The sequence below is a fragment of the Diadema antillarum genome, unplaced genomic scaffold (assembly GCF_040938485.1).
Source record: "Diadema antillarum isolate AM-2024a unplaced genomic scaffold, OU_Dant_1.0 seq00000341_RagTag, whole genome shotgun sequence".
NCBI classification, from domain to species: domain Eukaryota; kingdom Metazoa; phylum Echinodermata; class Echinoidea; order Diadematoida; family Diadematidae; genus Diadema; species Diadema antillarum.
In genome coordinates, this window is record NW_027271354.1 from 74869 (window position 1) to 135816 (window position 60948).

Consider the following 60948-nt stretch of genomic DNA (forward strand, 5'->3'; position numbering starts at 1 on the left):
AGCTGGCACGCTACTGTGCGGGTCGCGATTTTTGTTTTCCCCAGTATGGGAAAAGAATTTATTAGTCTTGGTGACTTGGATAGAGAATAACTATCAAGTCTTTGACTTTATTACTCTCTCTAAGCCTGACGGAATACAGCGTTACAAACTTAGCAAAAACGAAAACAAGATGTTGTGCAAAACCCAAACTGGGGTTCGAACCACCGTCCATCTTTTATTCAGTGGTAACTCCATGATCAGAGCCCTAACACAGGGCTCCACACTAACTTTTTTTTTATTTGGTGGCCCGATGGGGCCACCAAAATCATCAATGTCAAATTTTTGGTGGACAGAGAGAAAATTTGGTAGCCCCCAAAAAACAATGAAAAACATTAAAATTCCTGCCCCCCCCCCTTTTTTTTTTTTTTTTTTTTTTGATGTGTAGAATATTGAGTTTTATCATAGTAAGAATTGGAAGCTGGACATATCTACTCATAAATAAACCTTAACAAACTCGCAACACTCACTCTCACCTCCCTGCTCTCAGGCACTCATTCAGTCCTTTTCATCCATCCTTCTGCTGAATGAATCTAGTATACGTAACTTTTTTTTTTTCCTCGGGCAGGTCATCTTTTCAGGGAAGAATAACTGGAACCTGGTAAGGCAGGTTCCCGAGGGAGCAACTGATACCAGGTTCCCAAAATGAAGACAAGGGTGCCTGCTTTAGTGGCCTAAAGTCATGTTTCTTTGTGTTTTAATGCTCAGAAAAGTGGGTTTAATAAAAAAAATTAGAGTTAATTCTATTAGCATTTGTTCTCTTTCTGTTTGAAAATTGCGTGTTTCACAGTATTATGTGCCTTTTCCTGATTTAGTTTTTTGCTTGTTCTGATGTGAACTCGTACGAACATGCACATAGCGATCAAGGCTGAGATCAGTTAGATATGTGGGTTCGCTTTTAGTTCCCCAGTCACCTCTTTCAGGTACCTGGTTTTGTGTAGAACAAAAGATTCTGTGGGCTCATCAGCGCACGCTCTATTCATACCTCGCACCCGGTCGATATTTCCATCGTTCATTGGCACATGTTATAGTTGACCGTGGATAGGGGGATGCCATGTACCGCTTGACTACCTTCACAGCTGGATTACCAACCTGTCTGCCTCTTATCGACGGGCAAAAAGGTCTCGTTTCATGCAGGGAGGTGAGAGGAAATCGCCTCCCTGTTTCATGTAAGCACCCAGAGAATTGCGGAAGGAATGACGGCCCTCTGCATAACCGCTTCCTAGCTACATTGTTATTGTAATCACCGCTACATAGGATTGCATACTGTATAGTAAATCAAATCATTAATTTTCTTTTATTACCATTGTTTATGCAAGTCAAACGACTCTGTATTAAATTTACTTTGTATAATCATTTATTTCCAATATGTTACTGCTTATGTAAGTTAGGTATGCTGATTTGCAGAAAATAAATAGTATTATATCAAACAATCAAACAAAGATCACCTTACAAGCCTACATCCTTATCCTACAGACGTACGTATGTAGGTTATTAGCACTTTCATCATTATACAGATTGATTCAAACTTGAAGTTTTTAAAATGTCAGCAAAATACTTGCAAATGGGCCCATCAAGGAGCTTAGACACATGATCAACTATAACCTGCAAGGGTCGATGAATTCAATTAAAAATTAGCTTACGCAAGATTTAGATTTCAGTCGTTCTGGAAAATGTGCACTTTTATTCAAAATGTTTAATAGCTCAATGAATCAATAAACATTCATGCCTATTATCATGTTTACCGTGCATTGTATCTTATCTCTTTCTTGTTGGGAGCGGCTGCAGTGCAGTGGAGCGTGTAATAGTCTTGGCGCACACAGACTTTACTACACACAAGGGTTTCTGCCTAGTGCGCCTGTCGTGCCTGTAATACATTGGAAACTTGTACTAGGTGTTTCAGAAAACATCTTCCACTCGTGATTCTTAATAATTCATAAACTATATATCAGATAACACTAGGCGTTTTCACATCAGCCCGATGTTTCGAGATAGCGCGCTATTTTCTGACTTGGGAAATTTTCCCGCTAGCGGTATAGCGCACCAGTTGATACTGTTTAGCGTTCTAAAATCATTGAGAATGATTTTCAAGCTTTAAAAGTATGACGAATAATTGTGTAGGACCTGTATTTCCAGTCGAAAAAACACACATACACACACACACACATACACATACACACACACACACACACACATACACACACACACACACACAAGCACATTCACAAATTTTAAAATGAAAGAGCAAGCTTTATGGCACACTACAAAACGATGTAATCCTGTACAGTGGAACGCGGAACGGCAAACCCAAAAGTGTCAAAATTGGTAAAACAAGAATAAGAAAACACCAACACAACAACAACGCAACACATGCATTTGCCATTATATGCGGAGATGACGCTGTTCACGTCTGTCAGTGTTCCACACTCTTTCATAAGCTCATTCAATAAGGTAATGGCATACAAATATTAACTGCAGTTTTAGTTTTTAGTTTTGGATACATGACACTTCAGCTAGGAACCGAGTTTTTCAGTTTCTTATGCATATCATAATCACACACAGAACAAGCGTTCTCATTTCGGAATTGCGCGTAGACATCCCTATCTGCCTATAGTCTATACGTCACCCACATTGTTCATTGTAATTTGTTAGGGTTTGTTTTGTTTTTGTTTTTCCAAGTATAGGCTCATCTGCTCAAGGATCACATTGATCTGTTCATTTATGTACATACATGATGTGAAATTGAAAAAATTGTCAGGATTGCCCCTCTAAAAAATGAGAGGAAACAAGAATCTCTCTTATACACTCCGTTCCGTCGAGAAGTTACATGTACAGTCCAATGTATACGTGCGCTTTGTCCAAGACAATACTTCCATTTGAACATGAATCCTTCTTGAAATACAATATGCCTAGCCAGCACAAGTATTCATCAATGATTTCGACAGATATGACAATGTTCAGTGTGCACAAATGAAAAAAAGGGGGGCATACATTATATACGCAAATTATTTTTCTTTGAAACCTTCTTTACTTTGTTCGCTTTTCGTGAGACTGGATCTCATCTTATTCTCTTGACTTGACTCTGCCACTAATCTTGATATTTTTATACCTTTTTTGCCAATTACATATACCCAAACTTAATCATGAATATGAATAAAGAAATGTTCTATCACGTGCTGCAAGTAACAATTATTCAATGAGTTACCCATTTGTATTCAAAAAGCCTCCTCATTGCAAACATTTATGAATCGTGTACGCCAACATCAATCTCTCAAGTCTCATTTGATATGAACCCTTTGCACTAGCAAAGTGTATGAACTTTGAATACATCTTTTTCCTCTGCTCGTTTTATGTTCTTTCCTATGTGTTTTATGTTCTTACAAACCGATTGCTATTTAGCCGTATCCCATTTACTATAGTGTGTTCGTTTTGTTAAATTTACCCACGTGTGTGCACATGTAATGTTGCGATGTACAGCGACACAGGACTCCCTTGTAAAGCAGGCCTTTGTGGCACTGAATGGGACTACTTGACCTGCTTTTAAAGAAGACTTAATAAATGAATAAATAAATAAATAAATGACACAATCTTAATGATATTACCTAACCCTCACTAAAAGAACGCCCTGTGCGATACATTGTATGAAGGCGGGTTTACGCCTCTGAAAGCCGTCATTCGCGTCCAGCCTTCTAGAAAGTTTTGTTATTGGAAACTTTTCTGGAACTACAAAATTAATGCCTTACTCGAGATTTCCTCTTCTTATAAAGCTATTCCAAGTCCAACACAATGGACGATGTACACATACATGTATAGTAATACATATGCATATACGAGTACATACACATACATTATTTCAAGTGCTTTATAGTAAGTGTGAGCCAAATCGGCTTTGGGTGAAAACCAGCGTTGATTTTTAATAGTGCATACACTTATTGCTGGTGCGAACACTGCCTATGGCCTTATTCTGATACTTAGCCTCTAGCGAAATAACTAGGCCTACAATCTTCAACTCTCTATACTAATGCCATAATATTATGTTACCCTGATCGATTACATGTCTAAATGACTTCAGTTATTCTTCGAACTTAGGAGACGAACACTGACGACAACAACACACGAACACACAGCTGGGGAATATACATTGTGCGTGTGGTACCACCTCACTGGCGGCATAGTTCAAGGGTCCTTTTCTGCTCTGTTCAATGTACGCGTGGCACGCATAGACAAGAACAAAACGTTTTCTTCTTTTGTGTTATAGCATCGGGGACGATTAGTGAAATTCATCAAGATGAAAAAGCATAAAAGACTTGACCACCAGAAGAAAGCTGACCCTCTCGCTTCGAGGAACAAAAGCAGCTCCCATTATAGCAGGTACAAAAGTTAAAGGACAAGTTCACCTTCATAGGCATGTGGATTGAGTGAACAATGCAGCAATAATAGTAGAACACATCAGTGAAAATCAGATACTATAGCTTGCGATGTCACATGAGTGCAACAATATAAAGAAAGAATAAAGAAAATTCAACATATTTCCATTTTTCTCGCATAACAAAACAACACTCAACTTCTCTCTTTCAGAAGGCAGGGGGAATAAGCCATTTCGGAGTTAGCTTATGGGCACATTGGTCCGAATGACCTTTCTTTTTTCTCAGTCGGTTAAGGGGCTCTTCACTCGTTTTCAGAGCGACATAATGCATAAGCTTTACGCAACGATTTATGGTATTCATCAATCCTGTTTATACTCGCATAGACCAGATGGCCAGAATGATGTCATTTAACACTTGGGAAAGCAGTTTCATTATCTTACATTGAATGTAAGAACAAATCGATATTGCCAAATACCACTTTTGCTGTCAGGTGGATGTGCTGGCAAGCAGCATTTATGGGGATTACATGTAATACATCAAACGCTTATCCCAGTGACTTTAAAAATATAATTTTTTACTTTGTGTAAGTAGCCGAAGAGGCATTGCAGTTCAAATGGCATATTTTTTTTAAGCCTTGTGGATTGCACTGCTTCCACAATTTTGAAGCTATTGAAGTCAAATTCGGTGCACATAGTGACTGTATACTCATCTCTTGCATCATGCTCAGGTTTGTTTTCAAGTGATTTGCCTTAGTCCGAATGCGATTAGATATGAAATACAGGGTGGTCCACAACTTTAAATTTTAGCATGTTGCAAGCTCAGAATCTGAGAATATTGCAGAAATTGAATAAGCGCGGAGCACACACGATGAGTACGTAGTACGCAAAATACATGTAGAAATCGGGTCTGCTGAGCATTTACGAAGTTAGCGTTGAGCCCATCTTATCTAAGCAAAGTTAAGAATTATGCACAGTTGCAAAATCCAGGTACATATGTTACTTATATGCTTCCTTGTATTCATGTGCATGTAGTGCGCATTAATGATGTGACTGCCGATATATACTAGTTGTATATATACATCCCTGTGTATGAAGCTAAGGAGACCTTAAAATACTATTGATTGTTCATAACTCAAAATGTCTGATTAATTTTGTCCAAATTTTTCAGTATACAGCTGCATAGGGAATGGTTCTATTGGTATCATTTTGGGGGGCACAAGCATTTTTCATCTTTATGTTTATATGTTTTTTGTTGTTTTTCTTTTTTCAAATTAGCATCAGATTGATTGTATTTTGTGTTGGAGAAGACAGGCATTGATATTATGGTACAAGTTATCGTGTTTGTGGCTCACAGTTAATGCATTAATAAGTGTCTGTAATGGAAAAGCCTCAACATTCCTTAATCCTTAAACAAAAAGAGTTACCATTTACTATTTTTATGAAATATTTGTGTGTTCTTGAGAATATGTGGGATAATGACTGTTCAGTTTCAATTTGTATGAAAAATTGACATGGTGTTCCTGTCTTGCAGCAGCGAGGAGAGCATTGATCTGTCAAATGATATTGTCATGAAGAAGATTATTTTACAGATTTCAATAATGTGTGAACTTTTGTAACACTTTTCATCGCTTAAGTCTCTGCCCTAACAATAAATTTGAGACATTGCAGCCAACCAATTTGGAGTAATGTTGTAATTTTGATTGAGATTGTAACACCTGCTATGTACATTTTGTTTTGTGTGTTGTCTCTATGCGTGTGTGTATGTGTTTCAGCATGGATTTTTCGCATGTGTGTATGTGTTTCAGCATGGATTTTTTCGCATGTGTGTGTGTGTATGTGTGTGTGTGTGTGTGTGTGTGTGTGTGTGTGTGTGTGTGTGTGTGTGTGTGTGTGTGTATGTGGTGGACCTAAAACATGTGATCGGGGATCCACATAAACAGCAGTCCATCAATTATTGGTACATACATGTATTTACTCAACATATTGTAGATCTGCAATGGTATTGTTCAAACTACCTGGTACAAGCATTTACTTTTGTCTTGATACTGGGCTGCACTAGAAGAACTATCTTTTGAAATGTTTACTATACATTACTCAGTACTATTGTAGTTGAGACACACTGTCCTATTCACCAGACCGCTGACAGTTGTACCTTTCATAGGTCTTTTACATGTCCCTTGACCAGAGACTGAGCCCCAAACCACCACCAAACATAAATGAGTAAATGAGAATGAATGAATGAATGAATGAATGAATCAATCAATCAATCAATGAATCAATGAATCAATCACCAATCAATCAATCATCTATCAATCAATCAATCAATCAATAAAAACAGTTTAAACCACACTTGGTTATACTGCTAAAAAAAAAAATAGATAAAACTGTGGAATGCTTATACAGCTCTTACTTTCAGTAGTGTACGTATTATTCTTGTTATGTGTGTGATACATTGCCATGAAGATTGATGGATAGACTCTAGTACCGGGTACCTTGAAACTAAACTGCACTGTATTTCTGTCAACACCTACATGTATTAGATAATTGTTGTTATTAATGAAAAAAGAAGGTAACGGTATGGAAGTTACTAATTTATGAGAATATGGCATGTGTAGTAATGTATCTAGAGTTCTTGCCTGTAGTAGAAAAGAGAAAGTGTACAATGGCCTCCCATTGTAAAGGGGTGCTGTTCGTTATTCCGAAGGTTCGTTATTCTGAAGATTGGTTAATCCGAAAATGAAATTCGGAACAATGAACCTTTGGAATAACGAATTTTAGGAATAAAGAGCCTTTGGAATAACAAGCTGTAACCTTGTAAAGGAGTCCTTCGGATCATGGACCTGTAGGTCCATGTTGGGATCAACAGTTTTCTGTTCTTACATCAACTGCTCTAAGCCGAGTGAGGGCGCATAGCTAGCCAGTGATTGCGACAAGGACAAAAAAAAAAAAAGAGAAAAAAAAAAGAAAAAAACGGTTCACTGGGTACCACTGTTGTGTGTACAGTAGTAGTCTTATAATGCGCAGACCTTTTTTTCGAACAATAAGATCTTGATCTTGTCGCTTCTAAGTGGACTGTAAAATTTCATGAACACCATAATTTGGAATCACATACTGCCTACGGGTGTTCCAGAGGGTCCAACCGACCACCCCATGCAGTCAAACCATTTCTGCGGGTACCGGGTTGGATCGAACGAAGGCATTTTTTCTGTGTCCCGCCTGCTTTTTTTTTTTTTTTTTTTCCCCTAGACGGCACAGATTGGGGCATGGCGCATATTAGACCTATGGGAAATACGTTGGGTTATGGTTAGCGTTTAGGGTTAAGGGTTAGGGCCTAAGAGTCTGAGTGTTAGGGTTAGGGTTATGGCCAGGGTTAGGATAAGGGTTAGGGTTAGGGTTTGATGGTTAGGGTTAGGTTTAGAGTTAGGGTCCCCAATCTGTACCGTCTAAAACAAAAGGCGGGTCGACTTTAGGACTGACCGCAAATGCACCGTTAGCAAACCATACGGGACTCTGGATCAGATCTGCCCTTTGCTATGATACATCAATGCCATCCACAGATAAATTCAAAGCCGCTTAAAATAAGTTGTAAGTCAAATCTCCACCTGACCACAGCGTAATGGAACTTTCGTTCTGTTGCTGTGTATTGTAGTTATCCGTGCTGCTGCTGATGATGACGATTTGTGCGGAGGTAGTCCCATACATTGAAATTAGCGTTGCTAATTCGTCAAATGAAACTCCGTGGCCGGCGATGGCCGTGGCCCGTGGTGCCATGCCCGTGATCATTTACCTACTAAACCTTTACCGAAGATACTGGAAGATTGCTGTATAGCAGCAGTCGAGCTTCCAGGTCTATCCTCATCTACACTGTATCGTCAGTTCAAAAAAAAAAAAAAAAAAAGGCAAGGCAGACAGGCTGGTACGCCTAATTACTGCTCATCCCACATCCAGACATCAGAATTGACTATTGCCAGTATTGGGAATAGGGGGAGAGGATGTGGGAATAGGGGGACAGGGGACATCATGTGTGATATTTGCATACATGTGTAATCTATGTGGCGATGGCATGACCGAACATCTAATTTACAATTACTTTAGCGCTGCTCATTAGCCGTACAGTGTGCAAAGATGTACTAGAATCTAGTACTAGTAGTAGTAGGTTAGATTTCATGCCAACTGCAACTCTCACTCACATTGAGAGTGAGACTCGCTCAACTCTGCTCATTTTGGTCCTTTCTCACAGCTCACTCACCTCATCATCCTCAGACTGACTGCTCAGTTTACACGTCTAAAGCTTCATTTCATTTGCATGCATTTCTATTGATCTCACTCATTTTGACACCCAAATTATAGCATGGGAGTCTAACACTGAACTACAACTAGATCTACTACTAGTTTCCAATGTTGGCGGCCCTGAGATTATGGATTGGATTTTACGGCTCATCGGGATCACCTATACTAAGAAAGAATGATCAGAATTACGCTGCCGCTGTATACTAGTATACAGCTAGGGTGCCAGTTTTCGTAACTGCAACCGGCAGCCCATTCTATCATGCACAGCGTAGATGCGTATGGGGCTGCTTGTCGTAGTTAGTTTTCGACACTTTAGCACATTTCCTTGTTTACCATCAAAACTGCACCGTTTTACCTGAGAATTTCGATATGAAATTGAGCTATTTAAAAGGCCAATAATGATATGCCTTAAACAAATTCCCATTTGAATGCGCTCCTGTTCAATTTTAAGCGATTTTTCGCACAATCATGCAGCACGCATCACACATAAAACACATGGTGCATACAGTACGCATACACTACATTGTAAACGCAAACCAGCAATCACACCAGCGCAAGAACTTGTTGTTTCATTGTCGAAATCTGGTGCCACATTCTCAAAGCCAACGCCTTCTACAAGTTTGCTCATTAATTACGAATTTCAGTCATGCAATTGCTTAAGGCGATTACAGAAATCAAACATCAGGATATGGCAAACAAATTGATACTAAAGTAAAATAATGGTCATGAGTGAATTTCATTTTACGGCGTTGTCATACAAAATGCATCATATTGTTTTGAACCCCTAAAAATGGCTGATATCAGCATTTCTGCTGACACTGTGTTGCTTTTCCCCTAAATATTCCACCATCAGATTAGGATGACAAGTGACAAACAGGGTTTATAAAAACTAGAAATGTGATTGATAACTTTGTTGATTGTTGAAGTCAGACGTTTGTATTGAGTATAAAATTTAATAAGAATTATCTGCTGGGCGTCGAAACCTGGGTCCTACCTGTAGATGTGGCAAGCTGGTGCCCTGACTAACGGTATAGATAATTTTCAGGAAATCATCGAGTGCTGTCCCTGTTGCAATGGACGTATAGTGACTGAGAACTGGGTGGGCTTTTTTAATTTTTCATATTTTAATTTTTAAGTACCCGGTATATTTGCAGTAAATCATAGAGATGTAGAGTCTTCCACACTTGTGACAATTAGGTTTAAGAGAGTGTAGTCTGAATTATTCTGGTAGAGGTTTCAATTACAAGGCGTGTGAGCTGAGTTATCAATTATTACTTTTGTTTGTTTGATTGTTTTTTTGCTGTCAATGACACTGAGATAAAAAAAAAAAATATGTTATGATTGATAATTCTCAGATCACACTCCTTGTAGGTAAATGTGTGTATAGTACGTGTACATGTTTAGTACATGTACATTGTACAATGTCTGTCTGTAGTTGCCTCTGCTTGAATTGGGGTTTACTCCAACATAATGTTAGGGACATGTTATTATGAATAATGGTTTAGAATATCATCTAATTATGATTAATTTTGAGTAATGGTTGGAAAAATTGTTATGCATTTTCTAATCCTTTCTCTATTTGTGTCGCATTGTACACTTGCATGTAGGTATCCCCAGTACTAACCCCGGCGCGGGGCGTCGTAACCAGTAGCGTTGGGGTCGCTGCTGCGGTTACCACAGTACAGTACCGGTACCTGACCGTGCATATTTATGATGATTCTCCTCTTTATGGCCTCCAGGATAACCTGCAGGACATAAACGAGAAGATCTACTTATCATATTGCACACTGCTATATTTTGTTTCCCTGGATGAACACCATTCAATCTCTGACAGATTTTATCAAGTACCGTAGAGCACTGTTGTTGCAAGCGCTTAATGACTTTCTAACAAGAACAGAAACATTGATTAAGAGACTTTGTCAGTTCATTGAAAAACCTAGAACAGCATGGCCGGCACAGCATTTTCAAAAAAGTGTGGGGGCCCACTTCCGGGTTTCATGAGCTAGCAAGCAGGAAAAAAAAAAAACAACCAACAACAAGATGACAAAAAAAACACACAATATCTTTTCTTACCATCCACTTCCGGTTTTTTCGGCTGACAAGCGAAAAAAAAAAAAAAGGTCCTCGGCTCACCTCTACCAGTCCACTTCCAGGTGTTTTCGCCTGACAAGCAAGAAAAAGCTATTCAGAGAAAGAACATAACCTTACCACCACCATACTTCAAGGTGTATCTATATTTTTCTTAGTGCCACTTACCGGTACCTATTTCCGGGTTGAAAAAAGTGTGGGGCCCAAAGTGCTGACACCTTCTGTATGGTGCACAAAAACTGAGCCCCCACGGCCCCCATGGCTGCACCGGCCATGAACAGTATGTGATCACGATAATCTACCTCACAAAGGTGCTAAATATGTGGTATGATACAACAAGAAGAATGAAATTGATAAAACATATATGTTCTATCAACTTAATTCTTCATTCATCTTTACAAGAACATTTATTTTACTTTTTTTTTCAAATTTTTAGTAAAGACGATGGTACATTTATGTCCTTTGAAAAGCAAAAGGGTGTTGTAGTAAATGTGAAGTTCGACCATTACAGATATTCAATGCATGGAACTATGATATCCTTGATAAACGTTATGAAAGCGAGTACATTACTGTATATGAAGTAGTAGCTGCACTTCCAGCCAATACTCAACAGGGGGCATGTCTTAATTGCCGCTGAAGGTATGTTTGTACATCACCAATGAAGCACTATAAGAGGTTTAGTGAGTATTCATCTTGTATTGTTGATATCTGGGTTCTGACCCATTTCAGAAGAGGTTTCAAAGATGTAAGAATTCTGTTTTTTAACAGGTAAATACACAAGGTCTGTCACCAAAAGGAATTGAACGGTCAAGAAGGGATAAGGAAAATGAAGATTCTGACACAGCAGTTAGACAGATGATAATACATTACATGTGCAAATGTGTACAAAAAGTTTCCACCAAATCTGCCTGTATGTTCGCATGAACGAACTTGTTCTTATCAGTTATGTAGGCCAATTAATACTCCACAAGTCGAGTGTTGTTACTGGTAACGGGGTCAAATATCATTCACTTATTCATAAGGTCCATGAAAAAATGACACACATTCATTGTGTACATGTATACATGTATTTTAAATGTGTCTGATACTGCTTGTCCACATGTACTGATACTGTAAAAGTGGATATATATTTTTTAGCGACATATTGTTCGCATTTGGCCGGATAAGAAGAGCTTCACGTGTTTTTAAATCTGTGGAATCAGGACATCAGGCACAGAAACATATGGCAAGCAAAAATATTTGCATGCTTTTATTTTCGCGCTAGTTTCTGGTTGCGCGGAAAGCGTGTACATTTCGAACCACAAAATTTTCACTTTAACAGTACATGTGTATTCAGTTAATACAGATGTTTGGACGATTAGATTGCCTATGGACATTTCAGATAAGATTGTGTACAGTATAATGGTAAAGTTGGGATGAAAGATCTCTTCACATAAATATTTTGCCAGGTGCTACACGTATAAGGGTCACTTGTACTGAAATTTTTCTCCTTTGATTTCTAGTAATTATCGATGTTTTGAAGTGTATTCAAAGTTATATCCGTTTTGTTTCCAATAAGCATGCTTCATATTACAGACAACACCTTCAAAAATTCTTTGCTGTTTGGACTGTTGATGAAGTTCATATTTTTTGAACATGTTTTATTTTTTTTACAGTAAATACACTTCATATGTAGTCATGCACATCTTCAAATTTCTTTTGCAGCTGTTGGTTTATGTGACCCTCTATTTGATGTATATGTGTAACCTTGGGGGTGTGAATACACTGTACTAGTAGATACACATACCTGCCTTCAGAGTACTCAAGGGCATTTTTACCCCCTCAAACCTTTATGCAGTTTGGACTGTTATTGAAGTTATCTCTGTCTCAATTAAGTAAAACCTTGCCAAAAGTGCAGATGGCATGTACAATGTTGTAATTTACATGGTATTGCCTCAAAAGCATTTGTGATATTCTAGCTTTATTTTTCACTTACAAATATTCAAGCAATATTCAGAATCCTGTTTGTGTAACATGATATAGTGTAGTTTATTGCCAGTGTGAAAACTTGATGGCAAATTATTTGCATAGATCTGCTTGACACAGTGTAGCTCTGCAATTGTTCAAACTAGCTGGTACATGCCTTTGCCTTTTACATGAGCTGCACCAGACGAATATATACACGGTGTGTATATATATATATATATATATATATATATATATATATTTTTTTTTTTTTTTTTTTTATGTTCACTGTACATCACTGTCGTAGTCGAGACAGACTGTTCCTACTCGCATTCCTACTCACAAGATCGCCGACAGTTGTACCTTAATTGCATAAGGGTCTTACATGTGACTTAGCTGGAGACTGAGACCAAGGCCACCACCAAAAAATTAATCAACAAAAATAAATGAATGAATAAATACATAGATGAGTAAATCAATTAATGAATAAAATAGTATAAACCACATTTGACTATGCTGCTAAAGAGTAAGAAAAACTGCTTATACAGCTCTTACTTTTGGTAACATACTATACATATTTTTGTTATGTGTACTGGTATGATACATTGCCATGAAGATTGATGGATACCTTGAAACTTTACTACAATGTAGTTCTTTCAACACCTACATGTAATAAATATATGGATACACGTGTATGTATATACATTTATAAAGGAAAACAACTCGTCGATTGTGCTCCTTTCTCTGTTATTAATAATAATAATGAAAAAGAATGTACTGGTATTTTACTAAATAATGATAAAGGTATGTGTAATGATGTATCAAAGGTTCTTTGCCTAGTTTCATATGTAGGCCTACTAATGTAGTGAGAATAGATACAATGGCCTCCCATAGTACCAGTCCTTGGGATCAGCAGTTTTCTTTTGCTACGTCAAAATGTTGTTTTCACCGAGAAAAAACAAACAAAACAAAAAACAATAACAGAGTGGATAATGTAAGCGGAATTTCGATATACGGGTAATGTAACTGTGTTCACGGAAGTGAACGGTATAACTAGTAGTTATAGTATACTGGTAATTGAGTGTATGCCTAGGATGCTTTGAATTGAGAGAGGGTGGACTGAATGATTGGTGGCATTATTTTCAGTGGGAATTCAATTGGATTTTCACCGTGGAGAAAGAAACTGAGAATCAGACAGCACTTCCAGTCGAAGAAATCATCAGGATTGACAAAAACAAACCAAATAAACATACAATGTATTATGAATTACAAGATCAAGGGAAGACAAACAATCGAAGAAAGAGAGAGAGAGAGAAAGAGAGAGAGAGAGGCCAAGAAAGAGGCAGTAGGCTACTTGTACATAATGCCCAACCACAGACACAAGTACAGTATATCACAGCTAGTAGACGCTTATAACTGACCATGTCAGTTACGCTGGGGTCGCTCATAACACACAAACAAGGGCATCCAGAAAACGTCAATTTCTATATGTGGGACAGTACGATATTTTCGCGATTTCGTGCAGAGTAAAGGCATGATATCCCGATATCCCTATGATTTCAGCTGGCTGTTGACCCATCTAATCATCACGCACGTCACACCTTGTAGGTATCATCTTACATAATCTTCCGTTTACATGTTACTATATACGTTCGTTGGTGCCCTACGATGAAAAAGAAGACTTGTGGGAGAATTTTAGACGAGTACGAGAACCCATAATTTCCGGTGCCGTACATCGGTAATGAATACAATGTAATTGCCATGCTCGAAGTTGATGGTCTTTCATGTCGTTCGTGGAAAATTTGAACAGTATTGCATTCAGGTTCTAACCGTAACCTGTCAAATCAAAAAAAAAAAAAAAAATCATGTGAAAACGTAATTCACTGATCATCTTCTGCGGGGTCAACTCGTGGTCACGCGTGCGAGAACTTGGATATTCTAGACGGGGTTTTCGGCTTGCCAACTGACTGGCAATGCGCAAATAACAACCCTTGTACGCACATATTGTCGGGAATCGTCTCATTTCATAATTATGCCGACCGAGGGGAATGGCGCATGGACTCGCACGCGGTACACGCCTGATAACACACACGTACTGTACATGTACCATGTAAGCACTGCGCGGGAACCAGGGAGGTTGGGATGGGATCATGCGGGAACCAAGCACTGGCGGCACGGGGCCGTGCGAAATCGCACCCCAAAGCCGCACGGGTCCGTGCGGCAGAGCTGCACGGGTCCGTGCGCCACACTCGCACGGGCCCGTGCGAGGGAGTATGGATCCGCACGCGGGCGTACAGATTCGCACGCAGGCGTGCGGATCTGCACGGGGGCGTGCAGATCCGCACGGAGGTGCACGACTACGCACGGGCGCGTACAGGGGCGCACGGAGCCATACGCTCCCGTGCGAGATCGCACGAACCTGCACGCAGCCGCACGAAGCAGCCCCGTGCGCACTGCGTGCGGGAGTAACATAACATAATGGTCTGACTGTACCTACGACTAGTTGACCTTGCCTGCGCCGCACAGCAGCTGGCTTTGCACTTCAAGCGTATGTACTCGGCGGCCGGCGCCGGCCCTCGGCGGCTGGCTCTTCAAAGGCCGGCCGCTTGGCCCATGTTCGACCTAGTCACTGACACAGGTCCAATACTCGGCATAATCGTGATAAGCATGTGTGCAAGAACTTGGTACAGTACCGTACTTTAGATTAGGGTTTTTGATAGGCCTAACGTTTACTTGTTAAATGTTAGACAAGGCTGCACACTGGCACTGGTCCGACGGTCCCTGACCAGTAAAAATCACTGTCGGACCAGTAACTTTTTCAGGAATGGACCAGTAAAAAATGGAAAGACTGGGTACTTACTGGTCCGATGGACAGGCCGGACCAGTAGAAAAAATGGGTTAGTGTGCAGCCCTGTGTTAGTTAGATCTACTTTTGTCAGACTAAGCCTTCATAGGCTATAGTCAAGTATAGAGTAGGACAAGTTGATAGAAATCTATAGTCTATGCTATAGGCCTAGTCTAGATTCTACTGTCTACTGACAGTATGGTATTTCTACTGTCTTCTGGTTTGCTTGAAGCCTTGGCTTGCCTTTGATTTGTGTGAGGTCTGGATGCACAGATTACAACATTTTGTAACAATGTCAAAGAGGTGAAATAATGCAGTAGAGTCTAGGCCTACAACATTTTCATATTAGTTCAAAGGCTTCAAACTGTGTCTGTTCTGTGGAATTTGACATTTTGGGAATCTGTCTAGATTTACCTCAAGACACATTTCCAAAATGTCAAAAATCTGCCGAACAGACACAGTTTGAAACCTTCCAACTAAATACATGTAATGATGTAGACCAAGAATATAACTCTAACTTAGAGTTACAATTGTACTAGTAAGTTACATCCTGTAGACCCTATTGTCTAGCTGTCTGCTATCTTTTCCTTCAGACTCAGTAGACTATTGTGCAACAACTTAAGTCTTATCCAGCTTATAATTTTCAAAGATAATTACCTAATCAGCCTTTACAACAACAAAAAAAAAAAATGGGTGGCTGTTCAACATGTATACATTCATTTACCACTCTCTTTTTGGAAGAAGTTACTGGAGTTACACTATGGTCATAAACCCTTATCGTTCTTCACTTTCCTCAAATAATATGTTAATACATGATCTGAAATAGATATGAACACAGCAAGGTTGAACTTGACATCAACTATGCAGTTTCATGACTTACATGATTGACATCCTCTTACATACATGTATTACGATCAGTGAGTTAATGAGCAGTTGATAGCTGTAGGGGTTTACCAACATGTAACTTGAATCCATCCATAAAAGTAAAGGGTATATTATCAAATATTGCTATTATATATTACCCCTTTAATACACATGTTTGCTTTCTCTCTTTTTTGTTGTTGAGATTTTTAAGTTTTGAGAATCGTGATAGAGAGAGCTTTTCAAAGGATGTTATGTGCTATTAGGAGACAGGGTTAAAAAAAAAAAATCTGGTACCAATTAATTTTTTTATGTTTTAAAGTTTAAAAAGTGTGTTTTCTTCAACCAAATATTCATATCTATCCTGAAATAAATCATGAGAACTTTATTCATTGGAGTTGAAATTATTGCATATTCAGAAATTTATGCAAATTTGGCCAGACCTGTATAAAAATTACAGAGTCAAGGCACCACTCTTGCCTGTGCTTGTATCCATGACATGTCCTTGACTGTACCATTGACGTGGGGGGGGGGGGGGGAATTGGGCTTGCATGATACCCTGAATTCCACTAGAAATACAAACTACCCAGACTTTAAACACTTAAAAAATCCCTTTAAAGAAAATCTAATCGCACACAATTTGTTTTTCCTATCCAGATTAAAAGAGCTATAAAATGGCTATAAAGGAAGGGGAAAGCGGCTAGTTGCATATAATTGTATGTACTGTATATTGTCTTCATTGAAGTGTGTTTCTTTGTGTGTTTAGTGTGTACGGTATGTGTGCTTTTACAGTGCCTTGACATTTCAATTTTTTTATTCAAATCATGCATTACTCCAAAAAATGTACAAAATTGTAGGCCTACCGCGACAATTAAAAACAAAAATACATGATACATTTCATGAGGTTATATCACCCAAGAAAATTGTTGATGTAATATTTTGAGGGGGGCAGGGGGAGACCACAAATCAATTTTGAAAAACAGCATCATAATTCATATGATTTTTGAAATGACAAGGATGTCAAAAAGGCAATTTTGAGTATTTTTAATGGTAACAAACTTGAACAGTAATGCTTTTTGCTGTTTATGATAATCTACAGTATGGATTGTATAAAAGCACGCAAATCAACTTATCATTCATTTCTCTTTTTTTCCTAAATAGAATTTACCATATTTTTTCTTTTGTTTTAGATTGTGGCATTGACCTGTCAGCATTCAAGCTGCTGGATGCAAGTCTTGTGAAGGATGTGATCTCCCAATTGGGCCCAAGGCTTAAATTTGTTCACCATTTCGAAAAATGGAAGAAACAGGCAAGTGTGTGACCAAGGACATCTCAAAAATCATTCCTGCAAAAATGTTTGCATGTTGCAAATGTGTGAAATCCTTTGAAAGAAGTGTGGACCTGTGGAACCACCTAAAGATCCACAACATAAACTCAAAGACCAAAACAAAACTTGTGTGTCATGTGCAAGAATGTTTTAAAACATTCTGTCATGGTTATAGCTACAAGCGGCACTTGGAACAAGATCATGATTCCATTGTAGAAAATGTCAGTGATGGAGATTCTGTTGGAAACACAGTTTTTAGTGATGAAAGTGCATCAGAGCAGTCAGAAGTGCTTCCAAATGAAAAACCCACAGAGGAAATTTCATCAGCAATCAAACAGTCTGTTTCTGAATATGTAGCAAAACTTAAAAGCTCATCCCTGCCATCCTCCACAGTGCAAAGTATAATTTGTGACACACAAGAGCTGCTCACTAATGTAATTGAAGCAGTTCAACAAGTGTCAGCCCCCATCATCGAGGACGTATCTCAGGATATCAAACCCTCAGTTGATAAAATTGACACTCTACAGTCAGTCCTTGACATGGTGAAAGATCCTTTTGAGCATTTCAGTTTATCTACTCAGCATAAACAAAACCAATTTGCCCGCAACTGTAATGTTCTTATTGAGCCAGAAGAAATTGTTTTTGGCAATGTATACAAAGAATGTCTGAATACACATACTGGAAGGACTGAGCAGAAACAAGTTGAAGAAACTTTTCAGTACGTGCCAGTCGGTGAAAATCTGAAAGTATTCTTGGAACAACCAGGCTATATGTCAGTCATCATTCAGGAAAAAGACACTGCTGGCGAAAAAGATGTGCTTCAGACTTACAGAGATGGATCATATTACAAAGCTTGTGAAGGAAACCAAGACTGTGTGGATATAGAATTGTTGCTGTATAATGATGACTTTGAGACAGCGAACCCCCTAGGTTCAAAGAAAGGGAAACACAAACTTCTTGGTATCTATGTTATTGTTGCTTCTTTGCCCAAGAAATACCAAGCTAAACTGGAAAATGTCCTTTTAGTTGCTCTAGCAAAATCTTCTTTGGTATCCAAATATGGTGTAAATGTTGTTCTTCAGCGTATTTCGGATGACCTTGAAGTTCTCTTCACAGAAGGTCTTCATATTAATAGTCCAGATGGATTCACTGGCCGTGTACGTCCCCGACTCTTCCAGGCAGTCGGTGATAACTTAGCTCTCAATACCATGCTCGGCTTTGCTGGAAGTTTTAGTGCCAACTATTTTTGCCGGTTCTGCAAAGCACTCAAGGCAATATGCAGAAAACAGGTAGCTGTTGATCAAAGGTTACTCCGTACTGAAGAAAACATTGATTATGATATCAGTGTAAATGATGTTTCTCAAACGGGACTTCGGAGGTCGTGTGCTCTCAATACACTGAGCTATTACCATGTGTCGCAAAACTATGCTCCTGACCTGATGCATGATTTCCTAGAAGGGTTACTTCCAATCGAGATGAAACTTGTACTTTCAGAACTCATAAATCAGGGCAGATTTAGCCTTGATGAACTGAACTGTCGTATTCAGTCATTCAGCTATGGTATAACAGAAAAAGCAAACAAGCCCAGCCCCATCCTTCAAAGTCACCTTAGCAATCCATTTGGACCAAGTGGTCAAAAGGCTTCACAGATGAGTTGTCTTGCTGAGTTCTTACCCCTGATTGTGGGAGATAAAGTTGAAGAAGGATGTGAGTACTGGAGGTTGTTCACAGTTCTTCTGGAGATATACCAACTGGTCTTAGCACCAAACATTAGTACTGCTGTCACCTACTACTTGCAGTCAAGGATTAATGAGCATCATCAGTTATATTTGCAACTGTTTCCTGATAACCATCTCCTCCCCAAGCATCACAACCTCCTCCACTATCCCAAGGCAATCAGACAGCTGGGCCCTTTGTCACAGTATGCTTGTATGAGGCAAGAAGGAAAGCACAAGCCTTTGAAAAAGTGGGCGAAAACTTGTAATAATTACAAGAACATCGCCAAGACAGTTGCACGTAAACACCAGGAAGCACAGGCATTCAGAATGCTCAAGAAAGAACACATCAACAGCGAATGTGTATACATCCACACATCAGAATTTGTCAAAGTTTGTGATCTTGAGAGCGAGGTAGAAGTATGTCGGCTGTTGAGCTGTGAACCTGATACCTTACTAGAATTGTGTGATAAAGTAACATTCTATGGATACACATACAGACCCAATGTCATGTTACTGACTGACTGGTGTGGTGAACTACCATCTTTCTCAAGGATTGATTATATTATGAGAAAGCAAGATGGACTGTATCTAATGATCCAGCCATGGAAAACAAAGTACTTTCATGATCACTTTCAAGCCTTTGTTGCGTCAGAAGAGGAGTTGGATTCTCTACAGTTGCTTAATCCTGAAGACCTGTTTGAACACAGACCTGTCCATGCAGTGAAGAGTCATGATAGTGCAGATCATCAGTACAGTTGTACATTCCTACCAGATACATGCTGTCATAACTGCAACAAAGATCACTAGACCAAAGTAATAAACTTCAAAAATAACTTACAGGTACATGCTCACTTCAGTTTCAATTTTTCAATTTAACCATTTCAAACTTCTGTGCTTTCTTTCTACACAAAGTTATACATGTATGTACTGGTATATCAAATGAAAGGAAAGTAAGTACCGTGGTACAATTTTTCATTTTTTTTTTTGTTTGTAAACTAATGACCATTATACAGGATAAACCTATTGAAATGGAACAGAAGATACATTCAGTTTTTATGATTTCTCACTGACTAGCATTTATTTTCATTAAGCTGGCTGGAAAGAACATCTTTTTTCTTATTAAGAGGACACCAAGATCATAACATTTGGTTGTGAGCAGGGCTTGCACCCTTCTTCCAGGCATACAAGTTATGCACTTCAGTTTTGATTTCATGCTGTACATCTCTCTGTTTATTGCATTGTTTACATCAATTAAAATGTCAGTTCATTTCCCTTTTTAATGATACTGAAATCATGGAATGTGTACAACATTTTTGTGTGTGACCATGTACAAAATTTTTGCATAATGGATTGGCATTGTTATCAGATCAATGATCATGAGTATGGAGGGGAAACAGTTCTCTGTGAATCACTTTCCACAATGCACAAATCTGTAATTCAACCAAAAAATTACTGTCTTGATTTGATTTTGCACTATAACTCAAAAGTGTGTATGTATCAGTAAAAATAATGTGCATGAGGATACAGTGCTGGCAACTGTACACTCATTCCAATAATTTTAATGTCAAGTAAGATTTATTAAAAAGGAATGATTATAAGCTCATTGCTGTTGAATTGCTAAACCCTTTTTGAGTGGTGTATTTTCATCCTTATAGGACGAAGCAAATAATGCTGCAGAATCTGTACTCAAAGACATGCAGATGGGCTGGGAGTCATCTGAAGTTTCTGATGATCTGATGCTGTCAGATATGGAATCAGTTACTTTTGACCTTTCCCAGGCTTCAACTATCCCAGTAGATGTAGAAGAACCATCATGCTCATCAGCTGTAGTTCAGGATCTGAACAGCAGCAGTGACACACCGCCACCACTCAAACGTCAGAAAGCAGTAAGATACGTAAGTTCACATTTCATATGTAATTCATTCAGTCATATTGATATACATGTACTCATGTTATTACATACAGTGTATGTGCATGTATATAGTGTCTCATCTGTACTTTGTGAAAATATATATATATTTTTTTTTTTGTCATCATGCACAGTATAGATATGAGCAAATTTTTCTAAGATTCAGCCTTTCTTATGTTGTGTGTAGAGGAGGAATATATAAGCATTGGAATTTCAAATCACACCAGAATTCAGAGGTGTCATGATATTGACTCTGTTTTTTTTTTTTTTTATTGTCAAAGTCTCTTGAAAATAGTCCTTCACTGCTGGGAAGCCCATTCTTGGTGCTAATTACTTATTATTTTGAGCCCTGATCATGCTACTGATTATAGTACTTGTACGCAGAACCAATTGAAATTACATGTACTGTATAATTTTTAGATTCTCTTCTAGCTAATATTTCGAAAGAAGTTGAAATATGCCAGAAAAAATAAATTGCCTCCTGTATCATGATGTTTACACACACACACACACACACCATTTTTTAAACTCATGCAATCTTGAATATTTTACAGGATGTGGGTGAAATTCTGAAGAAATCTTTGGAAGGGAGGAAAACGTTAGAGGAAGTAACTCGAATGAAAGTCTGCACGCCACACAACACTCGTGTCATCTGCAATATGTGTACAGAGCATCTAGTAGACTTGCATGGCCTCAGGTAATGACATTTTACCATTTGCAATGGCATCCTAATATTACCTTGCTTCTGTCTGTGTTGATTTTGCATTCCTATTCTTTTTGTTTCTCTTCTCATTTCTTCTAACAAATAATCACATTCACTTTACAAGACCTTTTTTTTTTTAACCTAAAGTTGTATCTTCACGTAGGTGAATTTCTCATGTCCAATTCATTTCCAAACCCTCTTCTCCCTCTTCAGGAATCTTATTATTTATATACCCTAGACTGGGAAATGTGTAAGATCTTCCATATTTTGATAACCCTAAAAGTCATTTTATCCAAGGATAGTATCATTATGACTCATAATTTTTTTTTTTTTTTTTTAGGCCTATACCCATAATTGGATATGCAGGTTCTCCACTGTTCCTAGTGCTTGAATACAATCTGTTCTTCCATTTTCATGAACAGAGAATCATGTTTAATGTCTGGTTTTTAATACCCTTAAGTGGTAAATTTATTCAAGGATTACATAATCATTCATCTCAATTTGATACCCTTTCCCCCAGATTTTTCCTGTTTTTGATACCCTTGTAGGGATTCCCTGTAGGTTCCTGGTCTGGTGCTGAGAAAACTAGCCTCTTTTTGTTAATGCAGATGATGTACAAGCTTTAATAGGATATACTTTATGGGGGAGGGGGGAATGCTCAACTACACCACAGTGCTTTGTGTGGGAATTGTATCACATGTGCATTTGCAATGATTTATGTACATTTCACTACAATTCTCATATTTTTTGTCATCAGACCTGGCCCTGACATGAAGGGGGCAATGGCCTCCTCCATCATTGCAGAGTTCCCCTTCCTTAAAGATCCAGCTGGCAATGGAGACGTGAGTAGACAGTTTAAAAATTACTGACTTAGCAGTCATTTGATTTTTCGTAAGACACAACCCAAGTTGACAGATAACTATTGACAAATGATATCTTTGGAATAAAATCAATGAATAACATGTAGAAATATGTATATAAATATATATATATATATATATATATATATATATATAATTTAATGCTGATCTTACTACAGGCTTCAGAAATATAATGAAAATGTTTGTGGATGCCTAGCTGTACATGCATGTACAGTGCAGACATTTCATTCTTTGCTAGGAGCAATTTTAACAACATCTGTCCATAAGTGCATGTGTACAGGTACTACAGGATTATGATAAATTGCTAAAATTTACCATGTTTGTGGGCAAAGTATTAAGTGGCTTATTGGTTCAAGGTTCATGTTTCATCTAAAACAGGGTTTAGTTATTAAAAGATACTGGGTACAGGTGTTCCCTTGCACTATACTACAAGGAGAAAGAATCAATTGTACATCAGTTTACTTGTTTCTCTATGAAGAGCAATTAGTGAAAATAACCCAAATGGACTTAGTTGAGATATAAACAAAAATAGAAACAAAGAATGTCAAAAGAATTCTGAATTTAGAGATGTTATGATTAACGATCTCGCACCATTACCATAAATAGTTAGCTTCCTTCTGTCACTGATTCTGAAAAAGCTTTGTCAGCATTTGGGTTTTGATGATGCTATTCTTGTTACCATGCTTTACCATGAGAATTCTGTGTCAATGACCTTTTAACCTCACAACATAGCACTGTTGCATTTTTAGCTTTGTACACTCTTACCATGCTTACCCAGTACTTTTAAACCTGGTGTTGTGTCTTTTTAGTTGATAATACATACAGTATTGTGTTAGCATGTTTGAAGTCTCTGAAACACTACTAACCAATTTCCTATGTCAAGTTCGTGACCATTTCATCTTACAATGTTAATATGTGTATTACAACAATGATTGCCTTGGAGATTGAATTCTTGCAAATATTTACAAATGTATTTACCAATCTGAGTATCATTACACTCAAACAGCTGTAAATTTGAAACCCATGTGCATTCTCAAACAGCTCTGTAATGCATGCTGAACAATATATCATGCACATGTACTGTATCATGGTATTTTAGATAAATTTTATGATACATGAGTTACAAGTGTACTTCTTCATACTTTGCATACTCATATTTTTCAAGGTTTTGCTTGTAGTTCAAGCTCTGGAACAAAAAATCCATAACTTTGACATTTTTAGTTATAATTCAGTCTAAATATATATCAAAACACATTCAGAAATTTTGACCCTGTCAGAACAAAAAATTACTCCCTTTACTGTGAAAATAACCATATAAACTCTTTTAATTGTGACATTCTTCTTGCTCATTAATATTATTTCATTTCTTTTTTAAAGGAGGAGTGGTATTTGAAAGGGAGTACCAAACTTCCAGCAGGTGGTAGGCTGGAAAACCGGCTGAAGTACCTGAGAAGGAAAACAGCAGAGCAAGACAGGAAGCAAGACAAAGCCAAGGTTTGCAGTCCTAAGGATACCACTTCAAGTTCTTCCAATGAGGATTCAACCTCATCATTGCAGATGAATTATGGTATGTGCTTACAAATGTAGCCAATTATCTCCAAAGTAAAGTGAAGCAGGCTTGAGAAATACTTGCCCTGTATAAAAAATTTGTTTCTGTGCATCAAGCAGTAAACAATTGAGTTAAATGTAGATTTACCTACAACAATCTATTCATTTGCATAATTTTTCCACCTTGGGTCTGTTAGCAAGGCTTGAAAAAAGTGACTTCATTGCATTTTGGGGTTAAATATAAATTTGTATTGATTGAATGTTAGTACTAACTTTTTAAACCCATTTAAAGAGTAATTTTTGACTGGGTCTAAGGGGAAGTGCAAGTTATAGAAAAATCAGCGTGACTTGGGTAAAATGTGGCAATATTTCTATATGCACTATAATTATGATATGCCTTGTTCTTATACTTTGTTTACTTTTAGGAGAATTAGCAGCCCAAGCAATATTGTTAATGATGTCTGATAATGCATACAGCCTAACACAAAAATATTGGGCTATTTCAGAGGTTTATAGGTCAGAGATGGGTGGGATGGCTATATCCCCCCCTTTTCAGGGTTAAAGCTAGAAAATGCTAGGATGAACATTAAGGCTATGCATTTGTTCTCAGGCTTGATTCAATAATGATTGTTATTATGAGTTTCCATAATTTGTATCAGATTTGGCAGACATGAAAGCTACGACCGAATGGTTGAAGAGTCATGACACCCCTCACAAAGACGTTGTGGCCAAGATGGAGCAGACAGCAGCTTATAGAAGGGACTTTGTACATTCCAACCTGCCGAGAAGTTCAAAGAACAAGCCGTGTGTGACTGAAGTGCTGGCTGAGTTTCCACACCTTCTTTCTCCTGGAATGGTAGGTGCATGTTACGTCCCCATTGTGAATGGCAGGTGCATGTTATATCCTCATTGTAAGCTGTCACAGGGGTTTTATTATCATGTCCAATATCTACCAAAATCTAGATGAACAAAATTATTGCAGTCAGTGTTTGCCATATTTGCATGTACACACAAATGCCTGATTTTTGTTGTTAAATCACAGCGTGCAAAATTAAAAAAAATAAATAAATCTGTACATATTCTATAGATAACATTGTATGAAGTATGTTTTGCCTTCCTACCCATAGAATAGTATGAAATATATATATATATTTTTTAATGTAAGAAATCATCTAATATGAAATATACATGTATATTGATATCATCAATGCTTGTCTGAATATCCATTTCTGTTTCTCTTCAAAAGCAATTTATTTATTTATTTTTTTGTCCCCGCCGAACGAGTTCGAGCAGGGGACTATGAAACGGGCTCCGTACGTGTGTGTGTCCGTGTGTCCGTCCATGTGTCCGTCCGTCCGTCCGTCCGTCCGTCCGTCCGTGTGTCCGTGTGTGATCAAAATCTTCAATTTGCTACTTCTCTGTCATTTATGAGCCAATTTTGATTCTGTTTGCTTTATATGATAGCACTACATGGGAGCTTTGAAACTTCTACACAGAATTTCAGTCGTGACCTTTGACCTTGACCTTTGACCTATATTGTACATTTTGCTACAAAATGCTACTCCTTCGCCATTTCTAACCCGATTTCGATTCCGTTTGCTTTATGTGATGGCACTAGGTGAGGGCTTCAAAACTTCTATACAGAATTTTGACCTTTGACTTCTTTGACCTTTGACCTTGATTTTTTGACCTATATTGTACATTTTGCTACAAAATGCTACTCCTTCGCCATTTCTAACCCGATTTCGATTCCGTTTGCTTTATGTGATGGCACTATGTGAGGGCTTCAAAACTTCTACACAGAATTTTGACCTTTGACTTCTTTGACCTTTGACCTTGATTTTTGACCCATATTGTACATTTTGCTACGAAATGCTACTCCTTCGCCATTTTTAACCCGATTTCGATTCCGTTTGCTTTATATGATGGCACTAGTTGAGGGCTTCAAAACTTCTACACAGAATTTTGACCTTTGACCTCTTTGACCTTTGACCTTGATTTTCGACCTATATTGTGCATTTTGCTACAGAATGCTACTCCTTCGCCATTTCTAACCCGATTTCGATTCCGTTTGCTTTATGTGATAGCACTAGGTGAGGGCTTCAAAACTTCTGCACAGAATTTTGACCTTTGTCTTCTTTGACCTTTGACCTTGATTTTTGACCTATATTGTACATTGGCTACAAAATGCTACTCCTTCGCCATTTCTAACCCAATTTCGATTCCATTTGCTTTATGTGATGGCACTAGGTGAGGGCTTCAAAACTTCTACACAGAATTTTGACCTTTGACTTCTTTGACCTTTGACCTTGATTTTTTACCTATATTGCACATTTTGTTACAAAATGCTACTTCCGGCGGGGACATATGTTACGCACCGCGTAATTTCTACTTTTCCTTGTTTTTTTTGGGGGGGGGGGGATGGGGTATAGATGAGGTTTCTTGTGCATCATCTTTATTATGCATGTAGCTTCTTACGGTAAGATTTGATGGGGGTTAAAGGTCTCTTGCTGATGTGTGAGTAAGGAGACAATTTGACTGCATGCTGTAGATAAATTTTTTCCCCCATGTTAGGAGGGGGGGGGGGGGCTAATTAAGCTCCCCCTCCCCTCTGGAATACATAGGGTTAAGGCACAGTGTGTGTTGGGAACATACACAATGGACTAAGATGGTGAGAATTCAAGATCTAACAGGCAAATTAACAGACAAAAAACAAAATAACTGCAAAAACATGTTTTGTTGTTGTTGTTTCTTGTTTCTTTGCAGATTGAGCAGGATTACAACAAGCTATTTGATGGAAAGGGGGACCTTCTCTTCACAAAGTGGCCAGTAGTATCATCTTGCATTCTGGACTATGGGAATAGAATTTCTCCAGGGTGGAAGGTGAAATTCGGAGTACAAGAAAGACGTGATGAGGACTTCACTCAAGGTGTGTAATTATTGATAGATACTGTAGACTTCGGGGACATTTGACAGGCGGGTGACTTTGGACAGTTTAGACAATTTCACTTACATTATTTTGCTGCTTGCAATATACAAGAAAAGTGCAGTAATTCAAATATTCACATATCCCCCTTTCATAACCTACAAAAATATTTGCAGAAAAACCAACAGCAAAAAAAAAAATGTAAGTAAAACAATTCCTGTCCAAAGTCACCCAACTGTCCCGTCCCCTAGTTCATGGTAACACATTATATTTGATTTTAAAATGATGTGATATACACTTCATCATCCCTCATAATGTAGATGTAATAGGATTTATAGAAGTGTTTTACTCCATTGCATTCTTCCAAATGGTGTATTTAGTAAAAACAGCACCAAGGGTCGTTTGTGCCCTTTCCAACATCTGACACCGAGGCAAGTGCTGGAATCAAGCTACTTCCAACTACTGCTGCTCGTAGCTTCTATTCTTGCTCATCATATTAACCTTTTTGTAATCTTTGTTGTAGCCCCCACCTACATTTGGGCACCTTCCCCAAATACACAGCACACAGCACACCACCAATTCTTCCATAAAAGAGCAGTGTGCATGTCTGCAAATCTGCATAATAATCTTAAGTCATCACTGGCCGATCCAGGATTCTTAAAAGGGGATGGGGGGGGGGGGGGAGGCGGGCAAAAATTTTGCCGCATTTTCTTGTGATTACTACAAAGAATAGCAGCATAAAAAGGGGGGAGGGGCTGTGGTTGAATTTTTTTTTTTTTGCGTGTGATGACTAAAAATGTGTTATCAACCAAATAAGGGGTGGCAGTGGCTTATTCGCCCCCAATCGCCCACTGGTTATAAAATAAGCCCTGAATTTGAAGAGATATAAAGCTGATATGTGAATTGAAAATATGCCAGGATTGATTTATGGTGTGAAGACATATGTAGCGTAAAATCTTTCATATTCTAATAAAGACTTTTTGTGTACTCCACTAACAGAGGAAAAGGCAAATCTGGCTTTTCTTATGCTGTCACATCTGTTCCCGGGCAAGAAGTCATCAAAAGGGGGAAGAGCCTCTTCCCAAGAGTCATTGGAGTGTTTCATCGACTGCCAAAAGGTATGTCAAATGTTTGTAGCAAAAGCAGTATTAGTGAAGAAAATTGAAAAATTTTGTGTTAGCATGGGTCACATCTCCATACAGCAAGATCAACTCCACGTATCAAGTCAAGACATGAACACTTTGATGCTTCATCAAAAAGGAATGTGTATTGAATAAAAAGTTCCAGTAACTGTTATGTGCTACTAAAATGTTTACATCTGTTTGCCTGAGAGCTTAGTTGTCAAAGTTATATTTCACGTATTACTGATGTCAAGTTTTATGTAATAGGGTCCTGGCATGTGAACTTGAATCGCGCTTATGATGGTAAGAAATGTAACCATTTGAATTTTACACGTACCAGAACTCGCTGGCCCTAATTTTAAACTATATATAGAATTAACAGGGGAAGGAAAATGCATAGAGTATTAATCACAAAGATTTGTGTGATGTGTTGCAGAGTTTTAACCTAAAGCAATATTGACTGAAATCAGTCATTTAAAAATATCACCACGGGAATGAAATGTTTCATATCACTATTGATGGTAGTCGTTTCTTGCAGATTTTTATTCTTTGATTGAAACTATTTCTTTCCAGTATAGTGGAGGAAACAGCAAACTTCGTTTTCAGACTTTGTGAGCCATAAGATAAGATGTATTTTTTATGCCTCTGCCACGAAGTGGTGCTGGAGGCATTATGTTTTCGGGTTGTCCGTCCGTCCGTCCTTCCGTCCGTCCGTAATGAATTTTGTAGACAGCGTAACTTAAAAACCTCTTGAGGTATCCTAATCAAACTTGGCATGTATGTGTATTAGGGGGTGAAGTTGTGCCTATCAACTTTTGGGTGCACATGCTCCAGGTCAAAGGTCAAAAGGTCAAGGTCAAATATGTAAAATTTCTCTATTTCCACCATATCTATGCAATGCCTGAAGATATTTTCTTGAAACTTAGTGTATACATGTATTACCCTATTTAGATTCTCTAGTGAAAGTTTGGGGTCATGAGGTCAAAGGTCAAAAGGTCAAGTAAAGATATTAAAACTTCACTTTTTTCTCCGTACCTTGGAAATTGTTCAAGGTATCTTCATGGAACATAGTATATTTACATGTACTGACTGGCAGTGATTATCTAGAGAATTTAGGGTTCATGGGGTCAAAGGTCACGGGTCAAAGGTCAAAGGCAACACTTCAAAATTTTACTATTTCCCTCATATTTATGCAATGCCAGCAGGATTATCTTTTTTTTTAAACACTTGGTGTATGCAAATATAACCCAATAGAGATTCTCTGGAAAGTTTCTTTTTTTTTTTGCTTTTTTTTTTGCCTCAAAGGTCAAAGATCAAGTGAAAGTGCTGAATTAGCTTTTTCCTCCATATCTTGGAAGTGGCTCGAGTTATCTTGAAACTTACTACATATTTATGCATGTCCTGCCTGACAGTGATTATCGTATGAATCTTAGGGTCAAAGGCCAGATGAAAATGGTAACAATTTACTGTTCAATACAGAAATTGCACTTTTTCTCCCTACCTTGAAAATTACTTAATGCATAAACTTATGAATGGGTCAAAGTCAAGTTAAAGTCCTTAAATCCCCAAATACATGCTCTTCTATTCATCCAATCAAACCTAGGTTAAAGGAAGGTGAACATTCAACACATTTGTGACAAACGTCATTTTAATTTTTGCCAATTTTGTGAAAATGTAATCACACATTGTCCACATGTACTATAGACCTATTAGGAGAATCATGCATTATGGCGGAGGTATACTAGTCGCCATAGCGACATTTGTAGTTTAATATTTATCATTTGCAGGAAGGAACCAGTCTCGAGGCCTACCGAAAAGACCATGGGAGGAACCAGCCTTTCGTCCTGGCTGTAGGGAACAATGTCTGCCAGCCAATCCAGTGCTTCGTCATTCTGGAGAGCCAAGTGTTTGAGAGAAAGAGCCTCGTATCTGCTGTTGACCTGTGCTATAAGATATTTCAGATCTTTGATCTGGAGTATCCAGCACAGGCTCGAGCCATGTGGGTGATCTTGGACACTGTGGTGTATGGGGTGGAAGCAGGTGCCCAAGAAACGGGGGCAGTAAAGGCCTTCAGAGCCTACTACCATTTTGATAAGAAGTAGAGAAAATGTTCAGCTGAAGACTGGTATTAACTTCTTGGTTAGGGGAAGACATATCTGTAAGTTGAAAAAAAGATTATATTAATCATGTGTTAGTGGATTCCCATACCTTTCCTACCCACTGTATCATCTGGAGTTCAGTTAGCGTGAGCTGGATGGTGTTTCTGCTTGTAATTCTCTTGTGATAGATTCCCCCAGAATGGCAAAATGGTAAACACTCGATTACAAGCACATACATGTACTACTGTGGTGTCTTTGGAGAGCATGCTCTTACATAAAATATTTAAGCAGAGTAAAGATTGATTGAACTGTTGTGATAACAAAAAAGAAATATATCTTCTTAGTATGAATACATATCCATAATCCAAGAAATATAAAAGATGCAATTCTTAAAGTCAGTATGTGCTGCTAATCAAGAATTTACGGTACATCAATTTTGAAACAATCACTGTTTCGTCATTCTTGTGAAGCAAGCGTTTTAGCAGAAGAGTTTTGTATCTGCTGTTCACCTGTGATATAAAATCTCTTTTAGATTTTCAATTCATAGTATCCCACACAGGCATGAGCCCTGTGGGTCATTTTAAATCTTTTGGAAGCAAGTACGATGAAAAAGGGGCAGTAAAAGCCTTTAGAGCCTTCTACCAGTTTAATAAGAGGTAGAATGTTCACTTAAAGGTAAAAATTAACTTAATGATAAGGGGAAGACAAATAGCTGTATGTTGTTTTAAAAAAATTATTATTATTATTATTATTATGTTTTAAGTGGGTTCCATTTCAGGATCATATATGCTACATCATTTTTATACCAATTTATTTTACATGTTCATATTGTTTTATTTGGAGTTTGCTTAATAGGGTGAGCTGCATTACATTTATGAGTTTGTTCTCGTTCTTGTGAAAGATTTCTCCAATATGGCAAATACCGTAAACTCTGAATTACAAGCACATACATGATCTCTTTGAGTAGCATTGTTTTTGCATACAAATTTTAGCAGAGTAAAAATTGACCTGTCTTTAATAGTAACAGTGAAACACATATATCTTCTCAGAAATAATGAATACATATCAATAATCCTTCAAGGTGGTAAGCTTTATTTTTTAAGGGAAAGTTTATGATACATCAAATCTGAAACAGTAGTGAAATGCAAAATATGTAGCACCTATGTCTTTCTGGTTTTCTTTTGCTGGAGGATTTTTTTTTCCAACTGCAGAAAAGGCACCGAATTATTTGGCTTGTAGCCCAGTGTTTCATTATTCTTGTAAAATGAAGTGTTTGAGCGGAAGCTCTTAGTCTCATACATGTATCTGATGTTGACTTGTGCTATAAGAAATTTCAGATCTTTGATCTGGAGTATCCAGCACAGGCTCGAGCCATGTGGGTGATCTTGGACACTGTGGTTTACGGGGTTGAAGCAGGTGCCCAAGAAACAGGGGCAGTAAAGGCCTTCAGAGCCTACTACCATTTTGATAAGAAGTAGACAAAATGTTCAGCTGAAGACTGGTATTAACTTCATGGTTAGGGGCAGACACCTCAGTATGTTGTAAAAGAAATCATAATCGTGTATTCGTGGAGTCCATTTCAGGTTCTTATATAGTATGTCAGCATTATACCTCTGTATTTACATGTGAATGTTGTGTTTTTTAAGTTGAGTTCAAGTTCAAGTTCAAGTTCGAGCTAGGATGAGCTGAATGCTATATCTAAGTGTAATATACTCTGGTGATGTATTTCCCCCAATGGCAAATTTACTTCAAATCTGAAACAAACAAAAATATATCTTTGAGGCCCTCTGCTGGAGGTGCTTATTCCACATTATAATTTTCGTTAATTTTCAGTGTTAAGGCTCATTTACATGGCATCACGGCACAGCATTTACAAGATATCTAGTCTGTGATTGGTCAGTGCGCGCAGAGTGTTAATCAATCACGGTTTAGATATCGCGTTAATGCTGCGCCATGATACCGTGCCAGATACGATATAAATGCACCTTTATACTTGTTATGCCTGTGCCCATTGAAGACATGTTTCTGGTTCCTTTATGTAAAGAATTAATCATCATGTACCAACTTATTGATTATTTTGTCCTTTGAGAAGGTCTACAGCTAGTTTACATTACTGGTTAAGAAAATTATGACTTGAAGTGTCATCATTCCACTGCATGCTTTATTTTCCTATCATGTAAAGTTTTACATGTGTACAAGCTCTGCATGCATAAAGACAGTCTATTTCAGTGTATAAAGGAAGTTTGAAGTAACAACTCAATTTCATGTGGTTTATTTCATATGGCCATATATTTTGCAAAGGGTGTTCTATAAAACCAAGGTTTACAATTTATGTGATGTAAGACTTTGCTGGAATATAAATGTAGAGCAACCAAAATATTGACCTTGCTATAATCTTGTTAAAATACTTGTGCCTTCACATGGGAAGGATATTGACCATATGTTAGGAAAGAAACACTTGTACTTTGTGCGGTATCCTTGTTTTGATTTTTGTGTTTAGAAATGTTTAGATTGGACCAACATCGAGAAATGAGTTTTAAATGTTGTGACTGAAGCTTTGAGAAGACCTAGAATCAGAGTGTCGTTCCATTTGGTTCCAAACTTTAATCCTATACCAGAGACTGGAAAGGAAGTGATGTATAGCACAAGATGCTTTTCATAAATCACAGTTTATTTTAGTTTTACATGGAAAAGAAAGGTTGTGACAAGTTGATCGCAAGCTTTATTTTTTCTACCATCAATGACCATGTAAAGTTCTGCATGCGTGTTACATGCTCTGCATGTAAGCACAGTCTAATCCAAAGTTCCAGAAAAAGAGAAGTTGCAAGTTTATTCCAATGTTACAGAGAAAAAGAAGTTGTAAGTAACAACTCAATTCCACGTTGTTTTCCTCATTTCATGTAGTTTAAAGTATAACATACTACCAGCTTTTCGTGTATGTTTGTTATGTTTTATTTCTGAGAAGATGAATAGTTCAGCTCAAAAAAAAAAATTGTTTACCTTCACAATAAAGGTAATAACGATATATATTTTTTGTCATGTGTTACTTATTTGGGTTTTATGTCGCAAACTATTTTGGTCTGTAGCATGCACTTGCTAGCTTGCCTTGTCAACTTCAAATGTACCATGAGAATGTGCAAGTCACATTTCACGTGTTTGTTATGTCATGTATATCATACTGTACTTTTAAAATGAATTGTACATTGCAAATACGTAAGCAGGCCGACCAAAATTGTTTTGCCACAAAAGTAAAAACGAATTTACACTTTCCTCGTGTTCTCCAGAATGGTCAATTGGGAGTAAAATTGAACTTACACATAACCCCGATCAAAATGGACACATGGCCAAAGATGGTTAAAAATCAGAATAGTCATCTGGGATTAAAATCAAATTTACACATAACCCCGATCAAAATGGACACATGGTCAAAAATGAGTAAAAATAAAATTACTCAATAATAAAGCAAAACAAATTTTACTCTTCATTGGGTAAAAGAGGAGCTCAAATATGATCAAACTTTTACTCAACTAGGAGTGGTTAAAACTTTACTCAATTCTGACCATGTGGCCGTTTTACTCAATTTTTAGTGAAATTTTTCTTAGAGTGTATTGAAGTCCTCGGGTCCGTCTTTTTTCTTTCGTTTAGTGTGATGGCCCAAAAGTAAAGCATAAATGATAACTTTGAAACCAGAATTTCTACGCCTTTGTAACGGGAGTGCACTGTATCAGACGCATATCTCACAATGAAAAAGATTAACAATCATAGTGTTAAGAATATAATAGAATATAACTGCAGTTACCTGTTGATCATTTCGAATGAAAAACGATATAATATTTGAGTATATGAATATAAGAACGACCCAAGTCCATGGAAGACCATTTCAAGTAAACTAAAAACAACTTCATATCTTTTTTGTTTGTCCAATAATATTCTATTTAACTGTGATGGGAAGGCAACATTGTATATACAAATTAGAACATATATTATTATGACAATTAACGTTAACATTAATTGTGGAGACGCCATTTTGTGTGATGGACTTGGGTCGTTCTTTGATTCATATGGACTTGGGTCGTTCTTTTATTCATATACATGATATTCTGCTATAGAGATGAGAGAAGGACGAGAGAAGGCGCTATAATATGAATGTAAGAATGACCCAAGTCCTTCATTCTTACATTCATATAAGATTTAACTCATTTGTTTCAGGCACTTCCGGGGGTAATTAGGACTTATCATTACACACAAGATGAGTCCATGCACAATCTACAATTTCCCATGTCAAACTGAATTTGGCCAAAAATTGGACTTGGGTCGTTCTTATATTCATATACTCATTTTAATAGTTTAATGTCAAACAATGCGTTGACTGCTAACAGAGGAAACACGCTCTTCACATTCCAAGATTTGGGGAAACGAGAATAGTTTGTACTTGTCGGGCAACATCTAGGATCTATTTGTATAGATGTACAATACGATAAATTGAATGTATCAAAATTCGCTGGAGTTTTGTGGTGAATTCAACACGACGAATTACAGAAACATCCTACATTTAAAAACTGTATGATTTTCAGATTTTATTAACTTTGGTTAGTTGGGGAACAATTCGATTTGTTGTCTGAGGTTTGAAAAATGATTATTTTTGTGAATTATTGTTTCTCTAATTCATTGATTAATACTTCCCTAACTACGACCTAACCTATAAATTGCCATCATAATGACACTCATAAAGTAAACAATGATCACTTTTAGGATACGGTTTAATAGATGAAAGAAAACAATGATAAAACGATAAGAAAGCTTGAAGAATAATCATAGCGATCCGACAAGAATAATCAAACATAAATACAAACAGACAAACAACAAGAAACAGACAGAGTAACAAACACAGCTTTATGTCGGTAATATTTCCTTTGAATGACGCCCCCCCCCCCCCCCAAAAAAAAAAAAAAAGAGAAGCGACGTTTTGAGGAGGAGAGGGAGGAGTAATTAGTCCCTTTACCTTGACACAGGTTCACGAAGAATTACTAACAGCTTTGCATTAGGCTGTATAGCTCTCATGACGTCAGCAGTGACGTATTGCGGTCCTTGATAGCGATTTCTAAACCAAGTCTTCCAGTTTGGATTGTCCCAAAAAGTGCTTGGTGATCCGTCTCCTTAGTGAAGGCAAAGAAATAAAGAGAGTGAAGTCTTCAGAATAAGACTGATTGAAGACAAATGTGTCTTATATGATTATAAAAATGCTCAGTAAAATCTTAAATGATAGTGTAGTCTCATATTTTACATGCGAACTCTTGTCAAAATTACATCACACAATACTCGCTGGCGTATTCTCCTGTCGTGTGAACTATACTGCACTGTACCTTTGCGTTTACAAGATTATGTCGATGTATCAATCATAATCAAAAAACGCTATCGCAACTCCCCTCTCCCTCCCCTCAAAAAAGGGCACAATCTAATGAATGAATAATCATCTCTGGGAAAATTAAATTGTCTGATGTGTGTAAGAGTGATATAGAAAGGAAATTCGAATTTTACAATGATGTCGTCTCCCTTGTAATGTTAAGGGTTGAGGCAGTCATATCATGAATATCATCTCACAAGAGGAGAAAGGCATTTACAGCATCAGTATATCTTTATTCTCTGAGCTTTTCAAGTGAAAGTGAAGTTTGACCCCTCCCCCCCCCCCCCCACACACACACACCATTGTGATTATGACACTGCATCTAATCTGGCATTGTGTGTGTCATGAGATTGTATATTTGACAGTGATGCGGGTCGTTGCTTGGGTACCATGTGCTACCCCTTGCTTTCAAACCAGACAGTGACATGTTAGATAATGCCATTGTTAAAAAATATTATAACACCGATGTTTTCGTTTATAGACAGCCGGTTTTAAGATGAACCGTACACTTTATTCTTGGTATTTGTTAAGAATAAAGAGCACATTTTTAGACGATTTCAGAGCTGGTTGTCTTAATTTCAAGAGTGGTCTTTTTAAAATAAATCGTGTAACTTGCACATCGACCCCAGCAAACTTGAGACAAGTCAAAGTTCTTGGAAATTATCTGCGATTTTCCTCCATGTAATACTTATAATAAACAAGCCTTGTCTTCGTGGAGGGATCGTCGGTGAAACGTTGAACGAGTTGCGATGACAGACTCGCGTAGCTTCCCAGAGATAAATCTACAGTCGACGAAGACAAAAATCAAGATTTAAGTTGCATATAGCATATTAATCGCAATAGAAATATCATGTTTATCTTTTTTTTTCAGCAGTCATAATATATTCCTACTTTACAAAATGACCTAGTCGAGAAAAAAAACCTTTTACGACTGCATTAAAATGTGGCATTGTGTGGCACTCTGAGAGTGTGTTTAAAACAAAATCATTGCCGTATATACCCAGGAGATTGATATGACAATGATATAAATGCTTTTGTGTCTTTATAGTCGAAAGTCACTCTGATAACTTTGAATTGGCTTTAAAGGCAAGGTTGACTGTAAACTGTGAACAGTGATGAGTTACAGTATGACAACCATTGCACCTGTCTCGATCAACTCACGCTTTCTTCCCATCGTCCACCACTGCATGATCTCCTTCCGGGTGTAAACTACATCCGGGTGTTTTGTGATTTTTTCCCTTAAACAACGATATTTAAGACTTTTCCATCGTTTGAAAGTATAAGCTGGTGTTACAAATGCATTACTGGACATAACCCTTGAAAAGTCGTATACGACTTTAATATCTGTGTTTTGTGTCTCCTGAAATTAACAACATTGCTATAGAATTGGCCGAATAATCATACGCTATAATAACATAAATAATTGCATAAGGCTGCCAAGGTGCACTGGCAACCGAGTTTGGCTTTTTTTTTTTAATACCCATCTAAAATACGAATCAACAACAACAATAAAGTGCGTGCTCTATAGTTTCTGTTAGGGCAAGGCGCGCTGTGCAGCTGAGGGTTTATGACACCCTAACAATGGCTTCTATATTGGGAAATCGGGCGACTTTCAGCACACAATGAAGTACATGTACGTATAATGGGTGGAAATCACTGATATCTCTATGGAAGAACAAGATCAATGGTGGAAATGAGCTGCATACTTGGCGGAGGTCTGCGCTATAGAAAAGCACTCTGAGAGCGCAGACCTCCGCCAAGTGACTATAGTCACTATATTCGTGACTATAGTCACGAATATAGTTTAACGTGTGTATCAAACGACACTATACATAGACTTCAATGACTTCTGTATGTTTATTTTGTTTGAATTGCCTGTTATTTATTTATCCAGTTGCATACAGGTTTTTTCCCTTTCTTTCCTCCCTTTCCCCTCAACTCACTCTTCTTCTTCTCCTTTATCCTCACATTTCTCCTGCTCTCCCTTTGTGCCTCCCTTTTCTTCTCCCCAGCCTTGTTTCTTTTTTCTCCTCTCTCCCCCTCACTCTGTTCTTGTCTCAGCCTCACACTTCATGTAGAATTCTCTATCTCTCAACATTCCACATTCCACGCCTCCTCTCCTCTTCTATGCCTTCTTTATTCGCTGAAATGGTTGTCATATGACTGGAGGATATAGGGTATATTTTTTTTTTTTCACTCAACACTGCTTTGTTGTAATATGATTTATAATCATGGATTGCCCCTATTGATGTATTGATGATTTGTTGTTGTTGTCGTCGTAATGATTGTATTTTGTTCGTGTTTTACACATTGTTTATGTAATTTATTTTGTCTCACTGTAATTTTATCAATGTAAATAAGACGCAATTCAGCCATTCGGCTGGAATCGAAGTTTGATTATCAATAAACCATTCATTCATATTCATTTATTAACTCAAGTGCAATTTGGTCTGTGGTTGCCAGGCATGTGATTTTAATGCCATTTATCTTTCTATTTATCTTTTTATCAAAGGAATGTTATTACAGTGAGGCTGGTTGGTGGATCAACCCCAAATGAAGGCCGAGTTGAGATATCGTGTAACGGACAGTGGGGCACGGTGTGTGACAGCTGGTGGGATATCAACGACGCGCACGCGGTGTGCAGAGATCTCGGCTACTCATCAGCTTTGAATTATTATTTGAGAGCTCGCTTTGGGCCGGGTTCTGGACCAATCTGGCTTCATTGGGTTTACTGTGAGGGAACGGAAAACTCTCTGGTTCATTGCTTTCGTTGGCCATGGAGATGTCATCAGGGCTGTAGTCACAGTGAAGACGCCGGAGTGAGGTGTGAAGGAGACCGTAAGTTTGATTCATTTATTCACGCATTTCATATCGTAACTTAGGCCAAGTAACAAAAATGGAAATAATAATGAAATAAAAATCAAGATGAAAAAAAAAAATATATATATATTTTGTAATGTATTACTTCCTTTCTTGACTTCCTGTGAGCAGGAAGAAATATAGAAGAATGTTCAAAGAGGATGAATTTAAGCATTGGTTATGCACTTTTTTGACTTTAGCAAGAAATTGATTCATTGTATTATAGAATTCACTAAAAGAAAATGATTTTAGGAAGACGAATAAGGAAAGCATTAAACATTTTCAAAGTGAGTTAATTATGATAATCAATGATATTTCTTTAAGATATAACAAGATACAAAATTATCATGTCAGCGGCTACTGCTTGAAAAACCTTTAATCAATTTTTGGGATTATCGCAAACAGCAGCATCCAAAATTACACGGGAAAAGTTACGCATTTTACCCCGTGAAGGATTGTCGCCTTTCTTAAAGAGACTTTAAAATGCTGTGTCAGATGATAATGAAAAGATTATCCATTCCGTAGTCGGCGCCATTTCATACAAACACGTAGTATACGAGGGAGAGAGTATTATGCAAGCGCCCTCAACTCTTTGGTATGAATTAGACATTATGAGTAATCTACAATACAGAAAACAGCTCTTCGTATCATTTGTCACGAATCGTGGAGAGGTCATACTAATAATTTATTTCACAAAAATAATATTCTGAAAATTTATGATCTTTATCGTTTGCAATTAGGACAATTCATGTATAAACTCACTAACCATTCTCTCCCCCTTGTGTTTGATTCCATGTTTTTAAAGAATGAAACTGTTCATGAAATGCACATCCAACCCGTCAATCCCATAAATATCATTTGCCTTTGACTAGGACGGTTTTTGCAAAATCTTTATTCTCCTTTTCTGGACCAAAATTCTGGAATTCTCTTGATAATAATATAAAAGAAGTTTTAAGTTTTAATATGTTTTCTTTAAAGTTAAAGAATTATTTAAAAACTTCGTATGCAGCATAATGATTCATTCTTTTTTTTATACTTGTGATTTTCAAAACTGTTGTTGCTCGGTAATCTCACTACTCTTTGTTAATCAGTGAGCCCGTGCTTCTGTGCCTCCAGAGCCCTGGTTATGACCCATCGTTTCCCTCTCCTCTCCCCCTCCCTCCCCCCCCCCCCCCTTGTCCACTTCGGACCTACTACCTTCCTCACTATCTTTCTATCCTGTCATCAATCCTTCCTTACAAGAGAGCCGCCTTGTGTTTGTCAATGTGCGTTGGTATGTGTGCTTTTGTATGTGTATTACTTTGTCTTTTTTTTTTTACTTCCGCTTAGTGAAATTGTTGTTGTTGTTTTTGCTAATGTCCTCGGCCTCCTTTTCGGAATCCATGATTTAGCTGTTACTAAGACTAAGTTGGTAAAGAGACTAACTTGTTAGACTGACAAGCCGGCTGACAAGTTAATAGACTTTGTTAGTATAATTGTAATAGGTCACCATCTTCATAAGATCTCGACCACGTGCGCGCATGGTGTTGACAAAATAAAAACAATCATTTAAGTCGACTTGGCGAGATAAGTTATGTCGCCATGACGACATGTAATTTTCTATAAGTCAACTTGGCAAGATACCTTATGTCACCATGACGACATGTAACTTTTTAGATGTCGACTTGGCAAGATATCTTATGTCACCATGACGACATGTAACATTTTAGATATCAGCTTGGGTAGATAACTTATGTCACCATGATGACATGTAACTTTTCAGATGTCGACTTGGCAAGATACGTTATGTAGGCATGGTTACTTGTTCATACTAAGGGCGACGAAACTTTATGCTAGTAATATTGATTTTGATATCAGAAACTGCGGTGGGCTGGGATAAGAATGACCTAATATGCTTTAAGAAGTTCTTAGGATCAAGTTTCAGACCCGGGTGTCAGAGTAATGGTCATGTCTTTTGGGGGGCACTTCCTAACTTTCTCCCTCATTATTCTGGGAAATATTTAGGAAGAAACTTATGAATATTTTCAGAATAACACCCCAGGACTCGTGCCCGGCATCACACTGGGCCTGGCGATCATTCTTGTACTTGAAGTATGTAGGCCTAGGGCAAGTTGTAGTTTCGCATAGCCTCGTATTATCATATTATATATATATATATATATATTTCTTCTTTTTTTTTTTACTACAGGAAGCCGATGTAAGGAACGGATGATTGGTGATATGGAATAAAACTAAGTATAGTAAAAGTTAATAACCGGGCGGCAGAATTTTGCAACCGTTGAAGTTTTGTGACATCTTTTTTGGAAGATTACACAATAGCGAATTCGAAAAACCCAACCGAGAAGAAGTCAAAGCATGATTAAGCATATCAGCTATGGGCGTAAATTCCCCCTGAAATGGAGGAGGGGGGGGGGGTGGTCTGTACATAATTTTATTACGTAAAAGCAATGTTACCATTTTATTGAATTTATTTGGGCATTATTCAGGGCCGCGCCACGTTTTTGAAAGGGGGGGGGGAGGGAAATTACCTTCCAGTCAAGAAAAAAGAAAATCAAAAGACAAGAGAAACAACAACAAAAAAGTCTTCATTATAAAGCTTCTTCCCCCCCCCCCCCAAAAAAAAAAGAAAAGGTTGCGCCGGTCCGGTTATGGGCTTGTATTCGTGGTAATGGTGACTATCGCCGATCATCCCCCCCCCCCCCCCCGTACGGATTTACACCGTTGATATCAGCTGCAGATTTTGACCCCCCCCCAAAAAAAAAAAAAAAAAAAAAACTTTAATTCTTTATATATTCTTTTATATATATAACAACTCAACATTTATCATCATTCAGTTTAAGGCCACATAAAAGTAGGCTTCATTACAGATGTATAGAATAATGATATAATATAAATGTACATGAATGTCTTATATCGCACGAAATGCACAAAAAATATCGGAGAACGTGGCTACATCTGCTAACATCTTTCACGGTGAGTGAGGTATTTAACCAGGGGTATAGGCCCTAGTTATCCAGGGGATTTTTTTTCGGGGGGGGGGGGGGAGTATTCCCGGGGGGTAGTTATCCGGGTGATAGTTATCCCGGGGGTAGTTATCCCGGGGATAGTTTTCCGGGTGGTAGTTTTCCGGGTGGTAGTTTTCCGGGTGGTAGTTTTCCGGGTGGTAGTTTTCCGCGTGGTAGTTATCCGGGGGTAGTTATCCGGGTGGTAGTAATCTTGGTGGTTGTTATCTGGGGGGTAGTTATCCAGGGGCAAGTTCTCCGGGAGGTAGTTATCTGGGTGATAGTTATCCGGGGGGTTGTTATCTGGGGGGTTATTTTCCTGGGGGTAATTATCTGGGTGGTAGTTATCCGGGTGGTAGTTATCCGGGGGGTAGTTATCCTGGGGGGAGTTTTCCGGTTGGTAGTTTTCCGGGTGGTAGTTTTCCGGGTGGTAGTTTTCCGCGTGGTAGTTATCCGGGGGGTAGTTATGCGGGTGGTAGTAATCTTGGTGGTAGTTATCTGGGGGGTAGTTATCCAGGGGCAAGTTCTCCGGGAGGTAGTTATCTGGGTGGTAGTTATCCGGGGGGTAGTTATCTAGGGGGCTATTTTCCTGGGGGTAATGATCTGGGTGGTAGTTATCCGGGTGGTAGTTATCCGGGGGGTAGTTATCCTGGGGGGAGTTTTCCTGGTGGAAGTTTTCCGGGTGGTAGTTTTCCGGGTGGTAGTTATCCGGGGGGGGGGGGGGGGGGGGTAGTTATCCGGGTGGTAGTAATCTTGGTGGTATTTATCCGAGGGGTAGTTATCCAGGGGGAAGTTCTCCGGGAGGTAGTTATCTGGGTGGTAGTTATCCGGGGGTAGTTATCTAGGGGGTTATTTTCCGGGGGGTAATTATCTGGGTAGTAGTTATCCGGGTGGTAGTTATCCGGGGGGTAGTTAACCGGGGGGGTAGTTATCCGGTGGGTAATTGCCCTAAGGGGTAATTGCCCAAAGAGGGTAGTTGTCCGGGGGGGGGGGGGGGTAGTTGCCCTAGGGGGTAATTGCCCTGGAGGGTAATTGCCCTAGGAGGGTAGTTGTCTGGGTGGTAGTTGCTCTAGGGGGGAATAGCCCGGGGGGGGGGGGGGGGTAATTATCCTTGTGGTAGTTATCCGGAGGGTAATTGCCCAGGGGGTAAGTGCCCGGATACGGTATATATACACTGTATATATATATATATATATATACGTTGTATATATTGTATAATATATAATAAATATGTGTAGAATTCACGTATTGGCTCCACGAGGACATGAAATAAGCTGGTAATGCATTTTTTGCCAATAAAGAATGAGTTTATTCCACTCAAATTTTCAGGTATATATACGTATGTTAATATATTGTATATACCATGGCGCATGTCCCCCCCCCCAAAAAAAAAAAATGAATAAATAAACAAAAAATAAAAATTACAACAGGATCCTCCGCAATGATATTTTTAAAAATAGTGAATCAATCCAAGTACAAATTCAGGGTATGAAACTATAACTCATTGGCCATATCTTACAGAAAACCCCATTCAATTTGCTTCAGTGGTTAAAGAGAAATTAGGAATTTTGTAGGGGAGGTCAAGAATCTCTTCCCTCCAAGTTCGGTCTATTGTATTCACACACAAAAGCATCGTAGTGCTAAACGTGGAAGAATCAGACTCATGACATGCTTTACAACTTTTCACATTTATCTGTGACCGCTTAACCAAATTGAATGGGGTTTTCTGCTAAATAGAGCTAATATGTTATATTTTAAGACTTTGAAGTAGCATTTAGACAGTTCAGTCATATTGGGTATTATCAATGCGAAAATTTGATTGTAATTTTTTTGGGACATACTGTATATTGTGCTTAATATTGGAAAATTGTTTGTTACCTATGTATATTTTATGAAAAATGCAGAAATCAAATCAAATCAGGAAGAAATTCAACCTCGTTTTAATTGAGAATTATCCATCATAATTATTGTGATAATGATTTAAACTTAATAAATCATACATGTATATATGCGTTAATAAGACAGATCTAGTCAATTTTAGAAGAGATACTCCACATGAATTGAATCTTGATGTAAGACATTACATGAAGCATTGACAAGAGCTCATCTGACTTCAATATTATTGGCATGAATCAAGTGATATTCAGAGGAAGAAATGACAGAAAAAAAGAGAAAATTTAGCCAATTCAAGCTTATAAACTAATTCACACAGACACACACTAATACAATCACACACACATATGCATATATATGCGTATATAATACATGCATAATATTATGCATGTATGTCATAGTTAATCAGTGGACTTTAATAGCAATTACCTAAACTGAAACTATGGATTGACCATAGAGTATAGGGTCAATTGACATTATTCAAATTGAAGTGACAGATTTACCCTTTACAGTTTTATTTTGGAACTCCAAAGTCTCAGGGAGAGAGAAGTGATCGTAGTAGCACCAGCTCTTACAAGAAGTCTTCACAAATGTAGATGAATTCAAAGTGTACCGGTACTTCAAGAACACTAACACAAATTTGTACAACAAACTCTTGCAAACATCACAGTAATTTCACAGATCCTAAATTTGCAAGTTTTTCTTGCCATATCAAGGTTAATTTATTTCAAATCACAGCAACACATTACTGAATGTCCTTTTGTAATTACAGTGATTAATTGGTTTCCAGATACCGGTCTACTTTTTTACTGCTTTCATGTACTGCATTTTAAGACAATGGAGTTGTTCAGAACTTAATATCATTGCAGACATAAACAAAAAAGAGCCTAACTCAAAACAAATAGTTGTGCATACAATTTATAGGAGCAAAGAGAAGAATTCAGCAACCAAATTTAGCAAACACTGACAAATCTTGTACTTACACAGAGAACAAGACCGCTGGAAAGTCCTCCAGCAGGTATCCTACACGGGGAGACAAGTTGCATCTATCTATAGATAGCAGCTACACATAATTTCTTCAGCGTTCACTGTAGACTCCTGTGACAGCTAAACTACTTCATAGGTTGTAAATAAACAGCAGCCCGATCACTTTCAATCTCATTCTCAATATCTGACAACATTATGGGGTGTTGCACAACCCCACTATACAGGGCGTATCAAGAAATATGTTACACTTTTAAAAAAATTGTCTAAATTACATTTCAAAATATTTGGAAGATTTTTTTCATATTTATGGATGCCCAATAGTCTAGTCTATCAAGTGCAATCAACAAAACAAATTTTTGTTCACGCTTGGCTGAACACTGACGCTCTTTGTCCAGAGTGTGAAAAATGACTTGCGCCAAATTGAAAGAAGATGGAAAATTCAGCCGCAGCAGTCCAAATAAGTGCTCCCATTCAAACAAATTGCTCTTTTGCTTGAAGCTTTGATTATGTTATGATAGTCTGAGTTTTTTTGTCAGCTCTATCGTAATTTTAATGATTTCATTTCTAAATCAATTGGTGAGAAAGAGTGTGTAATTACTTCAAGATCTTTAAAGCACAATTTTCAAAATACAAGGACACATCAATACCATATGCCAGTTATTCATTAATGTGGTAGTGGTACCAAATTAATCAACATTCAAATCATTCATCCCATTAATCAATCAATTGATTGACCAATTAATCAATCAGTCAATCAATCAATCAATCAACCCATCAATACATCAACCGATATATCAGTTAGTCAGTCATTGAGTCGTTCAATCAATCAGTGAATCAACCCAATAATCAATTAATCACTTTCAGTCATTGAAATAATCAATCGGCTGATTGAATGAATAAACTAACAAATAAATCAATTTTCAAACATTGATCAGCCTTTATGCCACGGGGGGGGGGGGGGGGGGGGGGGATGGGAGGGGGATATTCCCTATGTCGATCTGCCACTTTTTATAAAACATGCATACAATTATGACTGACTGACAGATTGATTGATGTATTAAATAAATGATTAATTGATTGATTGGTTGATTAATTGATTGATTGATTGGTTGATTGATTGACTGTATTAACTGAATGATCTGAGGATGCATTAATTTTGTTTGATTCTTCTTGACTGAGTAACTGGCATGTGGGTTCGATATGTCTGTGCATGATTTGTGATAACTGTGCTTAAAAGATCTTGATGTTGTTAATCAACCTTCCATAACACAATGAAATCATTCAAAACGTGACAGAAAATGGCCAGAAAATTCCTAAACTATCATAACATAATCAAAACTGTGAGCAAAAGAGCAATTTGTTTGAATGAGAACACTTATTTGGACTGCTGGCTGAATTTTCCATCTTCTTTCAATTTGGCGCAGGTCATTTTTCACACTCCGGACAAAGAGCATCAGTGCTCAGTCAACTGTGAAAAAAAAAAAAATTTGTTTTGTTGATTGCACTTGATAGATGAAACTATCGGGCATCCATAAGTATGAAAAAAATCTTCCAAATATTTTGAAATGTAATTTCGACAATTTTTTTTAAAAGTGTAACATTTTTTTTTTTTTGCCCTGTATAGGGCCTAATGTACACATCTATAATAATAATAATAATAATAATGATGATGATGATAATAATAATAATAATAAATGGTAATGATAAAAGAAATAAGAGAATAATAATGATATTAATGATGATAATAACAAAAAAATAATATCAAGTTTATATATATACATTGTATATAGACATGCATAGACTTGTATATTGCTAGACATTTCAGCTAATAATAACACACACAATGCTTGACCCTAGGATGGGCAAATACTACACATATGGCAGATATGAACATTCTTGGGATATTAATACTGTCTGTCTACTTTATTAGGTTACAGTCTACAGGTCTACATTACTTGTTTCTTTGTCTATTATTTTCTTGATTCACCACAATCCTTCACCTATGGCATCTAAAAGATCATTTAATATATATATATATATGCATTTTACATTGCACCGATTTCCTTGCACTTGACATTGAAAGGTCAATGACCTCCCTCACAATTCAATATGCATTAAAGAGCATCATTTAGAGAAGACCTACTCTTTGCTTCTTTCAGTTTCTTCCTTTCTTGCCTTTCACTGTGCTTTACTCTTTTTCCCCTCTCAATACATCTGTTTGGTAATACAGCTAATGGTTTTCGTAACATCAACTATTCACAGATAAATAGATATATGATATGTACAATATCCTGTCAAAGCAGATTTTTTTTTTCAGTAGATTTGTATGCCTGGTACGGTGATATGAATTTTACCTGGTTTTTTTTTTTGCAGACCGTCAAGAAAAATTAGTGAGTGCTTCAAACGGCTCACTGTTGCGAGAGCAGTTACTGGTTTTGTCTGGCAGCTCACTCCACTATGAAAAAAGGCACCTGGTCCATATTACGACAAATTCACTCATGTTACAGGACTAGCTAATGTAAAGAAAACTTTAACCCTAACTAGGCCGGGCTATTTTGGTAGTTAATAGAGCCGGGGGGAGGCCTCCCAGGCCCCCCCCCCCCCTCCAGATCTCGGCCGTCGACCGCGTAATCGCGACGAAAATTGGCACACACATTGCCTATGATGTAATCTAAAATACCATGAAGTTAATTTTTCAAAAAATTATCATTTATGCTAAATTATGCTAATTTATGCCTAATGATGCATGAAGTCAGACTATTTGGTATAAATCACAAAATAAAGCTCAAAACAGGCACATTTTTTGTGTAAATATTCTTTTTAGTGTCCTTAGCAAATGTAATCCAAAAAAAATTGTGATGTCAGAAAAAATTCTTAAGTATTTTGTTTTTTGAATTTCTTATGTATTTCTGTTTTTTCGACTTTATTTTTTTCATTGTTTTTTTCGATGAAATTCGTTCGCGACATCGCTCTGAACAAGAAAATATGTTATTCATTTATTTTAATCAATAAAACACCAAAATAATCATGCTTTTATGAAATTTGCCTGCAAGCACAGTTTGCATTGAAATTGTACACGAATTCATGTTTTTGAGCAATTTTTGGTCTGACATGCATGTACATATTTATGCATAACTTCGGAACCGCGCGCCCGGGCGTCGTAAATTTGGTGTCAAAAGATGCGGGAGACTCGAAAGAAAAAAGTCATGAAACGTCGCGGCGATAGCTTTTTGCGATTGCGATACATCGCGCGGAACGTCGAGGGGGGGGCCTCGGAGGCCCCCCCCCCCCCCCCGGCCTAGTTAGGGTTAAATAACATAGCAGTTAAATTATATTCCTACAATACCTATCTTGAGCTCAAAGATAGAAAATAACATTACATTTTACATGCACAAAATTAGCATATGTTTATTTTAGCACTAGTTTCATATTGTGCGAAAAAAAATGTGAGAAAATTTTCCTTTTTACAGTAATGAATTTCCTTTCCTTCAGTGGCCTTTCCAGTAATTGCAGATGACTAAACATGATTCAATCAAAGCAATTTGCAAAACTTTCATCCCTCACATTTGTATTTCTTTCTCACTTTCAGTGTGCATTGGGCCATGCAACATGACTGTCAATTGAAAACATTAACAGCTGTACATTTTCATAATTATTGGTCAATATTCCAAAGTTGCAAACTGTGCTACTCAGTCCAAATCAAAGAACACATTATCATATTAGCCATGTATGTACTTAAATTACATATAAACCCTTTGTGTGCCAACTGACCATGGAGGTGGGAAGAAAACCTCTTATACCGTATGTCCCCCCCCCCCCCAAAAAAAAAAAAAAAAAAAACCCTCCGCAATGATATCATTAAAAATATGAAATCAATCTAAATTCAATTTTAGGATATGAAACTATAACTCATTGCCCACATTTTACAGAAAACCCCATTTGATTTGCTTCAGTGGTCAAAGAGAAATGAGGAATTTGGTGGAAGATGTCGGGAATCTCTTCCCTCATAGTTCTGTCTATTGTATTCACACACAAGATCATCAAAGTGCTAAACTTGGAAGAATCAGATTCATGACATGCTTTACAACAATCCACATTTCTCTGTGACTGCTTAACCAATGCTGCAAAATAGAGCTAAAATTTTATATCTTAAGACCCTGGAGTAGCATTTAAACAATTTAATCATATTAGGTGTTATCAATGCAAAAATCTGATTGTAATTTTTTTCTGGGACACACTGTAGAGTGTTGTACACAGTGTCAAAGGTCCCTGGCACAGAAAGGGTTAAGTGGGTAATTCAGATACCAGACAGTGACTGGACAAATGATCACTTGATCAGGGAGTTGGGAAGCCCCACCTCCCTGCTTGATAGTAGGAAATTTGTTATGTTCTTCACTGTGAAAAGATTACTCTGTAATCTAAAGGTAAACAATACTAACTAATCAAGCAATGATATACATGTATCTCTTTATTCTCAATATAATATTTTTTTTTCATTATACTTTTTTTTAGCACAACGGCTGAACTGAGATTTACTAACTCACCCAACACTGCATATGAATTTTCTTGCTTTGAATACTGTAGTAGAAATGTTTGAGTAAGTTTTCACACCTTTGGCTCAGGTGAGCTATTATAAGGAACAAATAAAACAACTCCTTATCACCAACCCATTCATGGAGGCAAACTATGAAATGGGCTACAAGCAAGAAACGTCCACGAATGACACCTCACAAGGTACCATTGCCATGACGGCAGCCTTGCATCAACCAATCAGCTGTGGGTATTATGGTACATGCTGTGGTACGTATGCAATAACATTCTTGCAAGTTGCAAATGCTTCAATGAACTGTAGCTTTTTAACATGTATGACCAACATTGTGGAAAGATGCACATACATGTATAAGTAAAGAAAGAGAAATCAGTATGGGAGTCCATGAGCACCATAGAAGCCATCCCGTTTGGTTGCCAAGCAGCCAGCATTGCTACAGTCCGGTTGTCAGATTGGTGCACTCCCACCTGCAGTAAAGGACAATATCGCACTTAATTGAATGAAAGAACTGTATTTGTTTATACTGTATGGCAATCCATTGCACTTTTTCAGAGTAATTCATAAGTGAATCTGAAATATAATCATGGAGTTTTAATAATATTGAGTTCCAACAATGTAACATATTTGTATCCCTAATCAAAACACATTTACACTGTATTTCATAAAGTGCTGACATCGGATTAGTAAGTTGTTATTTCATGAAACTAAAGGTGTGCAAAATATAGGATTGATAGGGCATGTAATAACCAAGACAAAGTAGTCTTGACCCTCGAATCAATTCGACACTACCTAGAACAGCCAAGATGGTGTCTTGAGTCAAAAGTCAGTTTTATGAAATGATCCAGGAAACATGGGCCATATAATTATGTACAAAATCTGGCCCAGCATTAGCATTTAGTAAGCAAGATACAAAATAAAGAATATTCAACCTCTGAACCTCATTTGCACAACCAAAATGGCGTCTGACCAAAGCGTTGGCTGCACCTCGGTGAATAGATCATTCATTTTTTGCCTCATGAAATATTCTGTCCATTGAATGCATAAACATTCATTATTTGTATGCTATTTCATGTACTGATATAATCAGAAATGATAGATAAAGCTGAAGCTTGAGTTTTAAAGAGAAGCATGGACACTTACCCGGTTTGTTTCCTCTCTTGAAAATCCTCTTGATTTGCTTCCAGATAGTGGGAATGACAAGACCACAAATGAGAGAAACTAGTACTATGAGGAACAATTCCAATGCTGACAGGCAACCTGTTTGAAGAAAAAGAACAATTTATACACAAACAAATAAACACAAAGGAAATGAAGAATACAAAATTTGTGAAGGGAATTCACATGGCATGAAAACATTTAGTGTGCATCAGTCAAAACTGGAAAAGATAATCATGAAAAATGTCAACTCTTTGACAAGAAGAGTAGGTCTATGCAGTGACAAACACATGGCATATATACATTAATGGTTCAATAAGGAATGTAACTCCATATTCAAGTTTGTAGTATGTATCCTTACATCATTCGCTTATGAATACAATGCCATCAACATTAAACAAGAGCATGCTAAGCATCAATAATCTCAACTGATTGTCTGCAAAATCAAACAATTTGTTCAGCAGGGTGTACAAAAGGAACAGAGTACTCTGTGGATACTGGACTTCTGTTGCATAGTAGAGCATACAGGAGGTATATAATAGCAAGTAACTGAGCCGCTTACTAAACTGAGTGCCATTGAAACGTACATGTCTGACTCTGTTTAAAGTGAATATTCAAAGAAAATTACCTTTTGGCACAAATTTATATGCTGTGTTTATGCTAGTATCTTTGAAAAGACAAAATGTAAGACTTTTTTCTTATTTCAAAATGGGTAATGCAACACAAGAGCAAAGAGAAAATTCATTCGATGAAGTAATGCAAGCAGTTCAGATGACTTCAGGAAAATTTGGTGAAGGTTTTACAGACATCATAAAATAGACCATCTAACAGCAGCAGATAATTATAATATGTCACAACTAAAACAAAAATCATAAATGCATTCACTGCTACTGAAGAAGAGGTTAAATTATTTCTAATTATGCTGATTGAGATATTCTTCAAAAGAAAGGTGGCAGAGAATGCTACTTGACAAGTGCCCAGTTTAGAAACCATGGGTGGTATTCTGAAAATCTTCCCTAAGTCAGTTTCTTCCTAAGTCAGAAACTTAGGAAGTGCCTAGGAAAGACAGAATTGGTATTCTGAAGTTTCTTCATAGGAACTTCTTATTGCAAATTAGGCCATCCTTATCCCTACCCTTTCTTAAGCCCATACAAAATGCCATATCATAAGGAACCAACCAATGAAAATCGCATATTGACGTAGGGTTAAATACATGTGTGCTCGGCATGTCCCCTTTCTCATGCCCATTTCGTGCATCCTTTAAAGTACATGTTCATGTTGCGCGTAGTGAATGACATGTGCCTTTCACAATATTTGCAGTTTGCTATATCTGAACATTGTACTTAGGACAGGGGTGGGGCTTTCCTAATTATCTTCCTAAAATTCTTTCCTTAATATATTCTCAAATACCACCTTCTTCCTAAGTCAGAAATTTGCATATCTTATCCTCATCAGCGTATCTTCCTAAGTTTTTTCCTAAGTTTAGGAAAAAAGTTAGGAAGACACTTTGGAAGAAACTTGGGAATATTTTCAAAATGCCACCTAGGAAAAAATCCTGATTTAGTAAGAAATTTCTTCCAAGGAAGGATTTCAGAATACCACCCCTTCACTCAAAATACAGTATTTCAGAATGCAAGGGCCATTTTTGAGCATGAAAAGCCCATCTAATAATGGTGAATGTAAATGAACAGCAAACCATCTGGTGCGGCAGTGCAACTGAAAACATAACTCAAACAGCAGCAAAAGGCCAAGCCAATGCTGACAGTGACTTTTGCCAAACTGTGTGGGGGATGGGCATGTGCATGAGAAACATGGAATTTTACCTCCTATTTGAAAGATTGTCGTTACCGTTGATGTTTTGAAAGCACAGCATTCAAATTATGTGGAAAATCTCACAAACTCTATTTGCAATTTCATGATGAATTATTCATGACTTTTTTATCTTTGAATTGGGTTTAAACCATCCCTTCCAAAATTTTCTGAGAGTTTTAAATGCCCCCAAACAAGATTTTTTTTTTTGGCCTATCTGCAGAGAACAAACAGGTTGGTAATCAACAGGTAGTACTTGATGTATCCCCTTTCCACTGTCAACTACATGTGCCATCGAAAAATTAAAATATTGACGGGTGGAAGGTATGAATAGGGCATGCACTGGGGCTCACAGACTCTTTTGTTCTACACAAAACCTGGCACCTGGGGGGTCTTTCATCCACGTTTGTCAGCACTGACAACTTGAATCACCATAGTAACAGTCAGTGACCAGAGCATCTCAGCCAATCAAAACCAAGGATTTTGCTGAAATTGTAAGCGCTGACAAACGTTGATGAAACACCGCCCTGAATTCAATAACTGGGGTCAGCAAACACAGAAATTTACTGAGCTCAGCTTTGATGTTCATGCAAATACGAGTTTTATAGCAGAACAAGGGCAAACTAAATCAGAAAAACAGTAAGTAATACTGCGATATACGCATTTTTCCAACAGAAAGAGAACATATGGTGACAGAATAAACTCTTATCTTTTTATAAAACCCCCTTTTTTTGGGGGGGGGGGGGGCATTACAACACAAAGAAACATGAATTTAGGCCACTAAAGCAGGCACTCTTGTCTTCATCTTGGGAACCTGGTATATCAGTTGCTCTTACAGGGACCTGGTATGCCAGGTTCCTGTAAGGAACAGGTTAACTGACAGTCAAATTATAGATATTTTTCTCCTGGAATCCATCTTCTCTAGTACTTCATTTGTTTGTTTGTTTTTTGTTTTTTGTTTGTTTTTTGTTTTGCTTTTTTGTTTTGCTTCGTTTTCTGTTTTGCTTTGTTGTTTTTTTTTTTTTTTTTGGGGGGGGGGGAGGGTTAACCTAGAAGGCCATTTTCCACTCTGGCTCTTTTCTGGTAATCCTTTTTTTTCCGTATCATACTGAATAGAATGCTTAACTAAACACATGGATATGTAATGACTTATTTATGACCACCTACATAGTTTATTACACTGGCAAGAAGTATGGTATCCTGAGTGTGTCGATATGTTCACTTAGTACATCTGTGTGTGTGCCTAGGTTTTTGTCAATTTTTTTTTTTTTTTTGAGGGGGTGTTTTGCCTGTGTGTTTGGGTTTATTTTCTATCTATGAGGGGAAGGAGAGAAAGACTGGACAGAGAATTCATTGTGAAGCTCTCAGTTTTTCTTTTTTTTTCCCTTCAAATGATCATGTACATAAACCTACGTTGACAGGCACAAGACACAGTCCTGTTGGTTGGCATTGATTCTGTTGTGACTGTTTGTTGTTGCAGATCCGGGAGAATCGTTTTGGCTGGTGTTGTGATTGTGAGTGATGCTGGCGTTGCTGTGGTGACGAGCTCTCCGTCCGGAGTTGTCACGCGGGATGCGGGAGACCGAGTCGACACTGAGCCCTGTCTCAGCTGCATCGGGAGTTGTTGATGTTAGTTCGGACACACATTCAGTATCTCGTTCTGGTGTGCAGGGCTGGGATACTATGTGGCCCTCTGGACACTTTGAACAGGGACGGCATTCTGTGCAGTTATTGGGCTTGTCTTGGAAGGAGCCATCTTCACATGGCAAACAGCTGGCAGTGGACCTGTAATCAAGTAACAAAATAATTAATGATGCAAGTTCTAGCAGGAAAGAAATGAATCAATTCTTATCCATCTAGGTGGTATCTAACCTTAGTGTCACAGCTTTCTTTAGATTAGAGTTTCTACGATAAATCAGCGGCACATCATCTGATACACCTGCTCACCATGCTATTGGATAACCCTCCTCGGGTGACTTATACATCATACTGACTGATGGTATTTGACTTGACCTGTCAACAGCCACATCTGTGTCTTGTGACATATTGCCATTCTTTGGTCAGCTTATATTTTTGTTTGATATAATATATTATACTTTTGTACAATATACTTTTGTATAACATACTTTTGTATATATACATAATTTTATATAAAACAATATATCAGCTTATAATTTTGTTAATTTCAGAATGTCCATTTGTACGTATACCTTTCAATGTGAAAAAAGTGTTTTCCATCCATTTGAGTACTTTCAAAAACCATCTCTTCTGATTATAGACATATATGACTGAAAATTTCAGTATAGATGACCAACATTGTCACCAGATTGCTCATAGAGAGGTTAAGTTTAGCTATGGAATTGTGGTTGACAATGTAACCCTTGCCTTAGTATACTGTACATGTATGATATATCTTGCACATACATGTATGCATACACTACACAATTTCATACCGTGTGTATTTTCATACATACCAGTTTCCTCCAAGGCATGGCTGTGCCTTTTTCTGACCTTCAAGGCAGCTGAAGTATTGTTTTCCTCCCTGGCAGCTCTCTTGGTAGAGCTTGGCCTCGGTGAACTGGCAATGCTCCACACACTCCACAAGCTATACACAATTTTTAATAACATGAAAAGTAGTGAATTAAATATGAATATACAGAAAAACACATGCACTGAAATGACTGGCACAATGAATATGCATTAATCTCAGTAGAAAATCAATATACCAGTAATGTACAGGTCTTTAATAAACTCTCTTTGTGAAGATGGTTCTGCCTGTAAAATTTGGCATCTGTAACACTTTATAATAACATTCACTACCCTATGATCACAGTGAGTTGAAGTAATATACTATCTTATCATACAATGTATATGTCTATTCATGTTTCCTTTAAAAAACAAACCAAAAAAAAAAGCTGCTTAAGAGCATGTAATAAAATAAAACTAGAGCAATTCAACTGCTATGCACAGTTGACTGGGATGCCTCCACTTCTTACATAGGCACCCTAACTATCAAACCCACAATATAAGCATACATAGCCCTTCCTTTTACATTTTGATATACAGGGAAAATATTTCCAAATCTGCTTCTATTCATTGCATCCAATTACATCACCATTTGGCTCATGGAGAAAATATGAGAGTTTGTCCAAATTTTTGTAACCTTGACTTTAACCCTGTCACTTCAGGCAACTAATCATTTTTTAAAATTTCACAATAATTACCACTTGATATTCCTACTAGAAATAATGGTTAGAGAGTCTTAAAAACAGTATCTTTGGACATTAAACTTTGGCATCTGCCCACTGTATCTTGTCCATGCTATGACTCATCAAACTTGAATTATAACCTACATTCAGCTGAAAAAAATACAGAAGAATGATACGTATGTGTGTAAAAGTATACCAACTTGGACATTTTACCAGAATTACAAAATGGAAATAATTGTCCATTTCTAACCTTCCTATAATTCAACTACATTCTACCACTATACATTCCAAAATAAAGCCATTTTAGCAAAAGTTCAATGACCTCTAACCTTTGACCTTTAAGGTTTTTCACCCAAACAGTTAAAATATTATTTAAGATACATGTGTTTACAATAATGAACACATCATTTTGACTATTTTTGAATGAATATCAGGCAAAGGCAGATGTGAAAACATGCAACTAAATAAAAGTAAACTTAAGAATATTGATCACTAACATCACAGCATCATAAACAGTATTTTTTTCATGAGATGTAAATTTGATTGCAAAAGAAAAAGACATGATGCAGCTAAAAATATGGATAAGATGAAGAAAACAAAAAGGGCTGACTGTGAAACTGTTCATGTGCATAAAGAAAAGGTTGATAATTTCATGCAGGAAACGAAAAGAAAACCAATTCGCCTTCTAAATGCTCAATATCATTCCTTGCAGCTACTGAAGATATTGCACATCATGCACCCACTGAAAATGAAATAAAAATCATGAAGGAAGTGCTGACAAAATTCATAATTCTGCTAAGAAATGCAATGCAACAATCACAGACACAAACATTCATGCAAAGTGACATGTTAGCTTACTCAATTCTTATCATGTTCTCATATTTCCACCTCCAAGTTGAAAAGGTGCTTCACAAATACTGAAATAATAGCTGCAAATTGGCAACAACAACAAAATACACTATGTATGTCATCCATCTTCTCATGATCTGCCTTGGGAATCAAGTGCAGAATGTTACTGTACCTACTTTGCCCTTTGTCAAATTGTTCCAAATACACAGACATAGATGCTTGAAATCCAGAAAAATTAGAACAAACCTAAATGAAGGTAAGGGGAGTTTGGTCAATCCTTTAAAAAGTTATAACTTTTTAAGCCATATTGTTAATTCAATGTGTATCTCTCTTTCAATGAGAACTCTCTAACAGTTTTTAGTATGACAACAAAACAGCAGAAGGAAAATCTTAAAGAAATTTCATAAAAATGCAGCTTTTACAAAAAGTCAACATGACTTCCTACCTTTTTTTCTCTGTCACAAGGTTTGATACCTTTTGCTCATTCTGTCACTATGGTTCCCAATCAGTAAAATATTAATGAACTTGTATAACATGTCTTGGAAGTCCCAATTCAAAAAATTAATGAAGCAGTGTAACATGAACTGCAAAGGGAAAGTTCTCTGTAATATCTACAGTTCATTGTGCACATGCAAAACAGAACTCTAAGTAACAATAGACATGGACTTGTGACAGCTAGTGTCTACATTAAATAGTACAAGATCTACTTGATAATTCACAGAGCACAAAAGACAAATAAACTAAAACCATCACTTGATCAGATGAATGCAAAGAAATTTCCACATGCATGCACAGGCAAAAATACATATCAAAAACATACACATTGAACCTACTATGACTTGATCCTCTGTTGAATGTCATCCTAGGAAGGCAATGCAAGGAATATATGAAATGTCCATCGTCACATCTGCTTCATAAGTACCGCAAAGTAAAGAAACCATACCCACACCATCAATTGACACTATCTATGAAACCTCATCATAATACATTTTGTATGTTCAACTTCAATTTGTACAATGCATCTCAGGATCACTGGAAATCATGGAATATGGCACCAGACCCTAGATATTTGCCCTTATTTTGTGAACAAGCAGGGGGTAACTGATCTGCTAATAGTATCTAGACGTCGGGGATATCATAATATGTTACCCGCTACAACAAAATGATCCTAAAGTCGGGCGAGGTTGATTATTTGAAAATTGCATGATATAATCCCCTAATCTTTCTGCTGTAAATTGATATACAGTTAAACTCGCATAAGTCGATCTTCTCGGGACTGAGCAAAACACATCGACTTAGGCGATTTTCGACTTGTGCGTAAGTCAAAAAAAATCGACTTAACAACAGTTACACCACACGTACATTATGAATAAATGTACATGTATGTTGTCTACTCTGGAGCCGAGAGCTGGAGAGGTGTGCCGCATCACGGGTCGCCCGGCAGGGCCGCGGCTAACTTTGCATGGACAGTGCATTAGTATTGGCACAGGTCCGGTTACTTTACACCCTTGTTAAACCTTGGGGAAGTGAATATGAACGATCTTGAGCAGTGATTGATTGCAGTTTACCATACCGTGGCTTGAAATGCATGTAGAGGTGTAATTCTGATTTACCCGTGCCCGCAGAAACTTTTCACTTACTTTCCGCTTTGAAAACTCAGCAGCTTCATCCATCCACTGCACAGCGCAGACTGCGTCGACTATACACAGCCCAGTAGTCGCTGTACGCACAACTATACACAGCCTAGTCGCTGTACGTACGTAGCGCTGGCGTGACAGGGCTGTACCAGCGGACCTCCAAACACGAAGAGAGTTCAACAATCGCATGCGATCGCTTTGAATTTTGATACTTAAGATCATTTTTTGTCACCTGTCTGGTCGGGCTAGTTCTTATGTAAACAAAAACTGGCGTCTCGTGATTTTGACAGTGATTTCTTGCACAATGAAATCTTGTTCGACTTAGGCACAGTGAATTTAATGGTTTTTGCGTGAAAGTGTTCTTGGAATTTCATCGACTTAGGCGAGTATTCGACTTAGAAAATTCGACTTGTGAGTGAATTAATACACGTAGGTCAATGGGGAAAAATCGGGACTTTTTAAAATCATCGACTTGCGCGATTATTCGACATATGCGATGTCGACTTAGGCGAGTTTAACTGTATAACACATTTTATAAAAATAATCGGCTGCGGAGATATCGATGTTTAAAAGAGAGCATATCGAGACGTCTGGAAAAGCACTGTTTCGAGAAAAGCGCCCTAAAAGTCTTCCTTTCGACGCAATCACGATCAAGGGACACGCAAGTCAGTTTTCACCTCTGGACAATAGAAGGTAAGCCCTAGCAACCCCCGAAGAGTTCATTCAAGCACATCAGCGTCGGCGGTCTCCTCACCAACCAATCAGTGACCAGGATGTGAGAAGCGGCTGAGCATAGCGCACCCCACCGGCACGTGCACCAGTCGACTGGGCAGTGTGCGAGCTTCACGCTTCGGTTAGCAGCAAGCAGCAAACTGACCAATGAGATCACTCTGGTCGTTGTTAGGGGCGGAACCTATCTGTGGCGCTCAATCCAAATTTTCGAACCAGTTTCTGCTTCGTTGAAACGCCAAAAAACATGGCTCAGAAAAACGCTATTTTTTTCTCTTTTCTTTGATCATTTTGCTTAGAAATTTCAACAGATGATAGAAGACATGTTTGACTCCAATAGTATATCAAAATCGGAAAATCGTAAGTTTTGACCAATTTTAACGCTCTAACTTCAAACTCGATTTTCACGGCTTTGACAGTGCGCGACTTTAGGACCTTTTTGTTGTAGCGGGTCACATATGTTCCTCAGAGACTGTGTCTAGCTTCACGGGTCCCCTCCTATACAAAGCGATAACGTTAAAAAAAAAAAAAATAAAACTTTCAAAGACTCCTCAGGACGGACAGATCTTTCTAATACCACCAGTGCCCACACCAGACCCGCCAAACAGCACAAAAATACACCAGATGGTGGAGTGGAATGCACTTACTCAAGGAAAAAGGTAGAGTTCTCCGAACAGACAGATTTTCTGTGTAAGTTTACCTGATTACAATCCTATACCCCCAGATGGCTAGCCAGCCCAGGGCGCTCCTCAACACACGAGTTATACTGTACTCACATTGAGCTGGTCGCAGTTTAATTAGGCCAGCTAGGCCTATCGTTACTCGTTACAGACGTTAGATCTAACTGTTAGTGTTAGTCTAAAATTTTACACTAGACCCTAGCCCCGGAGACCGCGCCGCCAGGCGCGGTCCTGGCGGCTTCCCCCCAGTTTCGCTAATGTGAGAGCTCCCCTATTCTGTGTGCTTGTGCGAGTGATTGTGAATTCTGTGAACATCGGTGAGCTGCTTATAAGACATCATTTTGTGCATCACAAGCAATGAAATGCCTCAAACAGTCGCCGATGATAGTCATTTAGGTTTCATCGACCCATGTAAGTATTCCTAGTAGTTTCTGTTGAAAATTTAAGGAAATATAGCGCCGCAAAGGCACCCGTTTATTCAACATGAAGATCTGAAATGGGAGCACGGCGCAGCCGCCACACTGCGTGTGGCGGCTGTCGCAGTTAACTAGACCCTAGAGTCTATATTAAAATCTTTAAACTTTTTAATACTCGTTTGTAGATCCACACCACGTACACCCACACAGCATCGGCATCTTAAATTTCACAACTCATCCAGACGGGTTAATTTACTAAGAACAACGAAATATAGTAATAGACCAGATTTGTCACAGGCACAGTCATTGACCGAAAGATCGGTCTGTATCTGTCCGTTGGGGAATGTTCCGCGGAGACTGCGTCTGGCTTCACGGATCCCCTCCTGAGGACAGCGTTAATGGCAAAATATAAAAGAGTCCTCCGGACAGACGGATCTTTCTGTCTAGCACAGTCACTGCCCCTGAGGTAAATTAGATCTAGGCCGTCACTCTCTAAGCTAAGTTAGTTACAACTTACAGAACAGCGAGCAGAAGTCGACGGCGCGCTACTGTGGTGTCTGGTCAGGCTACCACTTAAAATTTACCACAGCAGGGCCTACACTGCACACACGGGCAGAAAGCCAAGAATTCATTGAATCACACTGTACATTTCAATCACAAAGGTATTTCTTTTAAACGTGTAAAAACTTATTTCTGTCAGTGAATGGTAATGATGCAATACATACCTTCAATAAAGCAAAACAGTAAACACCTAAAGCCGCAGTGTTAGCATGGCCATGTGGCGCAGTGTTAGCGTAGCCATTTTTAAATCATGACGTGTTGATGTACTGAAATATGTTTTCGTGGGTGGTACTGGTAGGCCTGTGATGTTGGGTGAGCTGAGGCTGATGAATGCTACTAAGTACAATGTACATGTACATGTATTCCGAAGCACGGTTCGGTTCTCGAATTTTCTCGGGTCACACATCCAACAAACAGCAGCAGAGTACACTTTCCTGCCTGGCCCGGGCCCGACGTACGTGTATGCGCGCGCACTGAAAACGTACAGGGAATTCCCCTTTCGAGTAGTCTAGATTCAAGACTTTGATAATCATTAAAATGACGGCTG

General features: G+C 37.9%; 2 protein-coding genes and 1 long non-coding RNA gene across 3 annotated transcripts; 1 reads left to right on the forward strand and 2 right to left on the reverse strand.

Annotated features, from left to right (window-relative positions):
• The first annotated feature begins 17663 nt into the window (after positions 1-17663).
• Positions 17664-30665, forward strand: LOC139730893 (uncharacterized). Its single transcript, XM_071641768.1, has 9 exons — positions 17664-19046; positions 21131-21370; positions 21939-22081; positions 22845-22929; positions 24346-24535; positions 25176-25372; positions 27283-27445; positions 28442-28560; positions 30351-30665. Exons 1-9 carry the CDS (start codon positions 17727-17729, stop codon positions 30663-30665), a joined length of 2772 nt encoding a protein of 923 aa, XP_071497869.1. The 5' UTR covers positions 17664-17726.
• Positions 30666-48655: 17990 nt separating this feature from the next.
• LOC139730873 (uncharacterized) lies at positions 48656-54015 on the reverse strand. Its single transcript, XM_071641749.1, has 3 exons — positions 53734-54015; positions 50497-50613; positions 48656-49823 (listed from the first exon to the last, which is right to left on the reverse strand). The coding sequence occupies exons 1-3, from the start codon at positions 53933-53935 to the stop codon at positions 49804-49806; spliced, it is 339 nt and encodes a 112-aa protein (XP_071497850.1). The 5' UTR covers positions 53936-54015; the 3' UTR covers positions 48656-49803.
• Positions 54016-54799: 784 nt separating this feature from the next.
• Positions 54800-60601, reverse strand: LOC139730874 (uncharacterized). Its single transcript, XR_011710946.1, has 3 exons — positions 60566-60601; positions 57212-57240; positions 54800-54925 (listed from the first exon to the last, which is right to left on the reverse strand). It is a non-coding gene; the product is annotated as an uncharacterized lncRNA (long non-coding RNA).
• Between the last annotated feature and the right edge of the window lie 347 nt (positions 60602-60948).

Bases quoted from the DNA above. Each gene is read 5' to 3' on its own strand.
- LOC139730893 (XM_071641768.1), top strand. From the start codon at position 17,727: ATGGAAGAAACAGGCAAGTGTGTGACCAAGGACATCTCAAAAATCATT. The intron at 22,930-24,345 runs GTGAGTAGACAG...TCTTTTTTAAAG, and splicing joins ATCCAGCTGGCAATGGAGAC to GAGGAGTGGTATTTGAAAGG. The intron at 28,561-30,350 runs GTATGTCAAATG...TATCATTTGCAG, and splicing joins GTTTCATCGACTGCCAAAAG to GAAGGAACCAGTCTCGAGGC.
- LOC139730873 (XM_071641749.1), bottom strand. From the start codon at position 53,935: ATGCAGCTGAGACAGGGCTCAGTGTCGACTCGGTCTCCCGCATCCCGC. The intron at 50,614-53,733 runs GTAGGTTTATGT...TTCTTCAAACAG, and splicing joins TGTGTCTTGTGCCTGTCAAC to GTTGCCTGTCAGCATTGGAA. The intron at 49,824-50,496 runs GTAAGTGTCCAT...CCTTTACTGCAG, and splicing joins CAAGAGAGGAAACAAACCGG to GTGGGAGTGCACCAATCTGA.